Source organism: Eubalaena glacialis, chromosome X, assembly GCF_028564815.1.
Source record: "Eubalaena glacialis isolate mEubGla1 chromosome X, mEubGla1.1.hap2.+ XY, whole genome shotgun sequence".
Taxonomy (NCBI): Eukaryota; Metazoa; Chordata; class Mammalia; order Artiodactyla; family Balaenidae; genus Eubalaena; species Eubalaena glacialis.
The window spans coordinates 63,564,188-63,631,369 of record NC_083736.1 but is presented as its reverse complement, the minus strand read 5'-3'; the positions used below and the strand labels follow the sequence as shown (position 1 = coordinate 63,631,369).

General features: G+C 48.2%; 1 protein-coding gene across 1 annotated transcript; it reads right to left on the bottom strand.

Annotated features, from left to right (window-relative positions):
• Positions 1-30,040: 30,040 nt before the first annotated feature.
• Positions 30,041-56,886, bottom strand: NALF2 (NALCN channel auxiliary factor 2). The gene is made up of 3 exons (XM_061178342.1): positions 55,533-56,886; positions 32,415-32,586; positions 30,041-32,010 (listed from the first exon to the last, which is right to left on the bottom strand). The coding sequence occupies exons 1-3, from the start codon at positions 56,391-56,393 to the stop codon at positions 31,625-31,627; spliced, it is 1,419 nt and encodes a 472-aa protein (XP_061034325.1). The 5' UTR covers positions 56,394-56,886; the 3' UTR covers positions 30,041-31,624.
• Positions 56,887-67,182: the final 10,296 nt, after the last annotated feature.

Sequence of the window (67,182 nt, the reverse complement as noted above, 5' to 3'; positions counted from 1 at the left end):
GGAAAGGACTGGATTCTCCCCCTAGAGCCTCCAGAGGGAGCATGGCCCTACTGACACCTTGATTTCAGCCCAGGGAGACTGATTTTGGACTTCTGACCTACAGAACTGTAAAAAATGTGTTTTAAAAAAATATATTTATTTATTTGGCTGTGCTGGGTGTTAGTTGCGGCATGCGGGATCTAGTTCCCTGACCAGGGATTGAACCTGGGTCCCCTGCATTGGGAGCATGGAGTCTTAACCACTGGGCCACCAGGGAAGTCCCCCAAATGTGTATTGTTTTAAGCCACCATGTTTGTGGTAATTTGTTACAGCAGCCATAGGAAATTTATACAGAGTACAAAAAATATTCAGGCAGTTTTAGTTATTACAGATGCCTGTCACCAATGTAGATTGTACACACTCAAGAGAGATGCCCAGCCTCTTTCTACTACCTTCTCACCTGCCCATTAGGTAAGAAATCTGGGGTGACTTATGTCTGTCCTTTGTTCCAGAAAGACAGAGAGTATACAAATCTGGTGAGTTTTCTTTTCAGAAATGCTTCAGAAGCAAGATTTGGGTTGGGTGGGACCCGACTGGGCAAGGCTTAGGTGAAAGTGGGCAGGTGGAATCTGGCCTAATTGACAGGCTTATTATTCAAGCAACAACCAAGACTAGTCCATAGCACATGGTAGGCCTGGAGGTTGAAGAGAGAAATGGGCATTTGAGATCTCCAGGGGAAGCCCATTTTCATTAAAGAGGGCCAGCTGTAAAAGTCGTGTGTCAGGGATTCAAGCTCAAGGTATTAGAACATCTGAGCAAAGAGACCAGCCACTGGGGGCTTGGAGTTAGAAAGTCAGAGTAAAACTGGTGATAAAGCAGACTCCATGCTGCACCTTCTCTTCCCTCTGCTATAAGGTCAAGACAGGTCCCTCAGGATGAGGTTGGAGCAGAGCCTACAAATAACAACAAAACTAGTGAACACCACATAGCACTTACTGTGGGCCAGGCATTGTGCTAAAGTTGTTCACATGTATTAACTCCTTTAATCTTCACCACTACCCTATGACGTAGGTACCATTGTTTCTATTTCAAAATAAGGGAAGTGAGGTTTAGACTATGTAACAAGATCACACACTTAGTAAGTGGAGGAGATAAATTTTTTTTATTGAATTATAGCTGATTTACAATGTTGTAATTTCTGCTGTATAGCAGAGGTTCAGTTACACATATATATACATTCTTTTTATATTCTTTTCATTATGGTTTATCACAGGATATTGAATATAGTTCCCTGTGCTATACAGTAGGACCTTGTTATTTATCCATTCTATATATACTAGTTTGCATCTGCTAAACCCAAAATCCCACTCCAGCCTTCCCCCCAAGCCCCCTCCCCCAAGCCCCCTCCCCCAAGCCCCCTCCCCCTTGGCAACCACATGTCTGTTCTCTATGTCTATGAGAGGAGGAGACAAAATTTAACCTGGAATGTGAAGTCAGGGCTGCCTGGCTTCAGGGCCCACTTGCCAGTAGCTCTTAATCCCAGCTGCAATTTGGGAGCCTTGTTTTTCTTTTGGCCGTACCGCACAGCATGCGGGATCTTAGTTCCCTGATCAAGGGATCGAACCTGCATCCCCTCCATTAGAAGTGCAGAGCCTTAACCACTGGACCGTCAGGGAGGTCCCAAGTTGCAAGCTTTAAAAAATATCCCTGCCTGGGTTCCATCTCCAGAGATTCTGCCTTAATGGCTTAGGCGTGTGGCCTGGGCATCAATTAATAAAATCTCCTCATGTGATTCTAATAGCAGCCAGAGTTGACAACCACGAACTAGGCTCTATTGACTCATGAACGACTGATAGCTCCTCCTTCAGATTATTACAGAAGTATGTGCTTGTTATTGAAATAAATCTCTTATGGATGGAATTTCAAGCCAAGTTGGGAGACATAATAACTATAATGATGATGAGAATGGTAATAGCTGTTTATAACTGTATAGGCTTTGTCATTTACAAAGGGCTTTCATATGCATTCTCTTCCACTTAATCCTCAAAACAACCCTGTGAATTAATGATCTTTAGCTCCATTTTACAGATTATCAAACTGAGGCTCAGAGGTTCATAAACTTGCCCAAACGATCACACAGTAAGCAGCAGAACTTTGGTCTTCTTATTTCAAATTCCTTACTCTCTTGATTCCAGCACAGGTACAGCCTGCCCAGGTCACATATTTGCAGACAATAACTGCATACATCTCCCTAACTCACCCCTTCCTTTCTATGCCTGCAGCCTCAGCTCCAACCTTAGCCTTCTTTCACCTTGGCAACATCATTTTGTGGGGATTCCCATCTCTGGCTCCAGGCCTTTCTGTTCAATTTTCAAGGTCGTGGTTCAGTTTGCCACCTATCAACTTTATTTTTTCCTTTGTAAAGGCATAAATGACATCAACACAAATCAAAAGAAAAGAAAAAAATAATTCATTGATCATCCTGCAACCCCATGAGTCACCTGTTTTCATTTTTATGCTCCCCTTTCCAGGGCTTGGCCATATGCATACATCATTTTTACATACTTATAATCACGGCATAGATGCAATTTCATCTGCTTGTGTCACTTAGCATTATATCATAATCGTTTGCTGTGTTGCTACAGTGTCTATATAATTGTCATTTTAATGGCCACATAATATTCCATTGAGTGGATGCACCATCATTTACTTAAGTATTTCCAATTTTTCACCATTACAGATGATGCTGTAATAAACATCTCTGCACAAAGAACTTTTTTCTTCTTTTGGATGGTTTCCTAAGCTGTCTACCATGTTAAATACACCTCTTCTTCTCATTCAGTCATCCATTCATCCAACCTTTCATTCAGTCTGCAGACATTGTCAGGCATCAGGGCACATGCTCAGAACAATCAGACGAGGGCCCTGTGCTCAGTCTGGTGGTAAGACAAGCACCTCAGCAAATATTTTGTGATATTATGCTAAAAGTGCTATGAGTCCAGTTCAAATTCTGTCTCTTTCTCCCGGGGTGGCTTCTCCATTGTTCTCTTACTGGGACTTTGTCTCTTTCCTGGCAGCTCCAGCTAACCTCATTTCTCCAATCTCTTCTTTCTTCCTTGCCTCTTGGTGTCCCTAACTCAAAGTTCCCATCCTTTGAGCAATCTGTCCCAACTCGACCCTGGAATGTGGACTCCTCATAACACACAAGTTTTCTCTCTTCATCCAAACATCTCTGACCACCACCTCCTCTTAAGAAGCCTTCCCAAAGGTTACCAAGTATGGCCCTTAGGCCAAATTGGGCCTGCAGTTTTGCTGTGTGTGTTGGGTGCAGTGTTTGGACTGGCGTGCCTGTGGGCTGGGCATGCCTTTCTGCTTTCCCCTGGGTCATCACTCCCTATTGCCTCAGATTAGGTCAGCTTCACTCAGGAACTTTCCCTGCCTGGCCTGAACTGGCAAGGCAAACTAGGCTCCCCTCAACTAAACCTGGAACTTTCAGTATCTTCCCTCACTTCCATGCCCCTCTACTGTAGGAATTTAATTTCTCCTATCTTCCAACCTTTACACATGTTGCTCTTTGTTAATGTATGTCCACTTGCTTTATTCATTTATTCAGTCAGTCAATTGGTCAGTTAAGGAATCCTTACTGAACACCTATATTGTATCAAGTCCCCTGTGGATGCTGGATGTAGAGAAAAGAATGACTAGTGATCTTTTCACGGGTAGAACTCGTGGTCCAGTGTACACTTGGCCTTCATGGATTTGGATTATAAACTCCATTCAAGGAAGAATTGAAGGCAAAAGATCCAGTTGGTTAAAATACTTTATGTAGGGTCTTGCATAGGAAATGACTTAGTGCTCTTTGATTATGACTTTGCCAAAGTGAAGGGTATTCAAGGACCATTCTACTTCATCATATCATGCCCCACTGGCATTTAGCTTTGCACCAGCTACTGACAAAATTCATATTCCTTCCAGGATAAAACTGGTCACCTGGAAGAGACTGGATAATTATCTTAAGATTTCTCATTGGTAATAACCTTATCCTTTCCTCTTATGTGGTCCCTGCCTTTGTGTTCTGCTTCTGTTTTGTTCATACACTGCCAGACTTTTGCATAGGTACAGGTCGTAGGGCCTGAGTGTGAGAGGGCCCAGACCCTCCTACCTTCTAGGGATCACAGTGGAGATGTCTCCTTACCCAGACAAGAGGAAAAAGAGAGGAGAAAAGAAGAAAGGCAGTCGTGATCATACACGGCTTGTCCATGGCATTTGACCCTGGTTGTGAAAAACTCTCTTGACCTGCTCTTATTTTCTGTGTATCTGCCCCAGTGCTTGCTCTGGGCTATCCTACCTCTGGGGTTTTTCCTTTACCATTTTCTCTGACAGTCTTTCTTTCTCTGCCCATATTAAAATAAATTTAGTAACAGTTTTATTGAGATATAATTCACACACCATATAGCTCACCCATTTAAAGTATGCAATTCAGTGGTTTTTAATGTAAACACCAAGTTGTGTAACTTTCACCACTCTCCATTTCAGAACACATTCATTATCCTCAAAAGAAACTCCATACCCCTTAGCCACCACCCCCAATTTCTCAATCCTCACCAGCCCTAGGAAACCCCTAATCTACTTTGTCTCTCTGGATTTGCCTATTCCAGACATTTCATATAAATGGAATTATGTGAAAAACAATATGTGGCTTTTTGTGTCTGGCTTCTTTCCCTTAGCGTAATTGTCAAAGTTTGTGTCACTACTTCATTCCTTTCTCTAACTGAACAATATTGCATTGTATGCATAGGCCGCAATTGGTTTATCCATTCATCCATTGATGGACATTTCAGTTGTTTCCAACTTTTGACTGTTGTGAATAGTGCTGCTAGGAACACTTGTGTACAAGTTGTTGTGTGGACGTATGTTTTCATTTCTCTTGCGTATACACCTAGGAGCAGAATTGCTGGGTCAAATGGTAACTCCATGTTTAACGTTTTGAAGAACTACCAGACTGTCTTCCAAAGGGCCTCTGTCTACCTTTTAACGTTGCTGTTCCTCTTCTCCTCTTCACTGTTGCTGATATTTTCTAAATTTCCATTTCTAGCTCAGATTTCAATCCTGTGCTGACTGTGAACATCTCCACTTGAACATCCCATAGGCCCTTCAACTTAACATTTCAAGATGGAACTCATCATCTCCTCCCTGCCCCATACTGTGTTCCCTCTTCCTCTCGTGTTGCCTATCCCAGGGCGTGTTACCATCATCTACACAGCTACCCAAACACCAGACATATACTAGATGCCTCTCCTCCCTCATTCTCCACAACCGACTCATCACCAAGTTTTAAAGGTTCTGTTTCCTCAATAACTGTCCAATCTACCTCCTCCTCTTCATCTCCATTTGCCAATGCTCCAGTTAAGGTCCCATCTTGCCCAAAATAGTAATCTTTCCTCTAACCTCTAATTTCAGTATCCCTCCAAATCATCCTAAAATATCACTGCTAATGTGATAAGCCACTTTCCTGCTCAAAATTATTCAGACTATAGGATTAAATTTACCTTTTTTGCCTGATATGGTAACAGGTAAAGCTCCAACAGTACTGAATTAGGTATGCTCTCCCATACCTCTGTGGTTTGCAGTACTGTTTCCGCTGTCTTGAAGACTCTCCCCATGCTTGTCCACTGAACAAATTCCTACTCATCCTTCAGAGCCCAGATTAAATGCTACCTCCTCTGTAAAGCCCTCCCTGAATTCCTCAAGTAGACTCTGGCTTTACTTTCTCCATATTACCGCTGAGCCTACGCATATATACCCTTACTAGAGACTTCCTTGTAAATGATGTTTCCTTAACTCTCTTCTTTTCTAGACTTCAAGATACTCGAGGGCAGGGGGGCTGTATAATTTCATCTCTGAATACCCAGCCCCTAGCAGAGTATCCAGTGTGTGGCACAAAGATACACACACACACATACATACATACACACTGAAGTAAGGAAAAAAGAAAGTATGTTTTATTGATTTTATCGACTCTTTGACCACCTCCTCTGGGCCAAGAATGTTAAACACTTGGCGTATTATCTCATTTAACCCTTGTAGCATCCCTACTTGGTATCTCTAACTTAAAAATGAGAAAACCGGGGCTCTTTGAGATTTGGGAACATGCACATTCACATATATATTCAAGGTAGAGGCAAAGGTGAAAAAGAGTAAAGAACTGAAACTCCCTAGGGGATAGTCTTTCCTCAAAAGGGCCCCAACCTGAATCCTCATCAGCTCTATCATGCCTTCAGGCCCAAAGTTCTCAAATAGTGTTCTATCTACAGACCACAGTCATGTACATCCCCTTTCCATGAGGGAAATGTCCGGAAAGGACCTTAATCTCATAGAAATGGTACCTCTCGATCTACCTCGGTTTCATCTTCTTATCCCAAGACCTCAAGTGGCCAATCACAGCCACCTCCATTCCTCCTGTTTGGGAGATTGATCATCTTCCTAGCTGTCTTGACCTGTCTGTGGCCAAATGCCTTTTCACTTGAACTGATCTGAGATCAGATGGGAGTTTGCAAAAGAAATCTTTTTCAGAAATTGAGGGGAACACACAAATTTTTAAAAATTCCAGAACCCTAGAAATAAATGAGTTTATAGAAGACATTCCTTTTCCTAATGGAACTCAGATCTTTCCACTGATGGGCTTGGCTGGCACAGTTTATAGGGCACTCAATCCATATTCCTAGTCTTGGCCTCAATCCTGTCTCAACCACGCTACTCAGACTCATTGCCTGGAAAGTTTGGGTTGGTGCCACCATTAGGGCTGATGGGATTCTCTGTCCTTTCCAGGACCTGCTTTGTTAATTTAGCTTTGGACAGGGGGTGAGGTGGGAATATTTCCAGATTATCTCCTGGTCCTAGGAAACTTTATACTTGTCCTGAGTAGCTTTGCTGGCCCCTGAGAGAACTACCCTGGTTCCTGGTCCCATGTATGAAGAAAGCACTTACTTATCGAGCCCTCAAGACGCCTTTCTTGCACTTCAGGGGCCCTTGCAGGGGTTTCTGTAACTCCTCTTAGAGACCTCTATGGCTCTGGTCTCTGAAAAGCCTACCTTCACCCCATCCTGTTTCTCTTGGTCCCTTTTGGTTTTCCTGAAGCATATCTAGGGTAGACACCTCTTGGGGTGGTGATTTGGCTCACAACAACATGCTTGTGACAGTCACTGCTGATTGTCTAGCCAATAGCTATTTCCCCACTTTTTTTTGCTAACAGATGGAAATATGCTGGGCCCTTGATGGTGAATTAACCAATCCCAGCACTCCATATTCCTAGACATGATATTGGTAAAACAATGAATTTTCCTCCTAGATTAAGTCACTTCTGATGTGTTTTCTATTAATTGCAGCTGAAAGCAACTCTGGGCATGCCCCAATTCACAGGCCTAATAGTCAAGTCTGCCCTATGCTATATGACCCTGTCCTCCCTCCATCACTTATTGTTCCAAGGTTTAAAAATTTGCTCCAAGTTGGTCCAATCAACTTCACTCTCTGGGGAGTTTGATAATGGGAGACTCAAAGCAACAAAGCTTGGGTGCCAGTCATTGGAGCTGAGTCTCATGAGTGGCAGTGCTCTTGTGAGGAAGGGTCACAAACTTCCACTGTTTAGGTCTACAGAGATGTCCTGGTTTCTTCCCCTCCTGAGGGCAACTCTTCCTTTTGTTACTTGCAACCGAAGAGCCTTAGATAATGACATCTAACCGATTAGACGTTAGAACTACTTCTACCCTTTTGTGACACACAGCTGTTATTCTAGGCCTGAAATTACAAATTGCTTTCATTTCCGTGTCAATTGCTGCCCAGAGTGCTCAGTTTAAGACGGATTTTGAGGTTGAGTCAGCACTGAAGTTGGGGTGCAGTGACCAATTAGTAATGTCCACCATAGGCACAGGAATGGGTATAAGGCACTATATACAATCGTCCCTCTGTATCCATGAGGAACTGGTTTCAGGACCCCCATGAATAGCAAAATCCGTGGATGCTCAAGTTTCTTATATAAAATGGCATAGTATTTGCATATAACCTATGCACATCCTCCCATGTACTTTAAATCATCTCTAGATTACTTATAATACCTAATACAATATAAATACTATGAAAATAGTTGTAAATACAATGTAAATGCTATGGAAATAGTTGCCAGAGCAAGGCAAATTCAAGTTTTGCCTTTTAGAACTTTCTGAAAAATTAAAAAAATATATTTTCAATCTATGGTTGGTTGAATCCTCAGATGCAGTATCTGCCAACATGGAGGGCCAGCTGTATTTGCAGTGGTTAAGTGGCACCAAGTATTTGCAGACCTTATCTAGGCTAGCACCTGGGGCTATTCTCTCTAGTGGCCTATGTGGCTTCTTTCCGAAGCCCGTCCATCTGCCCAGTTCGCTAACACAACTTTGTGACCTTGGCCACATCACTTTCTTTCTCTGAGCTCTAGTTCCGTAAGTGTAAAATTAAGAGGTTGGATCAGATGATCACGAGGTCCTTTCTAGTTCTATAACTCAGGTCAGGCCCCTTCAAAGGTCAGTAGCAGACTCTCTGTCTCTTCCCATTTCAAAACTCACTCCCCTCCCCCTATTACAGCACTCACTGAGTTTCAGTGTCTCGCCTGAGAAATGCCTCCAGTTCTTAGTCTGTTGGCAGAGGAGAGAGGACTGGCAGGTCTCGAGCCCAATGAATCATCAGGCCTTTCCCAGTTCAGGTTATAATCTCCACCTACTTCCCCAGGGTTTCTCTGATGATTCATTCAGGTGTCCCTCTCCTATCCTTGGGAATGACCTTCCAGAATTTTATCTCTCCAGTTTTTCAGTAGAAAAATACTTCACATGCTGAGTTAAGGTAATAGACCATCTTCATAAACAGTAAAAGGGTGATTCTCTCCTGCCCTCCCTCCTCTGCCCCGCCTCCATCATCCACACCATGCCCCACCCTAATCAGGCCTTCACCTCACCCCTTGGCTGCCATTGCACCTCCCCTTCCTCTCTCCCTCCAGACACAGTTCTGCATTCCTGAGGATTTCTTCTCTTATATGCCAACTGCCTGCACCTCTCCCTTTTCCCTACATTAGGCTCTGGCCTTTGGTGGCAACTCAGCCTTTACCTTCTCCCCACCCTGCCACCCGGTTCCAGCCTCATTGCCCCCCTTGAGGGCCTCTCCCACTGCAGCTGTTGCAGTCTGAAGAAGCACAACAAAAAAAATTACCACATGTATTAAAGTGAAGCTCTTGTTGGACAACTGCAGATTTCCCTGGGCAGGATTTCAGTTCGAGGTTCTCAGGGTTCCTATGCAGCCTGAGTTTCTGCCCAGACCTGCCCCACCCCCACCCCAGATGTCTGGGTCTGTAGGGAACCAGAGCCCTGGCCTGTCCCAGAGGACCAACACCCCAGAATTTCCTTGTCCCCCAGTCAGGGGCCAAAGGAACAGAGAGGGCAGGGGAAAGTCAGCCAAATGGGCCAGGGAGCAGGCAGCTTGCCCTGTAGAGGAGTTTAAGTCAGAACTGGGGGCCTGAGGGCAGGGAGCCAAGCTTCCCCTCACTGAAGCAGAAACCAATCTTGCAAATAAACACATAAACAGATTACCAGTGAGTCAGTAAGGGCTGCTAAAGGGGTTGGAGAGTTGAGCTGTCCCCAGCCCCACCCCTGGCACTTCCCCCAAAGCTTAGGCCCCTGCTTTGCCCAGGAGTGCCTGGAAGAGGGATTGGGTCTCCAAAGCATAGGCCCCACCCAGCCTCTCAGTTGCTGAGGGAAGTCCTGAGCTTGGCCAGGCCTGGGCCTCTCTCCACTGTTGCCCCCTCTCTCCCTGCCTTCTCCTCTTGGAATCCCACTCCAACTTTTTTTTCTTCTCAAGCTTGGACTCCTGCCCATCTCGCTTGTGTGCACTTCTGCTATCTCTTGCCAGTCTTTCCCTGCTCCCAGCCACTTTCCCAATCGCCCTCAAGCACATTTCCCACCATGCGCCTCCCTCTCTGGGTCTCCTTTCCAAATATCCACTATGAACCTTGAAAATGGCCCCAGGTAACGCTCACTTTACCTCCTCTCCCTACGCTTACTCTTTCAGAAGCCCAGGCAATTTCAGTTTGGGCCTCAGTCTGTCCCAGGATGCTGAGACCCCTGCCCAGCCTCCACAAGCTTACTTAAGGGATGTTGACATGCTATGGTACAGAATTGCGGTGTGCAGGCTCTGAGCCTCAGAGAGATTTTCCCAGCCTGGACCTTTCTGCCACTCTCATCACAACCACTAGGGAATGGCACCAAGCCTTCAGGTGCCCAAGGAGGGCCCAAGGGGATTTTGATAACAGATCAGAAAGCATGCCTCCATTTGGCCAGAGGGAGGGAATACTGCCCTTGGGCTAGGCTGTAAGTTCCATAGCTCTATCTGTGCTGTTCCTGCATCCTCAAGGCCTAGGTGTCTGGCACATAGGAGGCACTCAACAAATAGCTGGGAAAATGCGTGCATACGTATCTAAAAGAATAAAGCTTATAGCAACAAACTTCTAGGGCATGGGATGGTGCTTCCTCATAGGGCTAAAACCCCAAGCAGATTAAAACAATACCTATTTATTAGCTCACAGTTCTGTAGGTCAGAAGTTCGGATGGGTTCTACTGGGTTCTCTGCTCGGAGTCTCATAAGACCAAGATCAAATTTTCGGCTCGCCTAGGCTCTTATCTGGAAGCTTGAGTAAGAATCCATTTCCACGTTGATTTAGGTTGTTGGCAGAATCCACTTCCTTGTGGCTGTAGGCCCTGTTTCCTTGCTGGCTGTCAGTTGGGGGCCCTCACTGCTCTGACAGAGGTCACCAGCATTTCTTCTCATGTGCCCCCCTCCATCTTCAAACGGGCAACAATGTGTCAACTCTGACTTTTCCTTCTGCCTTCTCTTCGGCCACCAGCTGGAGAAAGTTCTCCGCTTTTAAGGGTTCCTGTGATTAGGTTAGGCACATCTAGAAAAAAATCTTTTTTATTATGGTAAAATATACATAACATAAAATATACCATTTTAACCATTTTTAAGTGTACAATTCAGTATCATTGAATACATTTATACTGTTGTGCACCCATCACCACTAATCATCTGCAAAACCCCAAACTGAAACTCTATATCCATTAAACAATAATCCATTCCTTCCTCCTCCAGCCACTGGAAACCACTATTCTACTTTCTTTCTCTATGAATTTGACTATTCTAGGTACCTCATATAAATGAAATTATGCAATACTTTTTCGTGTGTGACTGGCTTATTTCATGTAGCATAATGTCTTCAAGATTTATCCATGTTGTAGCATGTATCAGAATTTTCTTCCTTTTTAAGGCTGAATGATCTTCCACTCAATGTCCCATTTTTTAAGGTCAACTAGGCTATATAACATAACACAAGCATGGGAGTAATATCTTATCACACTTACAGGTTCTGAGAATGAGGACATGGAATCCTGGGGGCCATTCTTAGAAATTCCACCTACCACAGCCTCCAATTCAGGGATGTTGAGTATTGCTGTCTTCTACCCAGAACAAACAGATCAGTGTGTGTAGTAGTCAGAGCATGCATTGGACCTGGTGAAAGTGGATGGTGTGGGGTATGGACTGAGAGATCCAGTGAGGAAGGGCACTAATATTTATTGAATACGCACTCACTATGTGCTAGGTGCTGATAGGTGTTTTTACATGCATTATTTCATTTAACCCTCATAACACCCATGAGAAATATATATTACAGTCTCCATTTGACAGATGAGGAAGCAGGCTCAGCGTGTTTAAATGATTCTCCCAAAGTCTCACAACCAGTAAGAGGAAACACGTGCCTGACACCAAAGTCCATGCTCTTTCCACTATACATACCACTTTCCAATACTTGAAGTGAGATTGATCAAGCCTATGAGGGCATGATCAGATGGCTCTTGCCCCCACTCCTCTCCCACCTCGCCCACCTGTAGTGGAACAGTATTTGTGAATGCTGGCAGCACAGCAGAAGGTGACTGTTAAGGACTGAATGTTGTGTCTTCCCAAAATTCATATGTTGAAGCCTTAACCACCAATGCAACTGTATTCGGAGGTAGAGCCTGTGTAGAGGTAATAAAGGTTAAATGAGGTCATAAGGGTGGGGCCCTAATTCCACAGGCTGGTGTCCTTATAAGAAGAGGAGATGACCCCAGAGCTCTTTCTCTCTTTCCTTTCTCCCCCCCACCCCTCTCTCTGCCATGTGAGGCCATAGTGAGAAGGGCAGCTGTCTGCAAGCCAGAAAGAGAGCCCTTTCCAGGAACCAAATCTGCTGGCACCTTGATCTTGGACTTCCCAGCTTCCAGAACTGTGGGAAAATAAATTTCTGTTGTTTAAGCCACTCAGTCTGTGGTATTTTTTTATGGTAGCCTGAGTAGAGTGAGAGAGTGACCGTGATATTCAGTGGCAAGATCGAAAGAAAGCTCCCAGCTCACTTGTGCAATCCCACTCTATGTCTTTGACCTTTCTGGTATACACTGAGAGCCAGCCTTGGTGTCTTCCCGGCCCTGGCTCTGGGGCCTAGAAGGAAGGGGAAAGGAGCCAGTTTCTGAGGCTCAGGTTGGCTTGATGCAGCTGCCTGTGAACTAGATAGGGCTGCTCATGCAGCTGGGGCCCTGGGTGCGAGGCCACCTCCCCAGGCAGGGCCAGGAATGCTGCAAGAGGAATTAGCTCCAGCTGAAAATCTGCAGCAAGAAGCAGGGCAAGTACATGGTGCCATCAATGTGCAATTCATTTGTGACTGTGAACAGCATATTTGGGATGTGACAGCAGACTGCAGGGTCAAGCAGCCAGCAGAGCTGCTGGGTTGGTTTGGAGGCAGTTCAAGACTCTAAACTGAAAAACCATATTTTTGGGGAAAGACCATGAGCATCTGTTTCAACTCCAAGATTTGCCCCTCCCCACTGATGTTGCTGATCTCTCTTGTCAGAGTGTATAGGTCTCAACTGTGGCCCCTAGAAGAAAAGCTCCCAGTTGTTCAATGTCATCTCACCCTCGAGTCTCTACCTTAGTTATCTTTTGCTGGGTAACAAATTACCACAAACTTAGTGGCTTAAAACAACAACAAATTTATTATCTCATGGTTTCTATGCATCAGAAATCTGGGCAAAGCTTAGCTGAGTCATCTGTCAGGGTTTCACTAGGTTGAAATCAAGGTGTCCACAAGGCTGCAATCTCCTCTAAAGCTTGGAGTTCTCTACCAAGCTCACTAGTTGTTGGCAGAATTTAGTTCCTTGTGATAGTAGGACTTAAGTCTCCATTTTCTTGCTGGCTGTTGGCTGGGGATTACTCTCAGCTCCTAGAGGCCACCCTCAGGTCCTTGCTACATGGCCCTTTCCATAAGCAGTTCATAACATGGTGTTTTACTTCTACAAAGCCAAAAAAGAGCATCTGCTTGGCCCTCTCTGTCTCTCTGTCTCTGTCTCTCCCTCTCTCATTTTTAACTTTTTACTTGGAAATAATTATAAAATTGCAGGAAGTTGTAAATATAGTACAGAGAAGTCCCATGTATCCTTATCCAGTGTTCCTCAGTGGTTACATCTTAAATAATTATAGTACAATGTCCAATCCAGGCAACTGACATTGGTGCGACATATGCATATAGTTCTACGCCATTTTATCGCATGTACAAATTTGTGTAACCACCACTGCAGTCAAGATTCAGAACTATTTCATCACTTCAAAAGTCTCCCTCCTACTACTCCTTTATGGTCACGCCCACCCCTTTCCCTCCCACCATCTCTAATTCCTGGCAACTATTAATCTGCTCCCCAACTCTATAATTTTGTCATTTTGAGAATGTTATACAACATACAGTATGTGACCTTTTGAGACTGGCTTTTTTTCACTCAACATAATACCCTTGCGATCCATCTAAGCTTTTGCATGTATCTATTGTTTGTTCCTTTTTATTGCTGAGTAGTATTCCATGGTCTGGATGTACCACAGTTTGTTTAACCACTCACCTGCGAGGGACATCTTGGTTGTTTTCAGTTCTGGCTATTAGAAATAAAGCTGTTATGAACAATTATGTGCAGATTTTTGTGTCAACATAGGTTTTCATTTTCTTTGAATAAATATAAGAGTACAATTGCTGAGTTACTTGGTAAGTGTATGTATAGTTTTTAAAGAAACTACCATACTCTTTTCAAAAGTGGCTATATTATCTACATTTCTATCAATACCAGCAGTATATGAGTGATCCAGTTTCTCACCTCCTCACCAGCGTTGGTGTTGTCACTTTTTAAAAAGTTGTTGTTGTTGTTTATTTTAGCCTTTTGGATAGGTGGCTTTAATTAGCAATTCCCTAATGGCTACTGATGTTGAACATTTTTTCATGTGCTTATTTACTATCTGCATATTCTCTTCATGGAAATATCTCTTCATACCTTTTGCTTATTTTCTAATTGGATGGTTTTTTACCATTGAGTTTTGAGAGTTCTTTATACATTCTAGATACCTGTCCTTTATCAGATACATGGTTGCAAATATTTTCTCCCAGTCTGTAGCTTTCTTTTCTTTTTCTTAACAAGATCTTTCACAGAGCAAAAGTTTTTAATTTTGATGACATCAATTTTGTTAATTTTTTTTCTTTTATGGATCAGGCTTTTCATGTCAAATCTAAGAACACTTCACCAATTCCTAGGTCCCAAAGATTTTCTCCTATGTTTTCTTCTAAAAGTTTTATAGTTTTACATTTTATATTTATATCTATGATCCACTTTGAGTTAATTTTTATATAAGGTACAAAGTTTATGTCAAGTTTAATATTTTTTTTTGGCTATGGATATCCAAATGCAGCAGCATTGTTTGTTGAAAACACTTCTTGTCTCCTTTAAGGGCTCACCTGATTCAGTCAGCACTCAGAATAATCTCCCTTTTGACTAACTCAAAGTCAACTGATTATGGACCTTAATAACATCTGGAACATCCTTTTTAAAATATAGTAGCATAGCCTATCATATTTAATAGTCCCACCTACACTCAAGGGGAGGGGATTATATGGATCACTAGTGGGGAGGGGTCATCCTACAAATCTGTCTATCACATGCTGGGAACATCCATTCACACTGATTTTTTTCTCCCCCTGGGTTTGAGAAAGACTACCTAGCCTTAGTGTCTTGTCTAGGTGAGGTTTGGCTGGTTTGGAAAGTTCTAGAGGGAGCTGAAGGTAGGTAAGGGTGCATGTGTGATGCCAGGACCCAAGAAAAATATGATTTGGCTGTTCCTTCCCAGAGTTAAGGCTGGGTGCTTTCACTCTGCACTAAACAGCTATGATGGTGGGGCAAAGCATGGGATGGGAGAAGGGCACTATTACATGAGCCTTTACTTTGAAAATAGAGCTCGGATTAGCCAATTCAGAGCAGAAGCTTTTCCTAGGCCGAATTAACATAGGAAATGCCCACTCTCTTGCAATCTATTTTCTAACTTTTACCAGAGTCAGTATTCTGTCTCTGCTCTATTCAGCTAATAAGCGTTCTAGTCAGCTAATCATCAGTGTTTGGGGCCCAAAGGTGAAACTTCTTTTAGCTATGACTTCTTTTAGCCATGGGACTCCTTTTGTCCCTCTGCCCTTCTCTTGGAGACATCTACCACATCTCTTCTGCCTGAAAGAATCAGGTCTGAAGAAGGGAATGCCCAATGGGAGCCTTGTGGTAAAAGACTCAACAGCCTCTCTGAAACTGCAGACCAGCCACTACTGTAGAGGGACTGGGTTGACTCTCTGACCTTTGAATGCAAGGTGATGTGGTGAAATCAGGTCACAATGGTGTTCTTTCAAGCTGGGGCCCACCAGGAAATTGTAAGGAGTAAGTGGCCAAGAAGGTTGAGAAAAATTCAAGAAAAGATGCATTGAGAAATGTAAGGGGAAGGCCATTAGAAGAGACCCACCTGAAATGAGTGGGATCAAAAACCTGTTTATCAGTCCTTCATGAAGCCAAAAACAAACAAACAAACAAAACAAAACTTAAAGCAAGAAGAGTGAGAAGAATCACAGAAGTCTCATCTGGTCACATTCTTTTATTCTCTCCCATACTGCTCTGGACTTTCTTCCTTACCAAGCCCATCATTCCCAATGTGAATGGCATCCCTGGAGCTGAGCAGTGTGGCAGCTCTGATTCCAATGTGTGCTCTGCAAATGCCACTCTAAGGTAAGCAAACTCCCCTACACACTCAACCTCTTCTCAGAGTGCACCCTGTACCTCCTGCACTAACTCCTGAAACCAGGCTCTTTGTGGGCACAGTGCTTTCTCTACAACTCAGCTCCTCCTCCCACATCCCACCAGCACATTGCCTCCAAGCAGGGTCAGCATCACCTAAATCCCTGCAGCTGCTTCCAGACCACTGCCCCCCACTATTGCATAAAACCTCTTCCTCCTTCAATACTCTTTCCGTCTGATATTATCACCCTCTATCCTCCTCCCTCCACCATCTCTGTTATCCAGTCTCCCACATTCTTAGAGTATTTTGATTCTCTCTGGTTTATATATTCCTTCCTCATTCCAACTCCCATTGTCACACTGGCTGATTTCAAAATCCATGTGGATGATTCTACCTGTTTATGTAGCCCAGTGTTTCTCAACCTGCATTCACTTGGAAAACTTAAAAAATACTGATGCCTGGGACCAACCCAAACCAATTGAATCTGAATGTCTGTGGATGTGACTTTAGCATAGTTTTTTTTTTAGCCCCCAGGTGATTCTAGTGTGCCAGGATTGCAGTGAAGATTAAGATTTCCATTGCAAGCCAGGATTGAGGACTACTGCTCTGGCCTCACAGATCCTTGACATCCTCAATTCTAATGACTTTCATTTCCACTACACTTCAGAAAGCAATTTCATGGTCATATCCTGACCTTGGCATCACCTGGAATCCCACTGCCTCTGAATTCTGTCATCCCAAGAGTCCCACTACAATCTTCCAGCTCTCATGCTTCCCTACTCCCATACCTCTTCCATCTCATTACAACTTCTGACCCTTAAACCCACCATTCTAGTTTATTAGCAATCCCCCATCCTTGCTTCTTTCCCTACACATACTGGCTTCCATGACTGATCATCCTCACCAGTATAACTTCACTACACAAGCTCTCTTGCCTATCTATTACACTTACCTTACAAATCCCAAACCCTGATTCAACTGGAAAATCTGCCTCATCTGTTCTTCTGCCAGAACTTCTGGAGAAGAATTGGATGCCAGTCAAATGGGTACCACTACAAATGTGTGATCTCTAATTTTAGTTGTTTTCTGAACACTGTTGATCCTTTGATTTCTATTCAACTCTCTCTCCCATTTCCCTTGGCCACAATTCTAAACCTTTGCCCCTTTTTTGAATAGAGGCCATAGGTATGAGCTCCCCTTCCAGAACTACAAGGTTTTTGCATCTCCTGGTGTCCTTTTCTCTTTCCTTTTGCTCTCAGAGGAGTGTTCCTTTTCCTGCACAAGGCTGATTCTTCTTTCCATGTTCTGGATCCAATCATCATGCCTCCTTCCTTATTGACTCTTCAATCTCTGCTGGCTTCTTCCCTTCAGACTACACACACACACACACATCAAGTCTCTCTCATCTTCTAAAAACTCTCTCTTGAGCTTGTATTTTCCTTCAGCTACTATCTTCATGTGTTTGGTCTCAGCTAAGCTTCTTGAAAGAGTGGTCTAATTCACTGTCTCCATTTCCTCACCTCTCAGTTACTTCTCAAACCACAGCTACCAGGCTTCTGCTACTACGCTAACTGCATGGGCAACGGTCAGGGCAAAAGCCACAGGGACATTTGCAATCTTTCTTTGATTGGAACTCTTCTCTACACCATCTGTGTTAACTACTTCTGCCTTTTGAAAACCTACCTTGGGTCTCATGATTCTCCCCTACCATGGCTCACCTCCTACCTCTCTGACTGACTGCTTCTTCTCAGACTTCATTGCTGCATCATCCATAGTCTTTTTTTAATTGAAGTATAGTTGATTTACAATGTTGTGCTAGTTTCAGGTGTACAGCAAAGTGATTCAGTTCTATATATATATGTGTGTGTGTGTGTATATATATATATTCTTTTTCAGAGTCTCTTCCATTATAGGTTATTATAAGATATTGAATATAGTTCCCTGTGTTATAAGTACTTGTTGTTTATCTATTTTATACATAATAGTGTGTATCTGTTAATCCCAAACTCCTAATTTATCCCCCCATACATAGTCTTTTATATGTATTTTAAAATTTGGCAGATTTGAAGGTCCTGTCCTTAATCCTCATTGCTTCTTTCTATACCTTCTCCCTAGGTAGCTTCATACTAAGGAGTCCTCAAACTCTCAGTCCAGTCAAGCCTCTTGGCTGAGCTCTAGACCTATATATCCAATTGCCTATTGGATCTCCCTTCTTCCTCCTCCTAGTATTTTACATGTCCCAAACAAGCTCTTTACTTTCCTGAATCCTCTTCCATCAAACTATGAAACCAGAGCCCATTGTTTCTCATCTTTATTGGTGACGCTATTATCCACTAAGTCTCTCACAACAGAAACCCTGTTGTAGCTATCTAGACTGTCTTCTCTCCCTCAATGCTCACATCCAATTAATCATCAAGTCCTATCGATTCTACTTCCTAAATAGCTGTCCAATGTGTCTACTGCTCTCCATTGCTACCGCCTTCATTCAGGTCTTTATATCTCGCCATAACTAGTGATACAGCTTCCTAACTTGTCACCTTGTCTATAGCCTTGCTCCTCAGTGATTGCTTCACCCAGCAGCCAGAGCGATTAGATATTCAGTAAAGTTTTGTTGAATGAATGGAGGTCCAAATTCTCTCCAAAGTGGTATACAAAGCCTATTCCTACTTTCCAGCCTCATTTCCTCTCTTGCAATTTAGGTTCTAGCTAGTGAGTGCAAGAACAGATCTCACAACAGGACTTCTGATTCCAAGTTTGAGTGCTCTTTCAACTACAGCCCAGCTGCTTCCCTTTCAGCCTTGGAAGTCCTAAAAAACCCTCTACTTCAGAGCATTTGGATACAGTCCCAACTGGAGGCAAGAGGACAGACAATATATGTCCCCTTGTCACTTCCTGTGAGGGAATGCTATGATGTTTGTTAGACGTTCAAGGGAAGGAAGTAGATTCTGTCGAGGTGTAAAGCATGGAAGAATTCAGACCATAATTACTGCATTCATTAACTCATTCACATTCATTTATTCAACAGACATTTACTTTGTGCCAGGCTCTGAGGGTATGATGTGGGTTCTCCTGCCTTCAGGAATATTGATGGACGTGATGGGAAGTTTTTGACATAGTGGGAAACACAAGGGGATGAGCCAGTGGAGCATGACCTTGGTGGTGGTGGGGAGTGAGCACCTCCCATGTCCAGGGGAGAATGGCCAAAGGGCTGCTCCAGGATGTGTCCTGGCCCACTGTGGTACCACGACAATGTGACATCATGAGATGGTGGGCAGAGAGGGAGTCATGAGTGTGGAGCAAAACATTACTGTTTTAGCTCTTCAATCCTTGCTGTAACCACCTCTTAGAGCAACAATGACCCCCATCTCCCTGGATACCTTGGATGTGGCCAAGTCAACCTTCCAAGATAGGCATCAACTTCCCTGGGGAGATGTTATTGTATGGAACGGAGCATGTACACCGAGGGACAAGTTGCCCAGAATTCTCAGTCTGAGTTTCCTCCTATAAGCTTCTAGCTCTTCACTGGTGACTGACTCACTCAGGTGTCCCCCAAGGAGGATCTTATATCCAGAGTTTTAGAACTTCTTGGACAGTGTTTGAAAAACCATTTTATATACCAGACAACTGCTGCCAACATCGTTGGTGGAGAAGGGTTGGCCCATCACACAGTCACTGCTCTGGGAGAACTAGGGCAGGCAGCGGGGATTGAGGCTGCAAAGCTTAGCGGGTGGAGGAATGTCTGTACTGTGACCCTCTGCTTTCTCCTCAGGGGTCTGAGCCAGACCCCTAGGCTGGTCTCCTCTGTGCCCCTCCCCTCGGCCCCCACCCTTTCTGGGCATGGCTGTACCAGACCCAGAAGACACCGCCCCAGGGGCTCATAACCTGAGCGAGACAGTCCAATTATCTTCAATTTATGGAGCTCAGTTGGAGTGAGTTCAGAAAAGAGCAACCTGAACAATTAAGGGACCAGAGGGCTCAGCTTCTGGGGCAAGATAAAAGGCAGGAGGTCTGAGGCAGCAGTAGTGGTTTCAGGGGGAGTGGTGACTAAGGCGGAGGGCCCACAGGAATGTCTGCCAGCAAGTGAGCGTTGAAGGGGTCCAACACCTGGGAGGAAGGGGGTGGAACGAGCAGGAAAAAGACAAGGGCTGCGAGTCCCCAGGAAGGGTAGGCAAAAGGCTCAGAGCTCAGATCCAGCCTTTGGGAGTCAAGCCATGTTGAGCAAGTAATAAATATCAGCTTTCCTAGCCCAGGCTCTGCCTTGAGGGACTCTCAGGCTGCCCCAGAAAACAGAGCAAGTAGGAGGGTGGTGCCTCTGACAGAAAGAAGCCTAGACCTGGGGCCTGTTGAACGCTCAGGCCCCATAAGAAAGTCATATGATGGAGAAAATGGTGGTTTGCTAGGCTGGTTGAGCTCCAAAGTATCCTGGAGCCAGGATCTGTTCTAGCCATGTTAAGATCCCATAGGGAAGGATGCTCTTAGTCCAACTCAATTCTTAAATCAGATTTTGTAATCAATACTTAAGAGGTATAGTGGGCATGGCCTAGTACTGGTTGACAGGGGGCCCTGCTTCTGGACCAGACTCTGCTCCTGCCAGGCTGTGACCTTAGGTAAGTCTTTTCCTTACTCTGGGTCTGTTTCCTTTTCTGGCAAACAAGGAGACCCTTCTAAGGCAGCTGAACCCTCCCCCTTTTCATGAAATCTTAACAGAACTGTACTAAATAAAACAGATCAAAGCAGTGCTTTGTGAATAGAAATGTGTTTATTGAGTTCAAATTTATCTCATTTGCCTTATTAGAAAGTAAATCAAGCAGAATTATGGGGCGATTTTGATCCAATTAGTGATTTGAAATGAAGGGTTATGGCTCTTGGTTGCTGTCTGATAGCTACCAACACATCCAATGTTTGCAGAACACCCGAAGCTCATCTCTAAAGCCTGAGGCCTGCACAGAACTCTGGGCAAAAGCCATCACCTCAATTATCTCTCCAGATTCTTTCCAACTCAGACTTTTTCAGAATCTGTACTGTGAGTCTCTAGAAGGCAGGTGCTCTGTCTCCTTTACCTTGCTTTCCCCGTACCTCAGGACCTTTACACCGGTCCAGGTCTTCACACAGACTTTTAAAAAACAAAAAGGAAAAAGAAAGAAGTCTGTTGGATCAAATTGGGGACCTTTGGTCAGGTAAAGGAGGGGGGCCTTGGTAGGGAGGGTGCCCTACTCAGATGCAGGCGCTCTGCCCACTTCGAAGCTCCCTCCCAGATGACTGGGAGAAACGCTTTCGGAGAAGGAGGGTTAGAGTCCTGGTGTTCTGGTGCATTTCTCTTGCCAACCCCTTTTTACTTCAGCCAAAATCCCCAGAAGGCTTCACCTCTAGGTGCCAAGGAGGCAGCCCAAACCTGGACTTCGTAGAGGTCTAGTAAAGCCAAGCAGACCAGAGTAGACCAGGTGGCCCGGGCAGGAAGGAGCAGAGTGAAACTGACTTAATTACACTTGGACGTGGATGACTGTGGTAGTGACTTCACCAAGTAGTTTACTAAGCAATGGTGCACTCCATCGGAAGAGGGAAGATTCTGTTCCAGCAGGCAATGGGGGTCCAGTAATGTCAGAACTGCTGAATATTTAAGAAGATAGAAATCTGGATTTTATGTGAACTCTCCCTAATCTATATACAATAAAAATAGTAATAGTAATAGCAAGCATGCCTATAGCACTTACTACATGTCAGGCACTGTTCTAGGTGCTTTAGATATCCTAACTCAAAATTCGCTGTAACTCTATGAGGTAGAGGACTATTGTGTAGCTCCATTTCACAGATGAGCAAAGTGAGGCACACAGAGTTTAAGTAACCTTCCCAGAGTCACACAGAACAAGTGGCACAGTCAGGATGCAAACCCGGGCCATGCTCTTAATGACTATACTCTTACTGAACTTTTATTTAACACTCTTATTAAACCTCTTATTGAGGAAACTGAAGTCAAATTTAAGCACTGCACAGACCAACACTGCCAAGCCAGACAAAATGCTTTTGGAAGCCTCCGGTTGGAGACCTCAGCTTTAGAGGCTGCCTGGCAAGAGGCTGGCCTTGCTCTGTTGGTCCTGCAAACCTCAATATTGACTGAGTTCCCCTGCCATCATTCAGACCCAGGCAGGGTGTCAGCACAGCCCAGGATCCAGGTGAAAGTCCTTTCCTCTGTTTCACTCACACTACCTGCGTTTTCAACTGCTCTTGAGAACAGAGTGACGGTACAGGGCCTGGGCCAGTTGGCTTACCTTTGGGTCCTCAACAAGTCACCAAACTGTGGGTGAAAGGGTGCTGGCACTGCTCTTGGAGTTGGAATCTTGGCTTCTAGTCCTGGCCGTTTGCTCTGCGTTTTATTTATGGTTTTCTTCCTCTTTTTTTTTTGGTGGTGGGGGCGAAGTTGGGGCTTTTAGCCTCTCTGAGCCTCAGTTTCTTCATCTGTAAACTCAAACTGATAATCCCTATTGCACAGGGTTATGGTGAGGAGCACCAGACGCTGTGTGTACATGTGCGTTGCAAATGGAAGAGGATATTCTTAGCAGTAGAGCTTGTTTAGGGGTCAGGAAGCTGTCATTTCCCTGGGGAAGCTACCCTGAGATGGAGTCAGGGAAGATGAGATGTCTCCTCTTATCCCACCTTTCTCAGGGTTATGTTTTTGATCCCAAGTTCTTTCTTCTATCAGGCCACTCCTAAGACCATGAATGAGCCATATCTAACTCTGGGCACGGATTTCAAGGGCGCAAGGCAGCCTGAAATTAACCATCAGTGCTTTGTTTGCCAATACATCTGCCTTTGCCAATTTTCCTGTTCACTTGTATGCTTTTCCATGTTAATTTCCATGTTTATGTGCTGGGTTCAACAAGGCTAAATTCAATACAGGAGTCTCCAACCTTTCCTCACGAAGAGCTACCTATAGTCTTAGCGTCTGTGAATATTAAGTTACTCAAGAAAAAACTGCTGAAAGTGAGACTCAGCATCACGGAGAAACCTGGTCATGCATGTCATCAACCACTTTGTGAAAGGATGGTGTGCCCTTGATGAGTAAAAGCCTCATGGACCAGCAGGAGGGGCATAAAGGCATGGGCAACGTGGATGGGAAAGGGGACAGGGAGATGGCAGGAGAGCAAAACAGATCCAGGGGACAGGGGAGACAAAGGGAGGGGGCAAAGGAATAAACATGGATATGCTCCCATGCTCTAGGGGAGGCAGGTGCTGTGTTCTCTGCATCTCTCCAGCTGTGACAGTGTGATCATGAGTTAAAACTGTTCAAACAGATGCCTATGGAGCCCTGTACAGAGTCCCACAGAGCCTCCCACTGTGTTCACTTCCCCTTCCAGCCCCTCTTCTACTCAGGGCAGCCTACCAGCGGTAGGCCTTTTACTCTAGATGTAAGTTGAGGAGAGGCCAAAATAGTGAGGTCAGTGGAGGGTCTTGAATGCCAGCTTCCCATTTTTCCAAACAATGGGACCCATTACAGAGGCAACATGCCAGGCCGGTGTTGCAGGAGGCTCCTGGTCCTGTGCAAGGAAGTCTGGGCTGCAAGGGCAGGAGGCTGGAGGCAGGGAGGCCTGTTGGGAGGTAATGAGGAACTGGGCAGACGACAGCAGTGAGGATGGAGGGATCAGTTTAGGATACAGAATATGCATAGAGATATCGGATACCTGGGCCAACAGTAGAGGAGGAGAAGCGACCAAAGGAGGAATCCCAGATGACTGGCTTCTTGTTTGCTCCAGGGGCCGAGAGGAAAAGCAGAGCTGTTAACACAAACGGGGAATTGGCCCCTTCACGGCTGGGGCCCCTGCTCATCAAAAGGCTATCCCTGAACCCCTGACATCCCTTTAGTTCGGGCCTGGCTGCACCGGGTGGCCGAGCGGCTCAGGGCGGCGGCCGCGGAAGCTCTCTCTCGTCCCTGGGGTCCAGGGAGGCCTGAGGCCCGAATGGGCTGAGAAGGGAGGGAGCCCCTGGGCCCCACCCACCCCTGCGCTCCGCCGGGCCCCCGCCTCTGGCCCCACTTTGGCCTGGCGGGTCGGAAAGCCAAGGAGAGCCGCAGGCGGAGGAAAGCGGGTCCCACGGGCTGGGGTGGGGGCGGGGACGGGAAGGGCCTGGACGCGGGGCAGCGCGGAGGAGGGAGAACGAGGCGGACTAGGAAGAGCCCACTGGGCAGGCGCCGACGGACCCCCGCGCCAAGGCCCGGTTCGGCGGTTGCGCCTCCGCCTCCCTGGCGCCTCCTGCCCGGGTAGGAGGAGCCACAGCGCCACCCAGCGGCCGGTGGCGGGGAACGGCAGTCAGGGCTCTTGCGTGGCCCCAGAAGAGTGAGGGAGCTGAGTGGACCAGGGCAGCGGAGGAGGGCCTAGCGAGTGCGAAGGTGGGGCACATAGTGGTTGATGGGCTCTTAAACCAGACCCTGCATTCGCTTCGCCCACCAATCCATACGGCACGTGGCACTAGATGACTCTTCCTCCGGGTCAGCTGATAATACTCCTCTTAAGCTCAACCATCTTCCATGGCTTCCCATGGCCTCGGTGTAAAGCTCAAATTTCCCAGCTTGACCTTCCAGACCTTCCATGTTTTGACCTCAGGCTGTCTTTCAGGCTTCATCTTTTGCCACCCACTCCACGCATCCAACCACCACTCACGCCTGCCCAAATGAACCACTGATCCGCATCCACATCCATTCACTTATCGAACCTTTACTAAGGCACTGGGGAAACAGGGAGCAGACAGAAAGCGCTTGTCTACTCAGAGCTTACATTCACGTGAAGAGAGAGGCAATGAACAAGAAAGACGATGTGTAAACAAGATCATTTCAAATAGTTACCAGCACTAGATCATATAGAAACAAGTGGTATGATAGAGTGTCTGTGGGCAAGAAGGGCACTACCATACCTAGAATAGTCAGGAAAGGCCTTTCGAGAAAGTGGCATGTAAGCTGACATCTGATAATAAGAAGGAGTCAGTCTTGCAAAAATCTAGGGGAAGAACATTTCAGGCTGAGGAAGGGCAGGTACAAAGGTCTTGAGACAGGAGTAAGCTGAGTGTATCAGAGGAAAAGAAATAAGGCCGGGTGACTGAAGGAAACTAAAGGGAGTGTACTGGGCGATTGGAGGTAGGCAAGTGACAGGTCATGTAGGGCCCTGTGGGCCATGGTAAGGGGTTTGGATTTTATTCCGATTAAGCTGGGAAACTATTGGAGGGTTTTGGCAGGGGAGAGACATGATCTGATTTGCATTTTTGAAAGATCACTATGGGTGGACTATGTGTGTGTGGGGGGGTGGGGGATGCAAAATTGGAAGCAGGGAGACCAGTTAGGGTGCCATTGCAGTGGTCCAGGAGAGAGTTGATGGTGGCCTGGTCTAAGTGGTGACAATGGAGGTGGGAGAAATTGTCAGACTCTAGAGGTATTTTTGAGCAATTTCTGTTCATGTGTTTTCTTCCCAACCAACCCAGGAGCTTCTTGAGGGCAGATTCCTTGTCTGAGTGATCTTTGGAGTCCCACTCTACACCCCTAAACAGTTAGTCTAATAGGTGCTCAGTGTTTAGTGACTAGATCTCTGTGACAGGAGGGAATGATAGTAAGATAGAAACTTTGGCCTAGGGCAGAAGTTCTGGGCATCCTTTCTAGTTACTCTGATGCACATCTCCTTTTTTTCCTTCTTTGTCCCTCAGCGTCTTCTAAAAGAATCTAAGAATGTTTTTGGAGGGAAGGAAAAGCAAGGATTATGAATTCCTCCTCTGTGCTAGGAACTGTGCTCAACGCTATCACATATACTACTTCGTTTAAGTTAATTTATTTAATTTTTATAACGACATCTAACCCTATCATTTTATGTTAGAGATAAGTACATTAAAAACCCCAAAAGGAAACGGGACTTTATGAAAGGCAAAGTCGTCATAGCACAAAATATTCACTATTTTGAGTCCTACATGTAAGTCCCTTCCCCCCCATTTCACAGCCTAATACAGTTTATCCAAACCCATTATGCTAAGGTCTTTTTCAGCCTCTTGTTAATTGCTAGTATTACACAATGCAAATATATTTCAGAGTGAAACTGAAGGTCTTGAAAAAGATATAGGGTTTCATGAAGTCAATGAAAGTGACGTAGAAGACCATCTCTAACGTCATGTGGAGTCATTGATAAATGGAATTTGGCAGAGAGAGACCAGTTACCACCAGCAGAAGAGAAAATTGACTTGGGTAATGACAGGATCAAGGCTTCAAAGGGAATGATTCAACTCTCAAAGGATTACACGAGGTCCTTGGGATAATTGAAGAAGCTCTCTAATTTTGGAAAAATAAAACAAAACTCTGTTTATGATTGTGTGGCAAAAGCCAATATTGTGTTGTCATGCACGTCAGTCAGGAAAATTGTTATCCCCCAATGCTTGATTCATTCTTTGTTCATTCTAAGAATTAGTGCATATTTGCAATTATTTACACATTTTAAATTTAAACAAAAATTTTTTCACCTTTCCAATTTTACTTTCCAAGATAAAGTCCCAGTCAAACCCTTTCCTCCTTTTCCCCCACTCTATTGTGAAATGTTGGTCCCCACTTCAAATGGACTCATTGTAAGTGGCCTTTTTCTAGCACCACTTATCTGAGAATAACAAGGACTTCACATAGCCCCAGCCACCTCTTCATCCCATGATTGGCATGCCTGGCTGCACATTAGAATCTCCTGTGGAGTTTGTTAAACAATACTGAAGCTGGGATCCCAACCTGGGCTAATTCAATCCGAATCTCTGCTGGTGGGACCAGAGCGGAAACTCTCCAGGTGATTCTGTTGCATGGCCAGGGGTGTGAGTCACTGCTGCCGCCCCTCCTGCACATGCTGAGGCTGGAAGAGACTGAGGCTGCCTGCAGTTGGACTGCCCTGAAGGGAGAGCACCAGGGCCTAGGCCCAGCGCGTGAAGGGGTCGCTCAGAGGAGCAGCTGCAGGGCAAAATCCAGGAGTCAAAGGGCAACGTGTGGCTGGTAGGGTCGCTTCCTTGGCATAGCCATTGTGCCCTTTACTCCCTTAGCACTGTGGGTTTATAGCCTCCTCCAGTCCCTTGCCTCTCTTTCCTATGCTCAAGGCCAAGAGAGCCTGGCTCCCTCATGGACATGTGGTGAGACAAAAACTTGAACGTTATAGTAAGCATATGATGGTTGCTGAACACATGACATCATGTTATCTTGTGGATCTATAACGTGTCTGTATTTTACTGCTATTCCCAGCACCCAGCATAGTGCTTGACTTATAATAATTGCTTGATAGGTATGTTTTGAATGAATGAATAAGCCGAATACAGGCAGGATGTGATAAGTACCATGATTAAGGTACAAAGTGTTACAGAAGTACAGAAGAGGACAAGAGAGTGTTCAGCTTGGGAGAGGGGGAATGTGCAAGTCTTCACAGCAGAGGTGGCATTTGAGCTGGACTTTGAAAGGCAGTGATGGACAGAGATGGAGAGAGGACATCCCGGGGAAAAGAAACCACGTGAGCCAAGGGCAGGAGGTGAGAAGGTGCAGGGCTCATTCAGTGAAAGGTGGGATGGGAGTGTGTGACAGCCTCAGACCGGTAGGATGGGATAGGAGTCCAAAGAGCCTTGAAAGTCATGCTGAGAAGTTTACACTTGATGCTACAGGCAATGTGGAACCATCTGATGTTTCTGATCACGGGTGTAATATGTTCCCTTTGGGAAGGTTAGATGTGTGCTTTACGGCAGCAGTTCTTTCACAAAATATTTATGGTGTGCCTCCTAAGTGCCGAAGTGTGCAGTGCTGGGGAAGATGGATCGAAATTGGAGTAATTGAACAAGAGATTAGTTGGGAGGTATTGTAGTAGTCCAGGCAAAAGCTGCTGAGGGCCTGAAGCGGCTGAGAGGGAGCGGGTGGAAAGGAGGGGAAGGATTTGACGCATGTTACACAGGGAGAATTGACGGAACTTGGTGACAGTTTTAGGTGGAGGTCAAGGAAAGAGAAGAAAGACCGGGTGACCGATGACAATAATAATGATCAATAGTTGAGCGGCTCCTTCATGCCAGCTGTTGTGCGAAGCGCTTTATGTCCATCATCTAACTCTCACAATAACCCTTTTGCTAGATGGGGACACTAAGGCTCAAGAAAGTCAAGGAACTCACGCCAAGTCGTGAACTCACACACTCGGGCTCCAGAGACCACGCCCTAAACTCCGTGCTCTGCTGCTTTCTGGGGAGTTGAGGGACTTGGGTTTTCTCAGTGAAGGAATTCGGCAGCTCAGTGAGGACACCAGATTCCCTCCCAACTCATGCTCTCCCCTCTCCTGGGTATGTGAGAAGGTGGCAGTCAGTGGTGGAGGGCTCTGTCTGTCCCCTCTCCTGTGCTCCCCAAGCACCTTCCTGCCTGGGATAGGAAGATGGGCCTGGTGAGGCAGAGTGCGAGAGATATGAGGCTGGGGGACTAGAAGCAAAGGCCGTGACGAAGGTGAAAAACTGCTAATCCCCAGGCCATGTGGGGCCTGCAGACATATTTAGCCCACACAGAGGTATGTGGGATTTTTTTTAGACTTGAGCCAACATTTTGAAATTAGAGGCTTCACGTAAAAATCTCGAGTCCTGATGTCCCTTGAAGAATGAGAAGACCTGGCAACGCTGGGCCCACATTCCCACAAGTCAACCCTGGGCTTGAGCTGCCCCTGTAGACACCCACACCCTGCACTTGTCACCACATCCAGCCTTGGCGTCCATACTTCAGCCCAGGCCAGCCCACTTCCTTCACTCACACTTATCTGCCTGATCCCTGCAGGGGGTTGAGTTTGGACTTCCTTCTCTAGAATGGCCTACTACAGAGTTTCCCCTTTTTTTCTGAGACTTGAGCCAACAAGCGGTGGCACAGAGGTTCAGCATCCTCTGGTCCCGCCTCCTCCCCAAGCCATAGACTTTTTCCTTGGGCAATTTTTGACACCACAGAACAAAACCATGAAGGGAAGGTTATCATCAAGTCTTACCATTTATTTCTTTATGGGGTTAAACAAGAGCAGAGAGGCTTCCGCCCCACAATGCAACAAAACAGAAAGCAGTACACATACAGAGACTCTCACTGAAACACAGAGGCAGGGGAAGGGCGACAACTGAACCATAGCCAGGTGAGGGAGGAAGGGACGGGGACTACTAGGAATCCAGCTTGGAGACTCAGTCATAGGAACTAGTGCAAGAAAGTCCTACTCATGAAGCACAGTGTAGAAAATGGCGTAAGAAAGCTGCCCAGCTCTGCTGCCTGTGACGAATGGCAGGGGCAGCTGGAGGGGTGGTGGAAGATCTGGGCAGTGGGGTGGATGGGGACAGTCAAATGACTTCGAGGTGGAGTGAGGTGCCCCTTTCCCCTGCCACTGGGCAAGGCCCTGGGCTGGTCTGAGCCAGGGGTCTCCTGGGCACTTGGTGAGGGGGAAGAGGGGATGGGAGTCTCCAAGGGTCCATTCCCTGGGGTCCTAAGGTCCCCCTTTACATCCCAGTCCCTTTTCCCCTCCTGAGGATGCAGGAGTTACAAGGCAGTACATAGGGTCTCTCACATCTACAGAAGCATCTCTGGAAAGGAGCCAGCACCTCTTCCCCTCCCCAGCTGAAAAGAGCACTCTAGGGATGGGGTATGTGGCTAGGCCTGAAATGCTGAAGGCCAAACATGGAGTGTGTGGGCAGGGCACAGGGCTGGGTGCGGGGAGGGGAACACGCTGTGAGAAATGAGAAAACTGGCAGGGAAGGACTCCCCGGTCTCACAAAGCCTATGTGGGGACCCAGCTAAGGCCCTTGAATGATTCCCTCTCTACTAGTGAGGTTTCCCATTTATCCCCCAGCCAGCTGATTCCAGCTGTCCCCTCCCCCTCCCCCTTTTGGCTTCCCCTAATGCAGCTCCAGGCCCACCCCTCCCCTTAACTCACTGGCATTGCATCCCAGGACACAGGCCCTTCTGGCACTGAAAGCCGCTTGGCCTGTCCCAGGAACACAGTTGTGGCTTCCTTTCTCGTCTGCTCCTATTGGCTTGTAGATATCCCAGGCCATGTGGCCTCCCACTCCTAGGAGATCAGCGCAAGGCTAATGGCCCCCAAGGGGCTCTCCAGGCCTCTTCTCTCGTGCAGCTCTCTAGCCTGACTAAACACTTCAAGTCTCTCAACCAAGGGACCACAGCACATCGTCTTTATTTAGCGGGTCCTCTTGCCAGTGTTTCTGGACTTTCTCCAGCTAGGGGCAGGGGTGGCTGGATTAGGGGACCTGCTACAGGGTGAGGAGCAGTCTGGTGGTTCCACAATTGGGATAGTAACCCATGGGGTCAGGGATGAGAAGGGATGAATACTCTTTGGTAGGCTGGGGACGGGGACAGGCTGGGGATGGGGGAGGCTCATCTCTGGAAAGCTCTGGGGCAACGCCACCAAGGTTTCCTTCATGGAGGCCTGGGCTAGGACGAGATGGGGGAGTCTGGGGACCCAGGCCAGGCCTGACCCTCTTGGGCTTAAGTCCCTCCTCCCCATGGAGATCAGAAATGGAAACGTCTTTGGCCCCAAGGCCAAGATCTCCAGGGCAAGAGTGGCCCTTGGGAGTATGTGCACCTTCTGTAAGATATGGCCCTTCGGACAGCGGCAGTCCCTGTGCTCCTTCTCCAGAGGGCTCCTTACGCAACCCTTTCTGACTTGGGGACGTGTCCTCGAGCCTGCCTCAACACTGATCATCTGCCTCCCCAAAGCCAGGTGGTGACAGCCCATTCAGCCATCTCTCTAAGCCCTCTGCCCACCTCTCTCCTCTCCGCTCCCTCTTCCCTATCTCCACTCTCTCCCGCCACTCATTCTGCGCCCCGTTCCTATACCTCATCGCCTAGGGTGCTGGGGCACAGCTTAACTGGGGCCCTGACCTAGCTGCAACTGCGTACACCTCATGTCCCAGCCTGGCCCTTCCCTGTGGCGGCCCCACATGGGACAAGGTGCGCTGGAGCGGGAGGAGGGCCGCTGCGTCGTCTGCCGTTGCCTGTAGGGGTATGGGCAGGAGGGAATTAAGGATCGTGGCAACAAAAGGAATGCGGAGGGGGGAAAGAGCTTCTCCCCTCTGTGCCCCCCAACATTCCCTGAAGGGCCAAGGCTGGGTAAGCAGCCTCCTTCCTTGGGGTCAGGGCTCTCAGTGGCGGTGGGCATTTCCACCCCCCACTCCCCCCCCTTTTTTTTTGGCTAAGCCCCATAGATGGGGGCCTGGGAGGGGGGCACCTGCTGCTCCTGCCTTTTTCTCCCAGTGAGTTTTGCAGCTCCCTGAGGCCCTCTGGCGGTTCTGTTGGAGCTGCTTTTGGAGTGGGGGTTGGTAGGGGGCGATGTGTGATTGCCCCATTTCCCCCGCCCCCCACCTGGTCCTACACCTCCCACGGGAGGGGCCCCCTCCCCCTCCCCCTGGGGGGGGGCGCTGGAGCTGATGTCGATGTGTGGTGGAGGTCTGATCTCCCTCCTTGCTGTCACTCTTCCCGAGTCAGGCCCTCGTCTAGGGCAGGCAGTGCCTCCAGGCCCGGTCCCCCACCACCCTGGCCGCTGGAGAAGGACACCATGGTATGGAGGAGCATGAGAACAAGGACGTAGAGCCGGATCCTGCTGGGACTGAGGCGGGAGCCCCCAGAGACCGGCAGCAGGGAGGACTTGTGGCTGAGGCGGCCTGGGGGGTCGTGGCGGGGGTGGTAGTGGGGGTACTGTTGGTGGTAGTGGTGGAAGTAAGAGTGGTGGAATTGCTGGTGGTGGGTTTTGGGGGCTTCAGACTCCTTGAACTTCTTCTTCTCTGACTCACAGGAGACCCACTGCACGTCACAGCACTTGGCTTCCGGCCGCTTTGGCGAAGTATCCAGCAACCCTGCCAATGGATAAGCAAGGCGGGGTGCGGTGCTAAGGGGGCTGCTGGCTATGCCTTTCTCAGAGAGGTGATTGTCAAAGCTGGGGCTGCTCTGGTAGTCCTGCCCAAGACTCTTCCCCCTGCCCCTTAGCACCATCCCTTTCTGGACACATCTTCCAGGGACCCCAGACAGTTTCTCTGGGATAACTCCCTGGCCAGGTATGTTTTGGATACAGATGGCCACTCTGCTCTCTCCCCCTATTCCACTTTGCCCCATCCCAACCTGGGGCCTCACTACCTACTCCTGCAGCCACTAACCTTCTCCTGATCCAACTTCCTTGTTGTCCTCCCTGCTCCCACAGCCCCGACCTGGTGCCTGCTCTGGGCCCCTGGCCTCCTCCCTCCTCCCAGGGCCCTGCCTTTACCTGTACAGATAAAGCCAGGGAGCCCTCCGTACACCATTTCCTCATTGTCAGGGAGGATAAAGGGGCACCGGGTCTGCACCTCCAGGCAGTATTGCTTGCAGGGCACCCAGCGCTGGCATTCCTGCTGGGTCACGCTGAAGTATTCTGAGCACAGCCAGGCCTTGTAGACTGCCTGTAGGGAGAGGAAAAAGCATCAGCCCAGGCGCCAGCCCCTTTCTGCCTCAGAGGAGAGGGATGAGGAGGGGTGTAACTGTACTCTATAGGGGGAGGGTACGGTGTGCTCACCAACCCAACCCCAGGATCCAGGGGGTGGGGAAGAAGGGTTTGGGTCAAGACCACTACCTCCTACCCTAAAATCTCCCATTTCATAGCCAGAACTCCCAAGTCCCCAATCTGCAGTCATCCAAGACTTTGAATTTGTTCATTGGTAAAATCACAAAATGACTCCTAAATCAGAGCTGGCAGAGGCCCATCCAACCATACCATTTTATAGCTGGTCCCAAGAGATGTCCTGACTTGTCTGAGGTCACCTATATTGAGGTAAATTTCACTTCCATTCAATTCAGCAAACATTTCTTTGGCTGATGGTGTTAAGTTTCTAAACTCAAGAAAAGAGATGAAGAGGATAATCTTTGCTTTACCTCATTAGGGTGTTGTGTAGATCAAATAATATGACACATATGAAAATGTTTTGTAAATTCTATAGTGCAATACAAATGTGAGGGGTTATTTTTAATAAAAACAGGAATCTGCCTTACCAAGCACCACATGTGCCTTCAAGCTCTACTTAACCCATGCTCTGTTCTGTTGGCGTCCACCCTGGAGTGGAGCAGACACCACATTTCATTTGGAAACTTTGCTTAGCCATTTCACTTCATGGGTATACTTCCTGCCCCTCACCTAGCCCATTTCCACCAGGCACTTGGTCCTGGCTAAGAAAGGTTCCCTGCTCTATACTCTTTGGCTATCATCAAGACCAGAGCTCCTCAACGGCGACACTACTGACATTTTGGACTGGATGATTCTTTGTAGTGGGGGCTGTCCTGTGCATTATAGAATATTGAGAAGCATTCCTTGCCTCTACCCAGTAGTTGCCAGTCGCATCCTCCCCCTCCTCATTGTGACAACCAAGAAATGTCTCTGGCCATTGCCAAATATCCCCTGGGTGGGGGGCAAAATCATCTCCCATTGAGAACCACTGATCTAACTCCCTGCTACTGAAAGTGTGGACCTGGACCAGCAACATCACCATCACTTGGAGCTTGTGAAAAGTGCATAATCCCAGGCCCTGCCCCAGACTTGACAAGTCACACCTGCATTTTAACAGGATGCCCAGAGCCCTGCCCACATCCATTCTTCATATTTTCAGGGGCACCTTCCCATAGCTGCTCCTTGTAGCGATGGTTCTCCGACTTCAGTGTGCCTCAGAATCCCCTGGGACACTTGTTAAAAAGGCAGATGGCCCCCTCCAATTCAGCTTCAAGAGGACTGAGGTGGGCTCAGGAATCTGCCTTTGGAACAAGGGTCCAGGTCATTCTGCGGCCAGAGGCCTTTCAACCACACTCTGAGCAACGTGGTCAGAGCTTCTTACACAGACTTTAAACATTTACACTCAAATACAAATAACTCCACTGTGAACATGGACTTGGGCAATGTAATCCCACACTGGCCTTTTCCAAAGTGGGGGAAGGGGCATGGTGATGGGTGGTAGTGGTGGGTGGTAGTGGGTTGTGGTGCAAGTTACCCCCCTGAGGAACACAGATTTGATATCTCACTGGCTTCTCAAATTTAACATGCTCTAAATCTTAAAATTCAGTTCTTGTTTTTTTTACTCCAAATCTGCCCACACCCCTGAGTCTTGACCACTTCGGTTAAGTGCCATGACCATCCACCTGGGTATTCAATCCAGAAACTTAGGTGTCAGCCATCACTCCTCTCTTTGCCAGCATCCCCACACGCAGTCCATCAGCAAGGCATGCCAATTCTACCTCTACTTCCACGACTCTGTGCAGGCACTGTCATTTGTCACCTGGACAACAGTCTCCTATGTGGCCTCCCCGCCTGCACTCTTGCTCTTTCCAATGCACTGTTTACACAGGAGTAAGAGCGATCTCAAAATGACATTCGATCATGTTACTCCCTTGCTTCAAACCCTTCAATGCATTTAGAATAAAACCCAAACTTTCGACCACAGACTTCAAACCCCTGCATAGCTTGGCCCCTGTGTGTCTCTCCAACCTCATTTTCTACCTCTCCCATACGGCTCATAATGCTCCACACGCTGAGGTTTTCTTTCTTTTCCTTGAACATGCCCTACTTCTTCCCACCTTGGGGCCTTGGCACACACTGTTCTCTTGGCCTGATACACTCTTCCCCCTGCCCCCCCACCACTTTTGGCCTGGCTAGGTCCTTCTCAACTTTGAAGCCTCAGTTCAAAAGTCACCTCCTCAGAGAGGGTCTCCCTGACCACTCTAGTTAGAGAATGCCCCTCATTATTCTTTTTCTTAAATGTTTCTTCACCACAGTATGAGTTTGTCTGCATCCTTGTTTTGTTTTTCTCTGTCAACCTCACTAAAATGTAAGACACATGAAAGCAGATGTGGGTCGGTCTTATTGACCATATTGAGTACTCAGCACAATATATGTAAAAAAACAAGTCTGTTGATGGAATGAACCAGATGAGTAAATGAGGACATGTCCCTACTCTCAAAGAAATTTCAGTTTCATGGATAGACAGATCTAACTTGAAACTATGGCACATTTTCTATATTATAAGAGAAGTTAAACCACTGGCCACTGGAGTGAAGCAAATAGAAAAGCCAGGAAAGATTTCAGTGAGGGTATGAGTTGAGCTGGGGGAGTTCCCTGGTGGTCCAGTGGTTAGGAATCCACCTTCCAATGCAGGGGGTGCGGGTTCGATTCCTGGTTGGGGAACTAAGATCCCACATGCCATGGGGCAACTAAGCCCGAGGGCCGCAACTACTGAGCCCACGTGCTCTGGAGCTCACGCGCCACAACTAGAGAGAAGCCTGCGTGTTGCAACGAAGAGCCCGCACACCACAACGAAAGATCCCGCGTGCCACAACTAAGACCCGAGACAGCCAAAAATAAATAAATAAATATTTTAAAAAAAAAGAGTTAAGTTGGGACTCAAAGTAGGATTTTAGATGGGATGGGCAGAGATGAGACAAAAGGGCATTCTGGACTGAGGCAACAGCTTAAGCAAAGGTACAGATGTGAGCACACGCATGGTGTGCTAAAAGAATGGAGAATGGTTTCATATGAATGAAGTGCAAAGGATACCAATCTCCCGTGGATGGACATTTAAATTACTTCCAGGTTTCCACTATCACAAACAATGCTTCGGTGAGTAGGTCTGTACACACCTCTCTTGAACACTTGTGTTATATTTTATTTATATAAACTCTTAAGAGTGAAATTATTGGGATAAAAGGTATGTGCAATGGAGTGAGAAGGGAGTGGAAGGAGGTGGAAAGGAACAAGTAAAGGTAAGAGGCAGGGGAAGAGGGAGCTAGAGGGGTAGGAGAAGAGCTCAGGGGTTGGATAGAGTGGCAGTGGAGTCCGGGGGCACAAGGGAGGAGGGGAGGAAGAAAGAGAGGGTAAGAAAGAGTAGGGAGTTGGAGGAGGAGAAATAGTGGTAATAGTGGGGGTAGGAAAAAACAGCGTTGGGGAGGAAGCAGGGGAATAAGAGATGGAGGGTGTAAGGGAGGTAAAGGGGTACAGTGAGGGTGAGAGAAGATGAAGGGTAAGAAAGAGTAGGGGATAACAGGGTGGGGGACAGGAGACGTGGAAGATGGGCTGTGAAGAGGAGGGGTAAGGAAGACGGAGGAAGAAAGAGGAGGGTTCAAGAGCCAGCAGGGGAATAAAGGGGGGTAAAGAAGATGGGAACAGAGGAAAGCCGAGATGAGAAAGAGGGATAAGAGAGCAGAAGGAGATGGGGGAGACGGAAAGAAAAGTAAGACAGGAAACAAAAAGGATATCCCTAACGCTAAGGGCCCCAGTACCTTGGAGACCCCCCCCCTCCATCTTGTGGGTCCCAGGGTGTCAAGAGGCGGCTCTGTCCACAGCCTCTGCCCCAACCTCTGCAGCCTGGACCCAGAGTCCACCTCCACTCTCACCCTGGATTGTGTGGAACAGCCCAGTCCTCCACTGCTGGGGTTCAGAGGCCCCTGCGGGATTCTCCCTGGGCTCTTCCGGTTCAATATTCCTGCTCCCAGGTGAGGCTGCAGTGGAGGGCCAGCCCTCCTCCCAGGCAACTGCAATTAGCCTAATAGCAGGCGCTGGTGGCCGGGCACTCCCCGCCTCTGCTCTGGGAGAGAGAGAGGGAGTTGAGGGAGGAGGGGCTGGGAGAGGGGTGGCCTGACAGTGGGAGGGAGGCCTTTCTCCTTAGCTAGACGGCCCTCCCTCAAGCCCCACGGCCCCAGAGTCACCATGGCAACAAGTGGGCGAGCAGGTTGCCAGAGGAGGACACCAGGTCTGTGGGTGGCAAGACAGTGAGAGGAATGGAGGAAGTAGAGTGACAAGGGGCTGAGAGGTAATCCAATTCCTTAGCCCCACATATGGCCAGCTGAGGTCATTGCTGGCCCACGTGCTTTAAAAAAGGGGCTGAGGTCCTTCTCAGATGAAAAGTCTGGCTCTCAGGGCTACCACCTGGACAGCAAGCCTGCCTTAGTCTCTGTAGCCCTCTTCCCTAGGCAGGCCTAAGTCACTTGCCCCATCTCATCAGTGTTAGGACTGAGCCAGAGGGGACCGGGTTGCTTGGGCAGTTGCAGGGGACCTGGGCACTCAGCCACAAGGATGGGGAAGAGCCAGGAGAGCTGCGTTCGGAGAGCTGCAGGGCTGGCTGGAGGCGGGGCATGCGGGGCAAAGGAAGAAATGTCTCAGAACCAGACAACAGTCAGTTGGGAGACCCTCGGAGGTCTTTTGCTCTAGTTCCTCAATTCTGGCTGCATATTAGAATCACTCATAGAGTCTTTTAAAAATGCTTCTGCTTGGCCCACATTGCACTCCAGACCAAGTCAGTCAGAATCCTTGTGGGTGGGGCCCACACATCTAGAGTTTTTCAAAACACCTCAGTTAATTTTAATATGCAGATAACTTAGCCCTGCTTCATTTTATAGCTGAGGAAACTGAGGCCCAGAAAAGGGGAGGAAGGACTTGTCTACAGTCACATAAAGTAGTGGCAGAGGGAGGAACTTGAAACCCAGTTTCTCGACTCGAACTCCAGGGTTCTTCCTACTGGACCATCCTACCAGTGACTGCATTCCAAACTCAGGGGGCAGGACACAGAAACGTGGGGAGGGGAGGAGAGCTGAGGAGAACCAGGCCTGCTCTTGGCTTTCAGGCTTTTCAAACTCCAGCCCTGGCAGGAAAGCCTTCTTCATCATGCCCTGTCCTCTGAGCTTAACCATCCTGGACCCTCAAGGTAGCAGCAGATGATGGGTGGCGTGGAAAGCCTTGACCTGACAGTGCCCTCCTTTCCCTACAGAATCCCCTTCCCCACCTCCAGCAGGCCACCGCTGGGCTCAATCAAGTTCTGGCTGCTACAGCCAAGTTGCTATGGGAACTGGGAGGGGAAGGAAGCAGGGAGTAACTAGAGGGAACACCAATTAACCCAAAAAGGAAGCTGAGAAGGCTATCCCACCCCTCCTCCCGGCTGGGCTGTTAAACCACTCTTTTTTTGTTTTTGTTTTTTTATAATGTCTTTTAAAAAAATATTTATTTATTGATTTTGGCTGCACCAGGTCTTAGTTGCGGTACGCGGGATCTTTAGTTGCAGTATGTGGGCTTCTTAGTTGCGGCATGCCTGCGGGATCTAGTTCCCCGACCAGGGATCAAACCCAGGCCTCCTGCACTGGGAGCACAGAGTCTTACCCACTGGACCACCAGGGAAGTCCCTTAAACCACTCTTGAAATGGGAGCAGGTAAGACGAGGGGGATCCCCACCCATCCTGGGCTCTGCAGCTGCTAGTTTAGGGAGGAGTGGGAGGACCTGGAGAGCCTTACCTTCCTGCTCCCCGGCTTGCAGCCTTGGCCAGGGCATTCTCATCCCTACGCTCCTCTGGGAAGAAGCATGTGACTTCTCCTGGCCCCCAGGGTGCTACGGGAATGCATACAAGTGCGTACCTACAAACACAGCCCACAGCCAAGACTCAGGGCCAGAGGGTTTAGAAAGAGGAGGCCATCCTGGACTCCTCGGTTAGGGGGCGGGAAAACCCTCCAGAGAGGAGAGCTTCAGTTCCTGCCAACCAGGAAGTCGGCAGTTTCCTTCTTGGATTCCAACTTGCTTCCCTCCCTAGGGCCTATTTCCCCATCCAAATCCTCCCTACAGACCTCTTCATTGCTGTTTGTTTTCCTAATGCACTCCTGGGACACTTGGCCAGGAGCTGCAGCTGCAGAGACCGTGGAGGCAGAGTGGCAATCTGGGCTGGGCTTGAGAATGAAACCCACTGTCCACAGCACACAAATAACCACCCTGCCCCTAGATTTCACCTAGGTGGAAACTGAGGCTCAGAAAAGGGATTTGGTTCAGCCAAGTCATAAACATGCAAGAAATCAACTATAAAGCCAGGATTAGAAGGGAAGTACTCTGGTGACTAATCCCATGTCTCTTTGTGCTGCATCCATCAATACACATAGCACTGTGTGAAGGACCTCCTTGGGCAGGTCTGAAAAGAGCCACATGCTCCTATTCCTGATTCTGGGCTTTCAGAGAGTTGGATCAGAACAGGGTAAGGTCAAAGTCAATCTCTCCAACCCAGGGGAGGGAGATCTTGGACGTAACTCTGGTAGTAGTTCCTTGGGATTGGCAGAGTCAGACTGAGATTAGAGGCATTACCGGGCAAATGCAGGTGGATGACATGGCTTTACTTAAGTGGCTGTAAAAATAAGCAACAGCTTTCCTGCTGCTGAGAATGAGCAGTCATGAGTCAGAGTGGCCTGGCCTGGCCTGGAGGAAAGGCGGGGGAGATGGCTTGAGAGGTGGATAAGAACCCAGAGCCACTGCAGTTCCAGAGGGTCCAGTCACCTCCAAGCCTCTTAGGCCACCTGCTCCAAGGCCAGGGGCAGCCTGGTTAGTGGAGAAGTGGTGTCCCTAGTGCAGGAGCAGTTCTCTGAAGGAGCCTAGATGACCCATATCAATCAGGTGAGCAGAGGAGGCAGGTTCACGACCACTCGAGAATAGGAAGGACTGTGAGAATCATAACTCCACCTCCCTATCTGCTGTTGGAATTTCCACTCCAACGTCACTGCCACAAGCTATCCAGCTACTGACTGCATACCTCTTGTCACAGGGCGCACGCTCTCTCCTAGGGCAGCCCATATCTTCAGACAAGTCTCGCAGTTAAAGAAGTTCTTTCTCCTTCTGAGCTGAGATAATGCCTCTCTGTGGCATTGCTCATGGCTCCTCCTAGCTCTTCTGGGACCATAAAGTTCCTGTCCCCATGCCAGCCCTGCAGGAGGTGTTTGTAAACTTCCCTGAATCAGGTCAGGTCTTCCCATTCATTTTTTCCTGCAATGATCAATTTCTGAACATGTTCAAGTGCCTGGCACTGTGCTGGGGAACTACATATGATAGAGATAGGGAAGACAAGATTGCTATCTTTAAGGAGAAGGACAGACAACCTTGTGCATCAATCATTAGAAGTCACTGTGATAAGCAGTATGTACTTGGTGCAATGATAGCATAAAGGGAGGAAGGATCAATGGTGTTTTGAGGGCTGAAGCACAGGCAAACATCTCCACGTGGGAGAGGCTAGAGTTGGGGCTTGGAAAAAATGGGTAGAAGTTCACTGGGTGGAACAGGGCAGGAATAAGTGCACTTAAAGCAAAGGAATAAGCAGGTATAAAGGCCTGGAGGTGTGAAACAGTGCCGGATTCAGGCACTGTCGGTAGTTTAGCATAGTTAGAGGGTACAAAGGGGGCCATGATGGGAGATGAGGCTACGGAGGAAGGCCATGCCCATATTATGATATGTTCTGCATGCTAAGGAGGAGCCAGGCTTCATCCTATAGGCAACGGACAGCCTTTAGTGGATTTTAAATAACTGCTTTTTAAAAGATTGCTTATCACTTCTAAGTCAGTGATAAGTTAGTCTTATCACTGACTAACTTTTCAGACTTATGTTCTGAAAGTGTGGATGATGGAGCATAGGCATCAAGACTGGAGGTAGGGAGACCAGTTAGGAGCCTATTGCAACAATCTGAATGAGAGATGATGGGGATACCAGGTTTCTGGCTTGGGTGGCAGGATGAATAGTCGTTTCATTCATTAAAGAAGGGAAACCAGGAGGAGGAGTAGATTTGGGGGTGAAGAAGATGAATTCAGTTTTTGGTCATGCTGACTTTGAAACATAGGTCAGTATATACTAGGCTAGGTAGAAATGTCAAGGAGGCAGTTGGACACAATGGTTTGAGCTCAGAAGGAGGGTCTGGGCTAGAAAAAAAGGTTTGATCTGAGCTCAGAAGGAGGGTCTGGGCTAGAAAAAAAGGTTTGATCTGAGCTCAGAAGGAGGGTCTGGGCTACAAATAAAGGTTTGGGAGTCATCAAGGGTTAAGGAGTTAATCATCAGGAACATAGTAGGACTATACTTTCCCACACCCTTTGAAATTAGGCATGGCCATAAGACTTACTTTGGCCAATGAAATGTGAGTTGAAGTGACATGGATCCCTTCTGGGGAGAAGCTTTAAGAGCTGGAGTACGATTTGGCTCTGCTGCTGACTGTGGAAGCGGTGTTGAAATGGACCTTTTACTAGCCTGGGTCTCTTGGTGACTATCATGAACAGATGCTCCCTGCTGACCTATTTTGGACATGTATTATGAGCAAGAAATAACTGTTTGTTGTGTTAAGCCTCTGATATTTGGGAATTGTTTGCTACTACAGCATAACCTGGCTCACTCTGACTGATAAAGCAATACTGGAAGCCAAGGAAGTAGAGGATATTGCCTAGGGGAAATTAACGCACAGAGAAAAGGACCAACAGTGGATTCCTGGAAAACACTAACATTTAAGGGGCAGGTAGAAGAAGGGAATCTGATGAAGATGCGGGAGTGGTTTAAGAGCTTGGAGAAGAAACAGAAGAGAGTGGCATTCTATAAATTAGGGGAGGAGAGTTTCAAAGAATAAGAGTGGTCAGCAGACGAGGACATGCTGGCAGTCTCATCATGGTGAGATCAGTTTCAGTGGAGCAGTGGGGGCAGAAACCAAATTGAAGCCAATTTAAAAGGGAATGTGAGGGAAGAAAAATGGAGAGAGCTATGTGTAGACTACTCTTCCAAGAAGCCAAACTAGTTTTTCAACTATTTTTTGGGATGTGGTTTCCAGTTCTCTGTTCTACCCTGGTTGTTCTTATTCAGACAAGTTCCCATTTTTCTATGTCCCTTGCAACTGAATGCAATCCCCAGACAGAGTTTATCAACACAGAGTCAAGTAGAAGTATCAGCCCTCCTATGCTAGAAGCTCTGTTTCTTTTAATGCAGCCTAAGACCACATTTGCTCTCTGGGAGACTGTATTGTATTCCTTTGGTAATTCAGTGGAGATGGAGAGGGGAATTTCTGCCTGGAGTGTGGGATCAAAGACACAGCTTAGATCAAAGTCCCTGGAAGGAGCTCAAGCCTTCTGGCAAGATATCTGAATGAATTAAACATCCTTGAGATGGTAGGCTCTCTGAGGACAGGGACTGTGTCTTATCTGTGTATTTCCCTCAGGACTTCACATGGAATTAGGTATACAGAAGAGATGCCTGCTAAGTACTTGAAATCCAAGCAGTTGAAAACCAAGCCTCCAGCAACTAGCTCAGACTGGAGTAAGGTGGAGAGCTCCAAGAAAAGGGTGAAAGTAATGGGTTATGTAATGTGTTGCATGAATTTTACAGCTTTGATGGAGAAATTGGGGATGCATTAGCAAAAAAAAAAAAAAAAATCATAGAAAACTAAGCAAATAGAAAAAAAAGAGGCAATTATTAACTCCAGGAAAACAAGTTGGCCAAGGAAGAAAATGTAATCACAGTATTCTACATGACTCAGCTGTGAACAATATTTATAATCCTTATAATGTAAATATGGAATACTGTTAAAACCAGAAATTGTGATATGGCAATATTGGATATATGAGGGGAGTGCACATACGGTGCTGCTGGTAGTAAGAGAGCTAAATCCCACTCTAAAAAAATAAAAAGGCAGTACATATTTAAATCAGAAAAAAAAATCAAGAAATGACAGTATTGGTATATCATTTAGAGATGTGGAGGTAAATATTAGAAGAAACAGCTAAGAGGTTTAGAAGTATTTGACTCTGAAGAGTGAAGCTTAGGGTTGGAGCAGAGGGCTTCTGTTTTAATCATAAGCAATGAGCTCTATATTTATCATTTAAAAGATATTACGTTATATATCATTGAAAAGATATTACGTTATATATCATTTAAAAGACAGATGCTATAAGAATATATATCTATATATGGAATAGATATACATATGTGTATACATGTATATATATGTATATGTGTGTATCTTTGTGTGCACAAAGATATTTCAAACAGAAAAGTCAAGAAATAGCAGTATTGGCACACCATTAAAAATGTGACAATAAATATCAGAAGAAAAAGCTAAGAGAGTTTCAAGTGTTTAACTCTGAAGAGTGACTATATATATGTAGCTTATATGTCTTTTAAAATTATGAACATATATTACTTTGATAAAATGAAAATAAAATAAATATATAAACTGATATGCAGCCATGAACCTCAAAAACAACAAAACAAAATCCCTAAGACTTGACCTGACCAACCTTGCCAGACTCAGCCACAAAACCCCAGGCCCTATTGCCCAGCCATGGATCGTCTACTCCATCACCACTGTCTGGGGCATGGGCTTAGGTCAGGTCAGCTTAACAGGCCAGCAGAATTAATGAGTGGCCCCATAGCCAAAGAGAACTAATATGAGAGGAGGGGAAATTTAAGGGCCTCTGTGCCCAACAGCTGTGCAGGCCACCCACCATAGAAATGGTGCCAGTGTGACATGACAACCATAGCTTCATTTGAGCTGCACACAAATGTGTTTGGTATAAAATCCCTCTGCCCCCTCCCAGGGGGCACACACTGCTAGTCTGGGCCCAGGCCCAGGCAGAAATCTCCAGCTTCCTGCAGGGATCATTGTGAAACCAGCTCCTTGCCCCTACCTTACTTCTGTCCCCAAACACAGTACCTTGCTAAACAGATGAGAGGCTGGGGAGAGACCTAATAAAAGGACCTGTTAGTTGTGCTTGGTCTCTGGGGGTGAGGTAAATCAAGGCTTTGGAGTCCTTCCATCTCTGGCTCTTCCCTCCCCTACCTGAGCATATCTCTGTGCTCTCATTCACTAGAATCTCTCCAGTTGCCTTCTGGCTCCTAACCTTCCACCTCCACACTAGACACTTCACCTGCTACTCCCAAATTACCTTTCCCTTCTCCTAAGGGAAAGTGTTGTCAATCTCAATTGAGTATTAAGCAGTTATTTAGATCAAACACATCTAATTAAGGTGACAATAATAATAGCTACCATTTTTTAAGTGCTTACCATACGCCAGGCTCTGTTCTAAGCAGCTGACCTTTATTAACTCATTGAATCCTCACAACCACCCCCTGAGATGGAGATACATTTACAGGTGAGGACAGGAAGGACCAGAGTTAAAATAGCTTGTCCAGGACTTCCCTGGTGGCACAGTGGTTAAGAATTCGCCTGCCAATGCAGGGGACACGGGTTCGAGCCCTGGTCCGGGAAGATCCCACATGCCGTGTAGCAACTAAGTCCGTGCGCCACAACTACTGAGCCTGCGCTCTAGAGTCTGTGAGCCACAACTACTGAGCCCACAGGCCGCAACAACTGAAGCCTGCGCACTTTAGGGCCCGCATGCTGCAACTACTGAGGCTGCGTGCTGCAACTACTGAAGTCCATGTGTCTAGAGCCTGTGCTCCACAACAAGAGAAGCCACCGCAATGAGAAGCCCGTGCACCGCAACAAAGAGTAGCCCCTACTCGCCACAACTGGAGAAAGCCCACGCACAGCAACGAAGACCCAACGCAGCCAAAAATAAATTAAAAAAAAAAAAGCTCGTCCAAGGCCACACAGCCAATAATAATATATGGTGGCTACCATTTCCCGAGCACTTTCCATCTCACAGGCACTGTGTTCTTAAGAGATTAGCATGTTATATGTCATTGAAGCCTAATAATGACCCTATTTCTTAGTTTTGAATTCAAAGAAAATGAGGTTCCAAGAGAGATGAAAGGTCTCAACAACTGTTTTATGGAGAAGACAGACTTCAAGCTGGAATGTGAAGTCAAGTTTACCTGGGCTTCAGTTCCCAAGCTTATACACCATATTGCCCCTAGGATGGTCCCTCCATTTCACTATCACCATTGAAGTAATTAGCTTGTTACTTAAACAAATCTTTTTGATGGAATTTCAAGTCAAGTTGGGGAGAGATTTCTAGGACTGGATGGGAGAGTGATTTTCTAAAATCAGTGTATTCAGCTCATTCCCAATATGAGTAAAGTTTTCTTTGTAAGGGAGTGTCGGGGGAAGAATACTTGGGTACTAGGGGCTACAAATGACCATTTCCATTCCCCCATCAAAGCACTCCCTTTCCTCTTTCCTCTAAATGCATGCATGTGCGCACACATGGGAGCACACACACACACACACACACACCCTGGGAGTGTTGAAAAGAGGCAACTGTTCCTGCTCTGATCTTTGGCAACTGGTGATGGGAAGGCAGCTGTCTCCTTGTAGAAAGGTCTTCTTGCCTTTGGACATGAGTTCTCCTGTTCTAGGTCTTGTCACATAGGGGCTCCTGGAACTGCCTTGCCCTGGAAGACTCCAATACTAGAGTCCATTCCTTCAGAAAGGTTTCAGGGCAGCCACAACACTCTACCTAATTGCTCCTTCTCCCCAGCTTGCTCCATAAATGTTCTTCCTCGAAAAGCCTTTGGTCCAGTCAGGTGGAGAGTTAGCCAGAGCTGGGTTCAGATTCTGGCTCTGCCACTAACTGGATGTATGAACTTGGACAAGTCATCTGTAAGGAGGTAGGGACTGAGTCACTAATTTGCTATGTGACTGTAAGCAAAGTACTCTCCCTCTCTGAGTCTCAATTTGGATCCAAGAAGATGGTCCCTAGGGAGGCAGCATGTATGGGGGAGAAGACAGGATCAAACATCTTTAACCTCAAACAGTCCTGTGGTCAAATCCCAGGTTTGCTCTCACCAGTTATGAAAACTCAAACAAATTACTTAAATTCCCTGATCTATACTTTCCTTGTCTGCAAAATGGAGATAATAAAAGCACATATCCTTAACCTTTCTGTAAATGATGTCTGTAAAGCAACTAGCACAAAGCTTTACCTATAGTAAAATTACACTGGTACAGATTGGGTACCCTGGATTTGACCTGGATTCAAATCCCAGCTCCAACTCTTATTAGCTGGATGACCTTGAGCCAGTTACTTAACCTCTCTGAGCCTGTCTTCTCCTAAGCAAAATGGGGATAAACATATATGCACTTCCCAAGACAGATGTAAGAATTAAGTGAGATAAAGTATACAAAAAGTGCCTGGGATAGTTCCTTTCCTTCCCATGCCCTCCTTTCAAGCTCTAAGATTCAAATAATAAATGGAAAAAAAAAAACAACTGCCACAAATGTAATCAGAAAAAAATCATTAATACATATAAAAGAGTACATACAAATCAATAATAAAAACACAAGACATGGACAGACAATTCACAAAACAGGCAATACAAATGACCCATAAACAAGAAAAACAAAATTTGACCTAAGGAATGCAAATTACAAGCCAATGCTATAACACTTTTCAGCTCCAAATTAGTAAAGTTTAAAAAAATATGATAATCAATATTAGACAAGGGTGGTAAATTAGTCTCACATTTTTGGCGAGGGTATAAACTAGAAGCAGCCTTCTGGAAAGAAATTTGGTAAGAAAGAAATTTGTATGTCAAAAGCCTTAGAAAGGTTAATACTCTTTGATTCTGTAAGACTAGTTCCAAATGTTCGTCCTGAAGAATTAATGTATATGCTTCCATTTGTATGCAAAACAAGGGAAAGAAAAAGTCATTTTGTGTGCAAATGTTGATGTAAGCTCAGAGAGGGATGGAAGCATACACACCAGATTGTTAACATCAGTGACCTCAGGGCAGTGGGACTGGGAGGGGAGGGAACAGGAAGATTACTAAGTGGAATACAGAGGTTTCTTTATAAACCTCTGTATTGTTAGATTTGGTACAATGAAGGTGCATTATTTTGTGATTTAAGAAACTCAGCAAAGTAGAGAAATAAGAAAAAAATGATTGAGATACTATTTATTAAAAAAAAAAAGGAATCATAGATCTGACAAAGATTTATGGACAAAGATATCCATCACAGCATTATTTACAATAGTAAAAGTTGAAAGTAAATATCCAACAATAGGGTACTAGGTAACTAAATTGCACTAAATTCATGGGATGGGATATTGCATGCTCATCAAGAATGATGTTTGTGGGAATTCCCTGGCGGTCCAGTGGTTAGAACTCCATGCTTTCACTACCAAGGGCCCAGGTTCAATCCCTGCTAGGGGAACTAATCCTGCAAGCCATGTGGCACAGCCAAAAAAAAAAAGAGGTTTGTGAATATCTAATCACATGGAAAGATATTCAGTGTAACTTTAGCAATAAGTTAAAAAGAGCAGGGTAAAAAACCTGGATGATTTCAACTATGTAAAAATATATAGTCACATCTATTAGGGTGGCTATTATCAAAAAAAAAAAAAAGGAAAAGTATAAATGTTGATGAGAATGTGGAGAAACTGGAACCCTGTGCATTGCTCATAAGAATATAAAATGGTGCAGCACTGTAGAGAACAGTATGGAGGTTCCTCAGAAAGTTAAATATAGAATTACCACGTGATCCAGCAAGTCCATATCCGGGTATATAACCAAAAGAATTGAAAGCAGGGATTCAAACAGATACTTGTATACCAGTGTTCATAACAACATTATTCACAATAGCCAAAATGTGGAAGGAAATGAAAATATAGGTCCACACAAAAACTTGTCTATGAACGTTCATAGCAGCTTTATTCATAATTGTCCAAAGGTGGAACCAACCCAAGTGTCCACAGAGATGAATGAATTTAAAAAATGTGGTACATCCAGACAATGGAATATTATTCAACCATAAAAAAGAATGAAGTAGTGATACATGCCACAACATGGATGAACCTTGAAAACATTATGTTTAATGAAATAAGCCAGACACGAAAGGACAAAAACTGTATGATTCCACTTATATGAATTACTCAGAATAGTCAAATTCATAGAGATGGGAAATAGAATAGAGGTTACCAGGGGCTAGGGGGAGGGAGGAATGGAGAGTTATTGTTTAATGGGTAAAGAGTTTCTGTTTAGGAGAATAAAAACATTTTAGGAATGAATAGTGGAGATGGTTGTACAACATTGCAAATATACTTAATGCCACTGAATTGTACACCTAAAAATGATTAGAATGGTAAATTTGATGTTATGTATATTTTACCACAATAAAAAACTATGCCACAAAAAGACATATTAGGAGAAAATACACTATAACATTAAGAGCATCTCTGGGACCTTTTTTCTGTTATATTTCTATTTTCCAAAATTTCTCAGAGACCATTTTTTTGGCAATTGGAAAAAAAGGTATTTTTAAAAGATTCTGAGTCTATAATAGCTCTGAAGGATTAACCTGGTTGGAAGTTTTAGTTGAGTTCAACACTAAGCAGATACGCTCACCTTTCACAGATCAGCCAGGTAGCCATGCTATCTGCTGGAAACCAAATACAAAGACAGGAAACAATGGTAACACCCACCACCACCACTCGTCCTTCTCCGGGCAGAGCTTGGTGAGTTGGCACTTCCTTCTACCTCCAAGAGAAGCCTAGCCATCCCAGGCCAGGGCTCACCAAAAGCCTGGCATGGGAACTGGGTGTCCAAAGCCCAAGCCAGGCCTCCACAGGCCCTGGGGTGACAAAGTCTCACGGTTTCCCCTCCCAGCTCTCCCAGCAGCTGCTGGGCAGGGCTCAGGCCTGCACTAGGTCTGTCTAGGAGACCTACTCCTCTCCTGCCCCGGTTGATCCTTCCAGCAGATTGGGGCTGAGAATCTAACAGATACCTTCCTTCCAGGCAAGAGGAGCCCAGCTCCTCCCATCTCCTTGGTAGAGCCTGCAGAAAAAGGAGGGAGCAAACACCTCCTTTCCTCACGCCCATCCTCTGTCACAATCTCAAGAGGATACTGGTGATTATCACTGGCGCTCAAGGGCAAGAGACTGGGGTATTGAACAAGGAGGATGTTGGTGGGTCCCCACTTTGGATCTGAGCCACTCCAGGGGGTCCCTACAAGTTGCCAGTAGGTGCTGCTGGATTTCCCTTGCAGTTCGTCAGCTTCTCACTCCAGCCTCTCAAGAGCCAGCTGGGCATTGCCTCTGACAGCTGGGGGAGTTTATTAAGATTTTCTTTATACATGTGTGCACTGGGGAAAGAACAGACCTGAGTTTGTGTGGCAGTTCTCCCACCTTTTAGCTATGTGGCCTGGATGGGTCGGTCACTTTCCTTCACTGAACCTCAGTTGTCACATTTGTAAAAAGGGAATAATGAGAGTACCTGCCTGCTAGGATGACCATCAGGATTAAATGAGTTCATGGACACACATAAAGCCACTGGCATCTCCCAGGCACTTGAAAGCTGGCAGTTTTCTTTTCCCCTTTCCCTTTGTTCTTTGGCACCAGCCTGCCTTCACCTTCTGGCCCAGAGACTTGTGGCTCAGGTTCCAGCTCCTTTTTCCAGAATCCATTCAAACAGGAGCTTTGGTCCTGGCAGCTCCTGTCACTCCATGGTAACTCCTCCCTTCACCAGGGCCAGCTGCAACTCACCTGGTGCCCTTGCTCTCCTCTCTAAGCACCTGCCTGGCTTGAGGTATCAAAAATTCAGGCTTTTCTGAACACCCTCATATGCCCAGGGAGAAAAGTCTGGTCCAGCATCCCTGCACACACCCTGGTCTGTGCGCCTGTAACCACAGGAACACAACATACCTATTCCCCAGAGGCCTCCCGGCTCGGCATTGGAGAATGGTGCTCCTGGAGGCCCACATTTGTCTAAACCCCCTCAGAAGCTGCCCCTGGTTTTCCAGCAAACACCTGCAGCTGGAATCCACATGTGGCTGAGACGTGAGCTGGGGATGGGGGAGTAGGGGTGGGGGCAGGTCTGATGCCCAGTCTGCAAGGGCACACAGCAGGTAAACAGCCTCACAGGGTGGGAACATAAAAGAACTGCCCTGAGGGAGAAGTTTTTCTAGTGCAAACTCCCACCCTCGAGCCTAAGGTGTCGTCCTACATATGCACCCACACACTGAAGGGTGGGTGTGCCCTTTCCCTGAGACACCGATGCCTGGGGAGGAGATCAACATGCACCCACATGGCTTAGAGGCACCCTCTCATGCTTGTGATGTGTTCGGAGATCCCTGACTCTCCTTTAATCTCAGCCCCACCCACTGTCTTCCCTTTCCTCACCCTTACCTCCACTGTGTTCAGCAGACTCTTCCAGTCAGACCATGAGACTGGGTGGGAGGCTGCTGGGCTCCCTTCCTCCACTTAACTCCCCTCCGCCCCCACCTTCAGGAGATACCAGTTTATCCTTCATGGAGGTTCCCGTTGCTATGGTGACTATAGTAGTCAGGCACCAGCCTGTGGGAAGTCGCCATGAAGAAGATTGTGTCTGTGTGTGTGTCTATGTGTCTAAGCATGTGTGCATGCACACACACACACGTCCACACTGAGTGGGGAGGAGAGAAGGCAGGAAGGAGAAAAAGAGCAGAGAGGGAGAAAAGGGACAGGAGAAGAGGGGACCAGAAGATGAAAGGGGGGGCAGGAGGAGGGATGGGGATCAGAGAGGCGAAGTGTGAGTGGGGTGTGAGGGATGCGAGGGGTGAGGGGGCATGCAGGAGACAAGGGCAAGAGGTGCAGTGCCGGGACGGGGGTTAGGGATGAGGCCACAAGATGGTCAGGACGCAGGGTAAAGGTTGGTGGACTGTGAGGTAGAGGTGAGAGATGAGGGGAGTGGAGCTGGATGGGAGATGGGAGAGGGCTGGCCGTTAGAAGGAGCAGGGAGGGGCGTGGGGGGAAGGGGAGGGGTGGGAGCATGTGGGGGTAACTGTGGGGAGAAGTGGGCGTTGGAGGAGTGAGGTGTGGGTCCGGTTTGGGAAGAGTCTAGTAGAAGGTTGGGAAGGTTGTGGGGTCATTGTTATGTGGGGGGTGTTGGCTGTGGGGCAAAATTGGGAGGAATATGGGAATTGGTAGTGGGGTGGGTCAGGGTAGGGGTGAGGGGATCCGGAGAGGTGTGGGCAGCACGAGGCCACTTTCCCACTCTCACGTTTAAGCCCCTGTACCCTGTCTGAGCTACAAACATTGCCTTTTCCCTGTCCCCGGCCCTTCCCAGAAGCTCGGTGCTCACGTTCATGGCCAGTAAGCTTCGGTGGATCCGGACGCCCCTCCTCAGGGGAGCCTTTGCCATGGTCCTGGGAGGCTGCTTCTTGACTGCCTCCCCCTTCCTCCACCCCCAAATGGGGACTAGGGTACTCTCTCCGCCCTCACGAACCCTGGGTCAGGGAGGCTGACTGTGGGGCACTGCTCTGTGCCTGAAAGCTTGGGTGACAACAGGAACCACTTGCCAACTTGGGGCTCCTGCCCTTTGCCCAGTGCCCCGAGCTTCCTGCTCTCGGCACCAGCGTTAGCCTGGGAATCCTGCTTGGCAGGTAAACTGTGGCAGGTGGGAGGAGAGAGGAAGGCAGCGAGGCAGAAACAGCTGCCAGCCGGAGTGGAGGAAGAGCAGGTCCCCAACGGGTATGGGCAGAAGGCGAGGTGCTGGCTCTGGCAGCCCCCTCCCCTGGGTGTGGGTGTTAGGCCTCCTTCCCTGGCCTTGCCCATCCAATGCTGCTGTTGAGGGAGCAGGCTCTGCTCACTGGCCTGAACTCTGAGCTGACAGACACAGACCTCAGAGGTCAGCTGGTCCAACCTGCCCTAGACTCCGGAGTCAGAGTCATCTCCACAGCATTTCCCCCAGGGCTCTGTCTGAATCAGGCTAGACCTTTCCCCTGGGAGGAGGAACTCACCTCCTCTCAAGGCACTCTGTTCCCTCTTTGGAAGGAAAAAACTGTTAACTGAACAACTGATATGCCAGGCCTAGGTACTATGCAGACTTCTCATTAATAATGAGCTCATAGGGCTGTTCTGATGAATTACCTCCATTTTACAGATGAGAAAAGTGAGGCTGAGAGAGCTGAAGTCCCTAGCTCAAGGTCACACAGGTAATACATAAAAAAGCTGGGTCTGAACCCAGGACTTTCTAACCATGAAGTCCCTCTGGGGTTAAGCAGGACATGTCTCTTCTTTTGCACCCTGACAACTCCTCTGAGGTCTGAAGTTGGAGACCACACCTTCCTGAGAGTCCTCTTCTTCAGGTGAAACAGCTCCTTCAACTCTGTCCAGGAGAACTTGAGTTTTAGCCTCCTCCTAAACTGCTCAGTGTGAGACCCAGAACCAAACACACAATATGCCAGGTGGGTATGGGCCAGTCCTGAAGAGAACAGAACTATCGCATCCTTCCTTGGCACTAACCTTTACGGTTGTGGCCCTACGGCTAGTGAGAGAACTGAGAACTGGCCTTCTCTTGGGCTTCTATCCCCTCTTGGATCAGAGCTATGAGAGAAGAGGCCAGGGTTTTGTTCCCATCTCCACCACTGCCCCCCCCACCCCCCATCAGGCTATCCTCAATTTAGAATAGGGAAGGGGCAGAGGTGGAGGAAGAGGCAATCACAACCAGGCGGGGCCTGGCAGGGCTGGGAGATGGAGAGGGCTGGGGGAGTGAGGGGGTGGTCCAGTAACCACAGGCAGGGCCAGAAGGGCCAAGCAGAGCAGGAGACAAGGGCTGAGGGGATGCGTGCACAGGGAGGTAAGGGAGGGGTGGAGTGGGGCCCCAGGGGTTGGGAGAGGCCAGCGTGAGAATGGGCATTGGCCTCCCTAAGTTATCATCGCCCTGCTGTGTGAGAGGAAGTCAGTCACACATTAAGGAAATGTCGCAGCTGGTACTAAATTGGGAGGTGTCACAGGCAGCAGTGAGGACAGGTATGATGTGTGGGGCCCTGTGTGGCCCGAAACAGGGGCAGATATTGCAAAGGGAGAGAACAGGGTTTCTGGGGCTGCCCGGGAAAGATCTAACTGAAATACTGGGGACAGGCCCCCGGGGATGGGGGTCACCTGGCCCTGGAGCAAAGGCTCCAGGTTTGGTTTCCAGCAGCAGAGGAAGCCTCCTCACCCTGGCCTGGGGTGGTGGGCTCTCCACCCTGGAGAAGCTTGGAGGATGTGGCATTATCTCCAAGGGATCCCATTTGGGGGAGGGGCTGGACAGCAGGGCTTGAAGCTGGGGGGCAGGCTCGGGGATCTGCAAAAAAGGCCTGGGATACAGGTGGGGCACTGGGGTGAAGACAGAGGGGCTGCAGGAAGGAGGAGAGCAGGGCTGTCTTTTCCTGTAGGGCCTGTAATACAGCTGGAATCTAGAGGCCTGTGGGTGTAGGCCTCAGTGAAGGGAGAGCACGTTGGAGAGGGTGGGAAAGACAGGAAAAAAGCTGTGGAGCTGACACTGCCCTTCTCCCAGCACAGCAGGCAGCAAGAGAGCAGGCGGAGTTCACTTGAGAGGGAGAGAGAGAGTGAGAGTGTGAAAGCGACAAGGAGACAAAGGAGAGCAGGGAGGGCCCCGGCCATTGCGAACCTGATGAGAGGCCATGGCCAAAGCGTGAGCTTAGCACCGATGCCACGCGGGTTGGAGGCCTGGCACTCCTGCTCCTTAGCCGAGTGGCCTTCGGGCAAACTGCTTGAGCCCCCTGCACCTCAGTTCCCCCATCTGTAAAATGGGGCTTATGATGCTGGTATTACCAGCCTCCCCAGGCAGTTGTGATCTCATAATACACGAGAAAGAGGCTACAAACCCTAAGCAGGACATCACTGTCAGGTGTTCTATTATTCTTACAAAATACTATCAGCTACCTCCTCCCACTTCAATCTCACAAAAGACTCAGGATGTGGTCAGAGCCAGGATTATTATCCTTGTTTTACAAATGAGGAAACACAAGCTTAGAGAAGTGAAGTGACGTGCCCAAGGTCACACTACGAACCAGTGGTAGAGATGATCAGGCCTCCTGAATCCAAGAGATCAGTTGTCTTTCTCCTCCATCAAACTGCTCGGTAAAAATAATCAACATGAGGGATTATTATTTAGTGCCGGATCAGACAGAGCCTGAAGCCAACTATGACCTGGAGAAAACCCCACGGGAAAGTTGTAGCATGGTCTCTTTTTCATCCTGGAGATTGTGGGAAAGAAAAAGTCGGGGCCACGGGGTTGGAGGGAAGGCCACAAAAGACAGACATTCTTTATTCCGTCCGCTAGTGGCCCATGTCCCTCTGCTCGCACTGACATCAAGGGTGTGTGTCTCTATCTCTATATGACAAAATGTGTCCTTTTTCATGTGACAGTACTTCTGCCTGTGTGTCTCTGACATCCTGGGGAGATGTGCATGTGTATGACACCTTGTCTGCTTCTGTGGCACCGTTTGTGGGTGTGACGACCTCTCTCTACCTCTGTGTGACTTTGCCCGGGGTGGTGGTGGTGCTGTTTGGCAGTGTGTGTGTGTCTATCTGTCTGTACACCTTTAAGAAGTGGAATATCTCATTTGGTAGTGTGAGTGAGGCAGTGAGTCAGCTGAGGCTGAGGGAGGCGGGAGGGAGACTGCTAGGTTACGAGAACAGGAAAAAGGAGAATGAGAAAGTGAAGTCAGGAGCAAGGAGCTACCCCTTTCCTCCCCAACCCCCTGCCCAAATCCCTAAGGAGCCCACCAAGAGCGTGGAACCGTGCAGAAGTCCGCAGGGGTCACGTCAGATGGAAAGGGGCACTTTCTGTCCCTCCCCAAAGCCTCGGAGGGAGACAAGCTAGGCTAGGAGGCAACTGTCTCCCTCTCCAGCTCTCAGCCCCCAGCTTGAGGATGGGTGAGACCAGCACCCCACCTGGTCTCCGCTTCACTTGACCCTTTGACCTTGCTGTTCTCTTTCCTCTCAGAGGCAGGCCACCTGGCCAGGCTGCACAAACAGAGCAGTAGCACCATGTCCCAAATGTTTACAGCCCCCATACACCCACTGTCCAGAACGACCCTGCTCAGGGTCAAGAAGTTTCTCAACACTCAGCTCTGCCCTAGGCAGGCCCATTCTGCAGGGGCCCCACCTCTCCTCTGGATGCCCGTCCCCAACAGCCAGTAAGCCAGCTTTCCCTCCACTGCCACCCCAGGGCACTGGGAAAGCACTGGGACTTCTGTAATGCACCAGCCTCCAGTGGTCCTCCCACAAGCTGCTGTGCCCTGCTCCCAGCTCCTTCTCTTGTCAGGGGAGAGGAGCTGGCAGGTACCCTCCTTGGGAGAAAACAGGCACCCTGGGGCTCCACCTGCTTAGACTCTGACCAGCCACCTCAGGTCATATAAGGTCAACAGTGTGCTGTGCCCCACAACCAAGTGCCCCTCCTCTCACCCACTGGCAGGGGCCAAAGGGTCAGGGTTAGGTTGCCAAATATTCTTCCCCCGCCTTTGGCCTTCCCCCTTCACCAGCCAGTCCCAGGACTTTCCATTCCAGCCAAGGAAAGGAAAGGGGCACCGCTAGGTGAGGACGGGGGCTAGGGGAGCCAGAGCCCTCTTTCCATCCCTTTGCCAACCGGGGGGCCCCCGGACCCCTCCCTCCTCATGCGGGGGGCGGGGCGGGAGAAAGCCCCAGTCAGATGGTGCCCAAAGCCAGAATCAATAGAAGTTGGCCAGGTGACTTGAATCCCTGAGGCCCTGCTTCCCGGGAGGGTCCCAAGGTAGCACTACCCGTGCCCCACTGAGAACGGTGGGTGTGATGGGGGGAGGTGAGGTGGGTAGAGGGGGAAACCTTTTTTCTCCCGGTCCCACCGCCACGGCTCCTGCCGCCGAAGCGGCAGCCGTTGTGGCCGCGGACGCCAGTCCCTACCTTACAGCCTTTCGTGCAGGACCGGATTGAGTACTCTTCTGCCTGTAAGTATTTATGCAGCACGAGGTCGAACTCGTCATATTTTTCCTGAGCATGTCGGTCGAGCCGCTGGTACGCCTCGATACAGTTGCTACACACCTCCCAGGCCCCGGAGCCCGGGCTAGCCACCACGGCCAGCAGGTCCCCCAGCAGGGTGTCCAGGCTGCAGTCCAGGCTGTCGGGGCGGTCCATGCCCAGCAGCAAGTCCCAGACCGTGTAGGTGTCGCAAAAGGAAAGAGTGAAGTTCCGAAAGTGGCCTTTGAGCAAGTTTTTTTTGGCGGTGGGGAACTCGGCCGGGGCACGGGAAGGGGAGTCGGGGGGCCGTAGAGGGGGCGCTGGGGTGGTCGGTTCGAAAAGTCTCTGCAAAGATTGCAATTTGGTGCAAGCTGCGTCCAGCCCCGTGGGTTCTGGGACGCCGCCGCAGTCCGGCCCGGGACCGGCGGCGGGGGCGGCTTTGGTCAGGTTGCTGTATCGCGGGCCGCAGGTGCCTGGGGGCGCGCTGGGCTGGCCGGGCGGCTGCGGCGGCGGCGGCGGCAGCACCGCGCGAGGAGGCACCGGCTGCCGCTCCCGGCCGGCCCCCCAGGGCGGCCGCATGGCGCTGCTCAGCTCCCTGGCCCGGGGCCGGGCCCCCGCGCACAGCCACAGATGGTCAGCGAGCAGCACGGTGAAGAAGAGCAGGGACGCCAGGGACAGTCGCCATCGCTGCGCCCGCTCGGAGTCGGCGCAAGGTTTGTCGCTCGGCCTGGGAGCCCAGCAGCAGCAGCAGCAGATAGTCAGCGCGGCGGCGTCTTTCCCGGGCCACATCCAAGCGCCCCTGAACATATTTCAGGGGGGTCCGGGCTGGAGGGAAAAGGCGGGCGCGAGGCCGGACGGCCGTCTCGGGCTGGCGGGCGGGCAAGCCGGCTGCGCGCCGCTCCGCGCTCCTCGGCGCCGTCCAGGCTCTACCTCGGGGGCTGCATGGCGAGGCAGGCCGGCCGGCCCGGGGCCCCGCTCAGGCCGGAGTGGCGGGGCGCTCTCGCGCCGTCCCCGCGCCCCCTCGCTCGCCGCCCGGGCGCGGCCGCCCGGTCCGCTAGGCGCTGCCCGGCGTCCCGGCGGGGGGCGGTGCGGGGCACTGGGGCGGTGGCGGCTGCGGCGGCGGCGCCGCACTCCTCATAGTGTCGGGCCGCTCAGCTGCCCCGGGCTCAGCGCCACTCCACTCCGCGCCGGCTGCCGCCCGGCTAGCACTCAGCTCCGGCCGTCTCGGCTCGGCGCAGCTCTGCGCCCCTCAGCGCCGCCGTGCGGGCCCGGCCGCCGCGCTCCGCTCCGCTCCGCTCGCTCGCCCCGCGCCGCGCTGCTCAGCTCCCGCCCGCCCGTCCGCCTGCCCGCCGGCCGCCCTCTCTGCGCCGCTCCCAGCCTCGCTCGCGCCCTCCTAGGCCCGCCGGCCGGCCCGCTGCTCGGCCCTTCGGGCTTCGCTCGCGCTCTGGCCGTTGGCCGGGGCCGGTCCCGGGTCAGCTCCGCTCCGGCTCCGCGCCCGCCGCTCCCGGAGTTCCGGCTCGGGCGGGCCACCTGGCTCCCGGCGGCGCCACAGGCGCCGGACGCCGACGCGGGGCTTTACTTAGTGCGCCTCTCGCTTCCGCCTCGCGTTCGCACCGCTGTGGCGGCCGCCGAGCGGCACGGCCCCTTGGCTCCCGCTGGCCATGCCCCCTCAGTCTGTCGCCATCTTCCGCTGTGCAGAGAACACCTTGAGAGCCCGTGTGCGAGTGTGTTTGGGGGGGAGTGGGGGCGGAGAAAGAGCCACGAAGAGGAGGAGGGAGCGGGACTGGGGCCCCAACTGCGCCTGCGCCTCAGGACTTCCCCCCCCCCCGCCCCCCCAGCCGGCCGCAGCCTGTGCTGTTTGGGGACGTTTCCAGTCCACCCCCAACTCCATTCACTTCAGCGCCTCCGTTCATCCGCCCGCTCCCCGCGTGCACTCGCCGCACGCTGAGTCCCAGGCCCGGCGCTCCCCCTCCCCCGCCGACCCGGGCGCCCGCCTCCCTCCCCGAAGCAGCCGGTCGCTCTCCCTGAGGGCTAGGGGACTTCTGAGGGTGATTGTTAGAGGCAGAAGGCAGGAGGCACCTCCGTAGCGTCTCGCTGCCACCCTGGGTCGCCGCCCCCGTCCCCGTGACTAGGCGACGCTGGAGCCGGCTGCGGATCGGACCAGTCCCGTGTCCCTAACTCCGCTGTCGCCCTCACTGTCCTGCCCCAGGCCAAGGCGGCCCCTGGTGCTGAAGGACAGCTCCCGGCTTAGCTGCTGCAGAGCACAGAGCTTAGAGAGCGTCCTGGAGGGGGCAAGACAGTGGGCTAAGATGGGTAGTAGCGATGGGGTGTCGTTTCTGCCCTTAGTAAGATTTCCAGCAGCCTCTCCCCCGTCCTAGCTTCCTGGCTCCCCCTACAGGCTGCTGAGAATAGCTGAGCGAGAGTTAGGGAAGCTGCGCCGCCAGGATGGAACCATGTGCTTGGGGCCCTCACAGAGTCACATGGCACTAGGAACTCAGACGTACAAACGTCCTGCTGCACCACTAACCTTGTTTGGATTCCACCAAATCTCAGACTGATCCGATCGCTTGCTTCCTTTTCTCATTCCCTCCCACCCCAGTAACTCCCGCCTCTAATTTTTGTTAATATTAAGAATACCAACAATAAAGTAGCCTTTGTTGAGCATATACTAGGTGCTAGATACTGCTCTAGGCACTTTACATTCATTATTTCATTTAATCTTCACAACAGTCTATTTACATAGGCACTGCTGTTATCTTCATTTACATATGAGGAAGCTGAGGTTTAGGGTGGTTAGGTTGCCTAAAGTCACACAGCTAGTAACCAATGAGGCCAAGAGAGGAACGCAGGCAGTCTGGCTCTAGAGCTTTCCACACTCCAGTCAAGCCCTGGGAAGGTGAATGGGTGGAAGATAGTCCTGCCTTCTAGGAAATTGTAGTCTTCATGAGGAATATACAGATGAGGCACATATGTTGGCTACTGGGAGAACTCGTGGACTGGAGACTTGGGTTCAGGTAATAGTTCTACCACTGCACATGCTTTGTGCCCTTGAGAGAGTCCTTTCTCTCTCTGAGTCTTGGTTTTCCCCTGAGTAACACGAGGGGATGCCCAGGGCTGTATGAGATCGGTGGGCATTGTTAGCATTACTCAGAGGTGGGCTGGGGTGGATGCATGAAAGCTCCCTGGAAGAAGGAGAATTTGAGCTGTTTCCTAAAGAAGTAGCAGAATTTGAGTGGGTGGGTGGGTGGGAAGGGCATTTCAGGTAATAGGAATGCATGTGAAAAGTTTCAGGGATGAGGAGGAGCTTTGTATGGTTGCAAAGCCATGAGTGTGACAGTTTGGCTGTATTGGTGGTGAGAATTTGTGGGGAAGAGTAGAGGGATTTGAGACAAGGGACAAAACTGTCAGGCATTTGGGAGGCTTATTCATTATATTCCAAGCACTATGCTGGGGACTAGGTAGGAGCCTGAGGTGGATCAGACATGGTGCTGCCCTTGAGATGCTCACAGTTGAATTAGGGAGGCAGATATTTTAGAGAAGGAATTGTAACCCAGTATAGTAAGGATGATATGCAAGGGAGGAGAGGTCTCCCTCCGTAGAGAGAGGGACTGATCAACCCTGCCAGCGTCCCTCAGAGATGATTTTGCACATAGCCAACTGAGTTGGGGGCATTCATTCATTCATTTATTTAGCAAACATCTACTGAGGACCTGTTATGTTCCAGACACTGTACTAGGCATCAGAGATATAGACATGAGTAAAATACATGTCTTGGGCTGCGGGAGTTTAGTCGAAATCTTAAGAAATGAGTAAGAATTGGCTAGACAGATGGGAGAGAAGGTGGTGTGTGAAGGATGTCCCAGGCAGAGGGAATGTCATGTGTAAAGTCCCAGGAGCAAAGCCAAGAATGGCATGCTCAGAAACCTGCAAAGTAGTTCATTGTGACTACGTGTGAAATGGGAGCACTACCAAAAATGAGACTGACGATTTGGCAGGAGCCAAATCATGAAGGGCCCTGGGTGCCATGCTAAGTAGTTTGGACTTTATCCCAAGGGTACTAAGAGCCATGGGAGAGGTTGAAAGGTTTTCAGCAGGAGGTGACACAATCAGATTTGTATTTTTAGAAGATTGATTTGGCTGCGGGATGGAGATTGTGTTGGGTGGGGCAGGGGGTGGGTCCGGGGGACTCGAGGCAGGGAAACTGGTTAGGAGACTGGTTAGTAGTCCAGGTAAGAGTTATTGAGGGCTGAACAAGGCCAGCAGCAGCAGGGGAGGAGAGAAGAAATGTACATGGGAGGGAAATAACAGGGGTAGAACTGAAAGAACCTAGGACGGGCCTAGATGTAAGGAATCAAGTAGAGACAGGGTCTGAAGAAGGAGGATGAAACTAAAGGGTTCAAATTAGTGACATGGGCACGACTGCCCCTGTGCACCTAGGAACCGTCTTTCCAGAGCCATTCTTTGTTTAGTCCTTGGAGGCTTCAGTGTTCTGTTTAACAAAGAAGGCTAATCGCCTACAGATACCTAGTTCACAGCTGATTGGCAGGACCACAGTGACTGACACCCTTGAGTGCCAATGAAAGAGCAGCCTGCCAGGCCTAGGCTATCAGCTCTGAGCACCTCTGGAGCTTTCTGTGAGAAGTCACTCAGGCAAGACTCCCTCCCTTCTCCCCAGCACAGACAGGGTGAAAAAGTGTCTCACAAAGGTCCATTTATCACAGGAACACAATATAACAATAACTTACCCACGCAGTACCCGCTGCACACAAAGGAGAAGTGGTAGCACACCAGGGGTCAGAGGAAGTTCTCTTTCTCCCGCTCTAGATGACACAAGAAATTGGGATGGGGGAAGGGAAAGCACTGGCCTCTAATTGGGCCCCAGGAACAGAATAGCCAGGTGGGGAGGGGGCTGCTGCTCCACAGAGCTGGTGGGCCCTGGCCAGCCTTCTTCCCAGCCCTTCCTCTCTACCTGCTCCCAGATCAGCAGGGGCTAAAGCCAGAGGGTAAAGGTGGGTCACTTCTGAGGGGACCCAGACTGCCCAAGAAGAGTGAGAGAGTGCTCTCAAACCAGGCAGTGGGGAAGACAAGTTGGAGTAGAGGGAGGGAAAGGGTTTTTCCACAGTGAAATTCCGACAATTAGGCAGAAGTAAAAGTGGGATCCATTTAAAGAGACCAATGTGGTGACACAGGGAGCTTTCTGTTAAGCTCAGATCTTAAAAGGTCATGGGCAAAAGATGGAAATGAGAGCCCGTAATTAAGGGTGAATTTACATACCCGTAAGAAGAGTGTCAGGATGGCTAAAGCACAGCTTGAGCTGAAGCTTGTCGGGTTTTGCCTGATCCCACCCTCTGTCCCTTTCCTCCCTCCATAGTTGGAGTAATTTTCCTCCCACCTGCAGGCTATACCTGTCCTAAGGCGGGAAGGATTGAAGTCACCCCACCCTGCACACTAGAACTCAGGATCAAGTAGTCCCTTTGCCACAGGTCTGAGTCTGATCTCAAGTTTCCACTGAGGCTGTCTCATTGTTCAGTTCTGATCCCTGGCCTTGTCTCATGTTCTGTGTCTGAGTCCCCCAGTCAGAGACCCGGCCTGACCACCAGTCACCTGTCAAGGCCTAGACCCAGTCATGCTCTTTTAGTACACCATCTAGGGAGAGAGTCCTGACCCCAAGCCCCAACCCAGTTGCTGAGGCCTGATGTCTTACTGATGGACTCCTCTGATCCTGCTGCCCACTTGTATTTATAAATGTCTAGATGCCTCTACTCATGTTTGCCCTCCATTTGGATCCCCAGTTTTCCTATATTATAACCCTGTGTCAGTTAGGTGTGCTTTGGGCTGCAAATAATAGACAACTCTACAACCACAGCTTAAATAGATAGATGTTTCTTTGTCTTATGCAACAGAAGTTCCCTGAGTACATGGTCCAGGGATGGAAGAGCAGTTCAACAATGCCATCAAGACCCTGGCTTATCATCTCCACCATCCTTAGGGTCAGCTTTCATCTATTTGCTTTTAGCCTCATGTTCACAAGACGGCTGCTGCAGCTCTGGGCCTCCTGTCTGTATTATAGACAGAAAGAAGGGGAAGCAACCACAGGGCAAGATGGCTAAGGACAATGGACCTTCTAGAGAGGCTTTGCTTTTTTAGTCAGAATGGAACACTTTCCCCAGTGATATCTACCTGCATCTCTTTGACTAGAACTGTGTCATATGGACACTCCTAGCTACAGAGGAAGCTGGGAAATCCAATACTTTTAGCTGGCACATTGCTGCTCCTAGCAAAGTTGGGATTCTGTAAGTGAGCAAGAAAGAGAGATCCTTACTAAGCAGGCAACTGGAAGCATCTGCCATCAACCGCAACCACCAGCTGGTTGCCTGGACTACATTTCCTTTATTACTAAACCCTGCAGATACTGGGCTTTGACTGCTGGACTTGACTTCCTCACAGCAACTACAGCTGGTTTGTTCCACTAGCACAGGATAGAAGAGACCTGCCTGGTTTAACAACAGCACATGTGAGAAAGACCTTGATTTGATTGTAAAGTCAATGCGAGCCAACAGAGTGATGATGCTGCCAAAAGAGGTAATTCGATTTTAGGCTGCATTAATAGAAGTATAGAACCAGAATAAGAGAAAAGATGGTTCTGCCCTTCTCTACACTTGCCACATCCCACCTGGAGCACTGTGCTCCATCCTGGACATCCCATTTAAATAAGGATACAATGACAAAGTGCAAGGTGTCCAAAGGTGAGTCACTAGGCTGGTGCATCAGCAGCCACATCATGTGAGGAACACTTGAAAGACCTGGGCTTATTTGGTCTAGAGGTAAACAGGCCCAGAGAAGGAAGGGTCAGAAGTAATTATTCAAGTTAGCATTCAGAGCCAGGGATATTACAGCAAGCAGGGTAGTATCAAGTGATTAAGTGGGAGAGAGAATCAATAACAATAAAAACAAACATTTATATAGTGCTTGGTATGTACCAGGTACTGTTCTAAGAGTTTACATATATTAAGTCACTTAATCCTCTAGGACAGCGAGATAGGAACTGTTATTGTCTCCATTTTTCCAGATGAAGACAGACAGGTTAAGTCAGTTGCCTAAGGTCACACAGTTAGCAAGTGGCTGAGGTAGAATTTGAACACAGATATTCATGCTCACCTTACCTCCTCTTGGAAGAGGGTTGGCGATTCTGGGTAATTGCCTAGATTTGAACACCAGAGAGCATTTGCAGCTTGCTTGATTGTTCAGCTCTGGTGAATGAGTTGGCACAGATGGGGCAGAGAGATATAGGGCCCCATTTTAAGACCTCTAACTCAGGGGATTCCTCTTAGATACTTTGATACCTTCTCAGTCCAAACCAAGGAAGTAAATGTCCACATCTTAGCCCACCTTGGGCTTTCCGTCTCGCTTCCAATTTCTAGTGTGAGGAATCCAACCTCAATCCTAGGTAACTGACAGAGTGACCTCACCCTAGGCTCTTCCACTCTAGGCTGAAAAGGTAGAGATGGTCAGCCACCTCTGGGGTCACCACTACCCTAGGGCCTGCAGCTCTTGCAGCTGCTACCAACCCAGGCCAAGAGAGCTGGTTTTCTGGCCACCAGGCCCAGAGTCTGATAACTCCTCAAAGATACTAGGACTAAATCCACCCTGACCCACATTTCCCAAAGTCATCAGTTCACTCCCACAGTGTAAGCCTCACCTCCACCCTCCCACTGATTTTCACATTGCTATCAGAGTAGTGATAGTACTACTATCCAATCCATCCTTCCAGTTTTTCTCCACCTTCCCGAGTCTTCCACCAGAGCCCTCTTGACCAGCTGCTCCCTAATCAACGTTCTCAACTTCTTTTACTTAACAGAAACCTAGTTCTACCCAGAGGGCTCTGTTTCCCCTGCTGCCTTCTTATGTGAAGGCTGCTTGTTGTCTTGTCCAGTATTTTAGGGTCAGGAGGTAGGGTAGGTGTCTTCCTTGCTCCCCACTACTACTTCTAGACCATTTGTTTTCCTCCCTCTTGCAAAAACTACAGCTCTTTTGAGACTCACATCATATTGATATATCACTCAATCCTGTTCATTGCTGTCACGTACAGACCTCCTGGTCATATCCTCCATAGCGAGTTGAAGTCCTAACCCCCATTACCTGTGAAGGTGACCTTATTTGGAAATAGGACCTTTGTAAATGTAATAAAGTTAAGAGAAGGTCATACTGGATTAGGGTGGGTCCCTGACTGGTGTCCTTATAAGACAAGGGAAATTTGGACACAGAGACAGGCACAGAGGGAAGACGGCCATGTGATGACACAGGCAGATAGTGGAGTGATGGGTCTACAGGGCAAGTCAAAGGATGCCAAGGATTGTTGACAATCACCAGAAACTAGGAGAGGTGCATGGGATAGATCCCCCTTAGAGCCCCTAGAAGGAATCAACTCTTCCAACACCTTGATTTAGCACTTCTGGCCTCCAGAACTATTAGAGAATAAATTTCTGTTGTTTTAAGCAAACTATTTTGTGGTAATTTGTTAGAGCAGCCCTAGGAAATGAATACATGCTCTTTCTCAATGAAGACTTTGGTTTCTGTCTCACTGGCTTTCATTCTCCCCACTGCAAGTCCTGCCATCATCCTAAGAGACTTCAGTGTCCATGTTGATGATTCAGCCATCACTTGGACCTCCTGCTTCCTAAACATCCTCATCTCTTTCACTCCACCTGAGCCACCTACCTCCATTGTCACAAACTGGATCTGCTCCACTATAAATCAGCAATCTCAGTTGAGCCTTCAATACTGTTTCATAATCCTACTAGGTACTAAATTGTTTTAGTATCTCTCACTCTCCAGAATGACAATTTCAAATCTTCTCCACTCTTTTCTTAAACCTCCAACCCTTGTGTCTCCTCTCTCTCTCTCTCCCATAGCAGATGACTATGAGAGATAACCTCATCATTTACTTTATCAAAAGATTGAAGCATCAGGCAGGGCCTCTACTTCCCACATTACCTCATCAACATCCTCTGTAGGACTTTCCTCCTGTAATGGTGGGGGAGGTGTCTCTTTTTCTCAGAGGGCCATTCCTTCCACTGGTGTTTGTAGCCTATCCCCTCCCTCCTTCTCACACTATTAACAATCCCTTTTCTCTCCTATGTATTCAACCACTTTCTCTCAACTACACCCTATCAGTAGCAGGTAAAACAGTCTCTACCATCTTAAAAATAATGTCACCCTCAACTCCACACCCTCCTGCAATTATCAGTCATTCTTCTCCCCTGCCAAAATAAACTCAAAAGAGTTGTCTACATTAACTCCTCAGTCTACTCCAAACATGCTTCCTCCCCATCACTACCCTGAAAGTGCTTTCACTCAGGTCACCAATGACCTTCATGACATTAAATTCAAAGAATTCTTTCAATCATTATCTTACTTGACATCTCAGTGGCATTTGACATTATTGACTGCTTCCTCTTTATTGAGACACTTTCTTCCGTTAGCCTCTTTGTTCTTCTCCTACCTCTCTGAGAATGCCTTATTGGTTTCCTTTGGGGGCTCATTTTTCTCTAACTGGCTTTTCAATGTTGGAGTTCCTCAAATTGCATTATCTTCTCCCCTTATACTCTTTCACTAGGAAATCTTGTCTATGATCATGTTATGTATCCCATATTTATATCTCTACTGAGATGACTGAAACACAACTCAAGTTCAATACACCGAAGACCAAACCTAGGATCTCCTCCTTGAGATCTGGTTCTTTACCAGTGTCCCCTTTTTTGCAGTGAATGGAATCTCCAACTACTCAGTTATGCAATTCAGAAACCTAGGAGTTATTCTCAGCAACCCCTCTCCCTCATATCCAATCCATCACTAAGTTCTGTTTTACCTCTTGAAAGTTTCTTAGTCCATCCACATCTTTCCAATGACACTGCCAGCCACCACCCTTGTCTACTTTGCAGTCATCTCTCATTTTATCTATTACAGTAGACTGTTCTCCACATATCCATGCTGGCTTCTCTCCAACCCAGAGTGATGTTTTCAAAAGTTAAATCTGATTGTGTTATCATCTTGTATAACAATCCTCCAATAATTTCCTATGACTACTAAAAGAATAAAGAACTTTTTTAAAAAATTTTTTTAAATTTTATTTATTTGTTTATTTTTAATTTTTGGCTGTGTTGGGTCTTCGTTTCTGTGCGAGGGCTTTCTCTAGTTGCGGCGAGCAAGGGCCACTCTTCATCGCAGTGCGCGGGCCTCTCACTATCGCGGCCTCTCTTGTTGCGGAGCACAGACTCCAGAAGCGCAGGCTCAGCAGTTGTGGCTCACGGGCCCAGTTGCTCCGTGGCATGTGGGATCTTCCCAGACCAGGGCTCGAACCCGTGTCCCCTGCATTGGCCGGCAGATTCTCAACCACTGCGCCACCAGGGAAGCCCAAGAATAAAGAACTATTAATGTGGCCTATGAGATCCTGTAAGATCTTATCTAAACTTACATCTCTAGCCTCAGCTCACATCACTTTCTCCCTCATGCTCTATGCTCCAGCCATGCTGGCCTTCTTTTAGTTCCAAATATACCATTCATTGTTGGCCACAGGGCCTTTGCACATGCTTTTTCCACTTACTGGAACACTCTCTCTACTTCCCACCTCCATCTGTTTTGCTTGGCTAATCCTACTTAATACTCAGATCTTAGTTCTAGCATTACTTCCTCAAGGAAGGTTTTCTAGACCAGTCCATCTAGGATAGGTCAGGTTCCTTTGTTATATCTCTCAAAGAAATGTCTTCCTTTCTTCACAGTACTTATCTCAGTTGGGCTTCACCCTTATTTGTGTGATTCCTTGGTTTATTACTGTCTCAACCACTACACTCCAAACTTCATCAGAGCAGGAGCCATGTCTGTTTTTTTCCTCCCTGTTTATCTAGCAGCAAGTATAGTGCTTAACATATAGATGGTCAGTATTTGTTGAATGAATGAATGAATGAATGAATGAGTAAGCAAGTGGATGAATAGACGCTTCAAGTGAGACCATCCCCTCCCCATTACAGGGATGTGGCTTTGCTCTAACAGATCTGCTAGCATGACTGTGTTTTAATACCAAACATGAACCACACAATGTAGAAACAGAGGGTCTTTCCCTTGTAGTTGCCTCCAGAGGTACTAAATTCTCCTCAGTGAAGGTATCTAAGCAGAAGTTGAATGACTTTCTTGTAGTTAAATAGCTATAAGAAGGCTAGATGACATAAAATTTTTGCCATCCAGGGTTTTATGATTCTAGGGTTTGGTACACAGAAAGGGTAGCTTGAACAAAGAGGATTCAGACACCCTCTGGGATGGAAAAAGGAAAAGACATGGAAGAAACCACTTTAGGATCCTAGCCCCATTGACACCGCATTCATTTCCTTCCCTCTCCAAAGAAGTTCTCTTCTAGTCCATATTTGGGAGGACCAGCATTTTTTCTACATTGAGGATTGCTATGGGCAGTGGATAGAGATTCTTTAACTTCCAAGGCTCTCCCAGTTCTGTCATTCGCTGGCAACCTTGCTTCCAATTTTCATCTTTCCTGCTTAAATTTAAAGCTATTTCCTCATGCTTCTCATAGTAAGGATGGAAGTAC

Coding starts and splice junctions, on each gene's coding strand:
- NALF2 (XM_061178342.1), bottom strand. CDS start 56,393: ATGTTCAGGGGCGCTTGGATGTGGCCCGGGAAAGACGCCGCCGCGCTG. Junction 32,587..55,532: donor CCTGCACGAAAGGCTGTAAG/GTAGGGACTGGC, acceptor CTCTCCCTACAG/GCAGTCTACAAGGCCTGGCT. Junction 32,011..32,414: donor CCCTGGCTTTATCTGTACAG/GTAAAGGCAGGG, acceptor ATCCATTGGCAG/GGTTGCTGGATACTTCGCCA.